General features: G+C 35.6%; 1 protein-coding gene across 1 annotated transcript; it reads right to left on the minus strand.

Annotated features, from left to right (window-relative positions):
* Positions 1–10,730: 10,730 nt before the first annotated feature.
* On the minus strand, positions 10,731–55,969 carry LOC138712164 (UPAR/Ly6 domain-containing protein CG9338-like). Its single transcript, XM_069843647.1, has 3 exons — positions 55,810–55,969; positions 13,611–13,835; positions 10,731–11,295 (listed from the first exon to the last, which is right to left on the minus strand). The coding sequence occupies exons 1-3, from the start codon at positions 55,871–55,873 to the stop codon at positions 11,057–11,059; spliced, it is 528 nt and encodes a 175-aa protein (XP_069699748.1). The 5' UTR covers positions 55,874–55,969; the 3' UTR covers positions 10,731–11,056.
* Positions 55,970–72,089: the final 16,120 nt, after the last annotated feature.

Genomic DNA, 72,089 nt, shown 5'->3' on the forward strand with positions numbered 1-72,089 from the left:
TGCTTCACGATCGTCCTTAAGTAATCAAATTGGAATTTTTCTTTGAGAATCCAAGCTACGTGATTGGTTCTTACCCATTACATTATGAAATCTCAAATTTATTATACTAGTTGTGCGATTTAGATGTTGCTTTTTCAGCAGAAATTTTGGAAAGCAACAAAACGTAAAATAATTTATTTGTTACTTCGATTAGCTTGATTGTAATGGTTGTTGTGGTATTTTACTTATTCTTGAGTATTGGTGTACATCAAGCACAAGACAAGTTCAAAATTCATAACCTTGTTGTGGATATAATACATTATTGTTTACGTTACCATATGGTAACGCTAGGCTAATATGTTGTCACTCATTCTTTGTGCTCTCTTGCTACTAACAGTAAGATGGAGGAGATACAAGATACTACAAGTAACAAAATGAATGTTACAAACAGGTGCGTGAAAGAATTAGAAAACGAAAAATTAGAGTATTCTACATAGAGCCACCAAAGTCCAAAGTTGTATCTAATCAACAGACAGGTGCAGACGGCTGTCACACACTGGTTCCGATCCCAGATGGGAGATTACTACGACACAGGGGCAAAAGTTGATCCCACGGTATGACAAATGTTGAAAAATAGTTCAATAATTGCTGTATCTGTTCCAATAAATCTTTCAATGAAATTGTGTTTTCTTTCTGTAAACGGCTCCAGGGAAACTTATTTTTTGGACGGCCCTCGCAGAACATCTGATTATATAAGATAAGATGGAATGGAAAATTAGTAATTCTGATACCCGGAAACAAAAGATGGCGATGTACTGGTGAAAACTGCTCTCCTGTGCATACAGCGTTCTCAAAATGTAATGTAGGTCTCTGCTGTCCATGTTTTTGTAATATCATAAGAAATGTTTCACCTTACGATAGAAATATGTGAAAAGGATACCAAAAATTAATGTAAAATGTTATGTTAGGAAAATGTGTTCTTTTGTCCATATATTGTGGCATTAATTTGCGACTTTCTATAAACTTTCGTATATGTGTGAAAGCACACTAAAGGTAATTCTAATGTCTCCTATAAGAAGGAAATTATGTATTTTGTTCAGATATTGTGAAAGTATAATTTTTATTTGGTTGTTAATGTTCACACAAGTTAAATAAATTGATTGTAAGATGTCATTATAAGGAAATAAAAAATTCTTTAAGCTTTGACAACATAATAACCTAGCGTTACCATATGGTCAGATCCTGTAATTCTACATATTCCCATTAACAATGGAAAACAAAAGCATTATTGTGTTCATTATATCCATTTAATCAGTCTATAACGAAATAAACGAAAAACTTGACGAAAAATAATTCAGACTTTTAAGGGTTAATACATTACTGCAGCTCTTTAGTCTTTTACGTACGTATTTCAATTGTTTCTATATAAACACAATGCATCATTAACACTTTTGACATTAAAGGGAGTTGGTTGTTAAGCCGTGCGAAAATTGTAAAAATATATGTACCGTATGTAACTACATTTTATTTTGTTATAGCTTAGGTTGTAATACTTGCAATTACATTATTTATTTGCTTATTGTAGTCCCTTTCTAATCTTTAAATAGATACTGAAAGTTCTAATAAATTACTTCTTGAAAATAAATGAATAACGCAAGTTTTAATTAATAAATATGCACACGCATTGGTACAATTTTCTCTTTTCTCACATTTCATATTTCAAAGAAATTTTAATCACAAAGACTTAGGCTACAAGTAGAAGGGACTCTTTCCAGAAGGAAAAGGATCCCTTTAAATATTATGGTCTTAAAGCATTTTTCAACTTCTAATAACTAAAACAAATATTTTTGCTCATTTAATGAAATGTAGGTGAGAATAATTTTAAATTATATTTCAATAAATCGGACGAGAAACCATTATTATAGGCCTACATCTGGCAGGATAGCTTGAAAATTTCAGATACATTTTCTACAAAATATATTAATAACTTGTAGGTTTCAGGAAACAGCGTTAAAAGTCAAATGTAGGCAATGTTATTGGTCATTATGGCGCGGCGCCACGATTTGAATAAACACATTTATTGACTAGATATTCTCGAAATAAATATTATATTATACATTATTCTTAAAAGAACGCTCTTTAATATAAACAAATAAAAATAATATTTCACCCTCTTAACAACCGACTCCCCCAGAAGTTCTTTTTTTTTTTTTTAATTATTATTCTCATTGAGTTTTCTGTCGTGTGACGTTTAACTTGAGACACCCTGTAGATTATTCCCTTTTTTCTTTTTTCTAAGATTTCTATTCTTTTCTAAGATTCAGAACTCACAGGTATGGACAAAATGTGTAGTGTCATTACTTTATATACATATTTTAATGAGCGTTCTCTCTTTTTTTTCTCAGATTTCTCCAAGCATATCTGTAGTATTCGACACACTAATTTAATATAATTGATTGCGAACAAAGTAGGAATAATCAGTGAATTCTGTTTCTGCGACAGTAAAGTAAGCTTAACCTTCTTCTTTTTCTTCTTCTTCTTATTCTTCTTATTTTTATAGCCTATTGGCACATTCAAGCCAGCAATGATACCTTCAGCAACTGTTCTCGATTCTGTTATAAAGCGGGCAGCAAAGAGTAAACATTAAGATTTCTTCATTTTTATATATAGGCCTACACTTTTGACATTTATATATCACTGATTAAATTTAAAATATCTTTACTATGTTAATATTTAGGATTTACCTTCGCTGACTAGTTTCGAAGTCTTGTTCTAGGCTTTGGACAATGAAGCACAAGACTTCGAAACTAAGCAGCCAAGGTAAATCCTAAATATTAACACAGTAAAGAAGTTGGAAATTTAATCAGTGAGTAAGATTTCTGTTCAGTTTGTAAAAGAGACAATGAAAGTTACAATTTAATACAGAAATTGTGTGGTGCTGAAGCTTTACCTTACTCCGTGTATGTATTTTTGAAAGGCAGAAGGATTTTCTTGACTGAAGAGGGAGACATACGAGATCCATCCATCCATCCATCCATCCATCCATCCATCCATCCATCCATCCATCCATCCATCCATCGATCAATCGATCAATCGATCAATCAATCAATCAATCAATCAATCAATCAATCAATCAATCAATCAATCAACCAATCTGACAATCCGAGATCTTAAAATATAGAATTACACCCAAAAGTTCTCAGCGGAGCTGAACATAAACAAGATGCATTGGCGTGCCTAGCTAAAATAGATGAGGGGTCTTAAAGTTTCAAAAGTCGAGTGTTGGGAAAATGAACGTCCTTAATTTACATTTAATTTTTAATACGTGTGATACTAGGATTTACTTTTTTTTAATAGCAGATAATATACTTTATAACTTACTACTGGTGATCCTTCAATGAGATATGGTTGAAAATTATTTCAATTTCCAAATACTTGCTTCCTTCTTTCATTAGTGTTAGTTATAAAAGTGTTCACAACATCGCGAGTTTCTGACTTGTCAAATTTTTTATTTGTGAGTGGCAAACATCAATAAGGTTCAAGAATATGAATTAGGTGTATATCACTGGCCATCAGAAGTGCAAGTGTGTAACAAACATTCTAATCACAGCTTACGATATTTGTCACTGCGTAGGCGTTGATTGTGATTGATCGAAGATTTAAATATCGGTTAGCACTCTAACTTCCCAGTAGAGGCGCCGAGTTCAAAATAAGAAGACAAAATATAATTTAAAATTAGAGATATAAAACAGCTTCTTGCCAGAAAATTGGGAGGGGGGGGGGGGGAGTTGTACCACGAAACTTATAAAGATAAAACTGAATGCAAGACTCATTCCGACAAATCTTAGTCAAAGCTCTTATCCTCACAAAAGCACTTATTCTATTCAAAATTACGTGAAAAACTTAATTTTATATGTAGTATGTAACGCTGTAATTTTAAGGAAACTTTCCTTGCAATCACATATGATCTAATGTTTATTCTTTGCTTAAACCACAGTCTAGTATATACAGCCACGAAGCTCAATACGTAGGAAATATGCATCCATAGATAGTTGCTAACCATTAGGATCGCTACTATCGCCTTATCACAGACAATGCGAAATAGTACCTGCACAGTCTATTGTCCTAGTACCCTCATAAACTCAAGCTTCGTGACTGTATATATTAGACTGTGGTTAAACTGTATGCTGAAACATATCGTATACCGTAATCGAGAACCCTTGCAGGTTAATATATTATACCAAAACATACGCAATAGTAGGCATTTAATTCTACTTTACCCCAGCAGAAACATAACGTTCTGTTACTTCTGATTTGTTTACAATAAAGTAAGTCTTGGAACTTTCTGAATGTAAAAATTATACAGTGCGATCTATATAAACCTTTGCCATTTTAATGGGTTGTAATTTCTATTTGGGAGTTAATATAAACTTGAAATTGAATATTATAATCTATGTTGTTCTGGGAGATTTTATATTGGTACCCCTGGTACGATTGTCGCCCATTGTATTGCAGAACCTATGTAGTGATTAATTTGTAAACATGCAGTACTCACTTCGACAGCGTGGTTTTGTGCTCAAAACGTAAGGGATAACAAATTCCCTGGTTGAAGCTTAACGGGCATTTCGAATAGAATTCGGCGAGCGCAATGTTCCAACCAAGCCAACAATTTTGTCGGTAGTGAGAAAGCTGGAGACAACTGGCTCTCTTCTTAGCGAGAGTGGAAAACATAGACCTGCAATGTCTCAAGCTTGTGTAGACGATGCTTCAGAACGTTTACTGAACTCACCAAAGAAATCGTTGCGCCGGCTACTCATATGACACATGTCAAAGAACAGCAAAGAAATCGCATTTACAAGCATACGGAGTGCATTAGTGCAGAAATTGAAGACGCAAGACTTCCAAAATGGAGTGCGTTATTGCCAAAACACGCTGTCGAAGTGAATACTACATATTTACGGTATTACGGCGAACTAATTACTACATACGTTCTGCAATAATAGTCAATATCAATGTCAACAATGGACAATAATCGTATCAGGAGTACCAATATAAATTCTCCCAGAACCACAGAGATCATAATATTCAATTTAAAATTTATACTAACTCCTAAAGAGAAATTTCGTAAAGAGGTATTTTAACTCATTAAAATGCAAAGGTTTATATGGATCACTCTGTATGATTATAGAATATTTTAACTATCTGTGTAAAATAGCTACCTCAAGCTATTATAAAGCATGATTTTGCAGAAAGAAATGTTTTACAGGCAACCCACTAAGTGCAATACATTTTTGAGAACCAGTAGGTACACAATAGCATTTTATGAAGAATATTTTCTTGAATTCATATGTCAGCATCTTAATGGTCCATTGACGAACATTAACAAGATTGACCGAATCTCTAGGATATATATCTTTACAATACTTAAAAAAAAAGTATCACTTCACCACAATGTACAATTAGTCTACCAAGTGAACTGTCAGTTTTTAAGTAGCTATGGAGTTATATTTTACTTTACTATATATAAAAAATGGCAAAAATGGTAACTCGGACTTCTGGACAACTCTAAATTTAAAAATAAAAATGTAAGACATAATACATATTGCTATAGAACAAAATGCAATTTAAAATTACAGTTTCAAAATTAATATATACTTATATGCCTATTTTAGGATTATGATAATTTTAGCCTACCCGTATTTCGCCATGTTTCTCAAAAGAATTTTCAATGTCTTCTGTGACAGCCTACAATAATCATAACCATAAACTGTGGTTCTAAAATATGGAACTAAAAATTACTTAATATCAATACTACAACTTTAATCATAATTAAACAAATAATTAGTTGATAGGAGGTAATACTACAACTACTTAACTGTTGGTCTCATTGTAATTAAGTCAACATTACTATTGTCATTTTAAAAAATACAGATAGCTGAAAATGAGAATTCGATATTTTGAGAGGGAATTAAAATTACATACCTCTAATATCAGCAAAGTATTTTAATGTTTTATAAGACAATTAATTTAATTATATTTTAAAATTAGCACCGCTTTTGGAAAATTATAAATTGTTTTACAACCTCAGTTTCCATTCAACAGATCCATGTTTACTGTTTGTATTATGTTTTTAGAAACACAAAATTATCTCTCGCATTACAAGGTATGAAATTTAAAATTCCCGTTTAGTAACTATTAGTACAGAAATATTTAATTAAATGAATTTAATAATGTCCTACTGGGGACGGATTTATTGAATTGTTTGGAAATTTAATGCTGGTAACACACCAAATAGAAATATGCAACAATTTTCATTTGGACGTTTCAAAGCAAGTATGTCTTACTTATTAATAATTATTATTAGAATTTAAATAGCATATAATTTAAGTTGATTATAATGTTATTTACAAGAACCATTAAAGAGGTACAATGCAAATTGTAATAAATTAAAATTAGACACAGAAAATTATATGTATATAATTAAATTATGTACATTTGGATTTCATTATGTATTCGTATGGTTTTCTACTTTCTTGGACTTCGTATGAAAGCTACAGTATTTTTGTGAAAATATTATATCTATATTTGAATGGTACTATTGGTATTTCCAGAATTTTTGAAAAATCTTGATATAAATTTAAGATATTACATTAGCAAACTTAACATTTCCACAATTAGGATACAGTGTAACAATTTGAATATATTTTGTAAACAATTATCATTTTCAAAATTAACAAACAGGACATATATATTATGTAATCACTATCTTACCTGCAAATCTATCTGAAGTGAAGCTATTTTATTCGTTGTATATCTCCATATATTGCCAGAGTGAACAAAATCAATGTTGACTATGTTTTTAAACACAACAATGACAAATATGTCTATTAATTCAAAGGTATTGTGTAGTTAGTTTTTATCGGATTTTCATTCTTGAAGATTCTTCATACTGAAATTAACTTACAAACCTGAACTTGAATATATTGTGGAAATTTCACCAAGTTCTCAGATTATTCCTATTATTTTCTTACTCATATTCATAATCACTGGCAATCACATCCCGAGTCCACAAAATAAATGCAATACAAGAGGCAATCAGATTTACGAACCTTCATGTCTGCTCTATCAAAAGAAACATCGATTCCGTAATTATTTTATGAATCGTATAATGAATTTAATCATATTAGTTTGGTTAATGTAAATATATACATTATCGCAAGGTAATTTCTTACAGAAAACCTTTCAAAGCCATTGAATATTCATGGAAGTATGTAATGTCAAGAAAAATTCGGGTAACATTATATGAAAGGACAAAAGTTTGTAATAACAATAAGAAGCCTAGTGCTTTAAAGAAATATTTAAACCCAAAATTTACTCACTTTCTCTAAAAAAATATTACAAATTTTGAATAACATGATATACCAAAATATTTACGAGTAAACACTGTCACATGCTCACTACAAGAATTCATGATCATTTTATAGTTTGTACAAATAACTTTTTTGGAGCTATTACTTTTATGTTACAATTTATTTAAAATGGTCGATATAAAATGTAGATATTGCAAGCTACTAAAAGCAATACTGAATTGCTGTTGAGACAGTTAAAGAACATTTGAAGTGAAATAGGCACAAAATGCACACTACACATTGTCAACATACCACGTAGTATGGTATATTCAACATGTGATAATTATGGTATTCATGTTATAATTGAATTAGAGTGGCAATACTAGTGTCCTAATTCAGGTATAATAGCAGTCATAACGAATTAGTAATTCATTAATGTTGCAATGTCAAATAGTTCCAGTCTTAAAGCTATGTTTTATGTTTTCATTCAGAAATGGCTTAATATAATCTGACTTATGTGGTACAACATCTATAAAATCAATGATTATAGTTATGCTGAATAAGTCTATGTACTCTCTTTTATGGGTGATTGGTTTTTAAAATTGAAGTCTTTACTGAACCGAAGTCATATCTGATCTTAGAAATATATCTGTTTAAATAAGCCTCTATATTATTTACCTCCAGTGTGAAGTGACATAAAACAAATTATGGGATGGAAATAAGTCGCTAATATCGAAAAATTTGGGAATTATCGAGAAAAATAGGGGGCACAAATATATTATTGGCATTGAATGCGATGTAAATTAAAGAATAATGAAAGGACTTTAATGAATCGTCAACAATAATTTATATTCTTCTTTAATTTATCATTATACCAGGACCAAGTGTATTACCAACGTTCCCTCAGTTTTTCCTTTTACTTCCCCCACCCCCTAATTTTTAATAGCTGCGCGAATTTGCTCTGAGCAGGAAATTTTTACACGATCTACGCTATGCGACACTGAAACGTACTTCCATCAGAGTTAAGGGAACGGAAACGACAACGAGAACGAGGACGACAATGAAAATTTTGTTCAAATAAATGTATTTAAATGTGAACATTTATAATAGTTAATTGTGAATGCTCACATTTAAATATATTTATTTTAACATTATTTCAGTTCTCGTTCTCGTTATCGTTTCCGTTCCCGGTTTATTGTGAACCAGCCTTTATGAAAATGAAATACGGGGGACAGTCGGAAAATAAGATTTCCTAGTCTGCAATCTGCAGGAAACTTTATTGAAGAGATACAAACTGATGTGGGCAGAAAGGGGCATTAGTCCCCATCGACATTAATGCATTTGTCCCACTGCTTCACGAGCTTCAAGAATCCCGTTGGTAAAAGATTGTGTCCTGGGTAAAGACGAATGTCCTTATGGCTCCTTCAGCGTTGTAAATTGTGGTGAAACGGCGCCCTTGTAGTGAACTCTTCAACGTAGAAAACAAGTGGAAGTCGCTGGATGCCAAGTCGGGACTGTAGGGGCATGGTCCAGACGCTCCAACTGAAAGTGGCAATATGGTTGACCATTGCTGCTGCAGTGTGGAGTCCCGAATTGTTGTGTAGAAGGATGAAGAAGGAAGAAGGGCGCCATTTTCGGAGTTGCCCGATTCCCTCCGAAATACGTAATCCTACTCCCTCCCAAAAGAAGGCACAGCTCTAATCCTGCCCATCTGAAATTCAATTTCCTCCAGATTTAAATTGTAAACACTAACAATCGGAAGACCTGTTCCCTCCGTGTAATGGAAATACAACTTTCCGTCTACTTACAGACTGCGGACATACGTAGGTTCAAATTATGTTACAAGTTTTTCCGGTAGATTCATGCCCATCTTTTTATACCGCTCTTAAATATATTTTGAAAACTGTTTTTAAAACTGGTATCGTAAAATGGAGTGAATAGGGGCACAGGAGGTGAATAGAGACAAAGTTTTATTCTTTTTTATTTCTTTGTGTCAAAGATTAAATATAATAATAAGAGTGTTTATGTTTTCATTCATAAAGAGTAAACAAATAAACACTCTTTATCATTATATTTACTCTTTGACACAAAGAAATAAAAAATAATAAAACTTCGTCCCTATTCACCCCCTGCGTCCTATTCACCCAATTTTACGGTAGGCTTATATAAAATTAAATGATTGGCCTTCTCACTTAAAACGTTCACTAGTTCACAGTATAAACCAGCGTTGTCAGACACAGCCTAAACGGAGCGGAGCGCTCCACTATAACTCGTTGCGTGCTCCGGTGCTTCCACAGACATAAGCAAGTTCACGCTCCGACTGGACGTCTCTAGCACCACAACCGCTTTCGGAGCTTAAAACTCTGACACTACTGGTATAAACTGACACAATGCAATGGATGATTTGTTGCATGTAGGCTACTAGACTTCGATGATACTGCACTCTTGTGACTGTTTTATAGCAGTGAGACGATATAGCTTACATCAAGTTACAAAGAGCTCGGAGAACAACAAGAACAAAGCATGTGCTACGTATGAAACTGCTTTTTAACTTTTAGTGGACGAGTTTTCCAAACTAAATTTGAACTCTAGTCCATCTGAAATTGTTGCCAACTTTAAAACTGCTATATAAAGTACAATACAATGAATATTTCTGAAAGTTTATGAGATCTTGCATGTTTAATAGAATTGGAAGAAAGGAACTGGACTTCGGAATGGGACGGAAGAGACCTGTTAATATTTCTAAATAAAATGTGACCGGGAGGGAATTGGGTTGTTATTATCTTTGAAACTTTTTTGATAAGAAGGGAATGAGTCTGTGAAAAGTGACTACGGGAGGCAACTGACCCATATTCGCCGTTTTCACCCACCATCAATGACGATATTGAAGCATTCGTAAGGACAGCAATGTTTTATCAAAAGGGTTTCTTCGAGCTCGTGAAGCGGTGGGACAAATGCATTAATGTAGGTGGGGACTATGTAGAAAAATAGACGACTAATGCCCTTTTCTGCCCATATCATTTTATATCTCGTCAATAAAGTTTCATGCAGATGACCAGACTAGGGAAACTTATTTTTCGACTATCCCTCATATTTGCGGGACAATAATTCAGTGTGCGCAGTAACATTTCAGTAGACTTAAATGCGCTGTCGAGCACCCATGCAGTTTGGAGAGAACATTGTGTATATTAAAATGTAAGTAATAATAATAATAACTATAATAATAATAATAATAATAATAATAATAATAATAATACAGTCCTTATGAAACAGAGAGGCAATGTTAGCCACCTTTGATACGTTAATCGTCATATCAAAGTTCTTTTTTTCCCATTGTGAAGTAGTGTAAGATTATAAATTTATTTCTTGTTTAGTAGGGTCTACATAAGTGAAACAGGAAAATAAAAGTAATAAAACTTTAATTATGGCAATAATCTTTCTTTGACAGTTATAGTTGTCAAATTGTATTCTATTTTTGTGTTGTCACACAAATTACTACTTAGCACTGTGTTATAAAGTGGTGATATCCTTTTAATTGATTTACGGCCATCTTAATTTCATTTAGTGAAGTATAAAATGTAACACTACACTGACCTTTTATAAACCCAGCATAGGCCGAAACTCGTTTATACATGAATATAAATTTGGCCTAATTTTGTGACATGAAGGAACGCTAGTCCGATGTAACCTCTGAGAATGCTGTCTGGAGTCAGTTCGCCGCCAAGTGTTCATACATCAACCCAACGAGACATGGCAAGGACTATAGAAGGTACTACAAGTAGCAATCCTGTGATACTGGACTGACGATTGGTACCATTGCATTGATCTTCTTCGCAGGTTTCACAAAAGTCTACTTTTCCTTGTTCACTTGTCACTTTCTTGACGACGTCAGTCATGGCGCAAGGGTCTACAGATTCAGTCTTTGCTATTGTGCATCCTCGAATTGTAACGGTGTTTCCATTATTATCTGAAACAAACCAAAATATTTGAGTATTTAACTGTGTAGTAGTTATATTCCCTTGTTAGTATGGATAATGGTATTAACTTGAACTTGACTGTATTGCAGAAATTTCATGAAGTTCTCATATTATTCTTTTTATAGTAAAATGTCGTTATAACGATCTTCAATATAACGAAATGTTCAGTATTACGAAATTATTTTCTATTCCCTCACCTTTTCCGTAATTTAATGTTAAAATATTTCAATTTAACGAATTTTCTTTTTTACAAAAAAAAAAAAAAATGTAACGAAATAAAAATATAGATTGTACACATGCCACATACAAATTTTTATGCTATTTTAGCATTAAAATATGTCATAGTAGAGACATGAGTATATGACGTAGTAGAGACATGAGTACTGGATATGACGTAATACATTTCATGGTTGCTAAGATACTGTTTCTAAGTCAATATTATTTTGTTGTTTTTTTAAGCTTTTTCTTACAGGTATGTTTTATAAAATTGTGTCGTAAAGGCGGTGATGACGTCATGGAATACTAGTTGCTAGGTAACCCTTTCTGGCACCAGTGCCAGAATTAGGCCAATTGTGCACGATTTATAGCGTCGTAACAAGCGTGTTTTAATGATAGAATTCATAAGAAATATTATAATCATAATGCAATTGCATAGTGGCCACGTGGTCATTAACTCTCTAGCTAATATAGCTCTACTATGATACAAATGTCCCTGAATTTTATGTTAGCTTTTTTTTTAATGAAATTATTCCCTTGTTTTCCCTATTTAGTTTCCTTCCACCAATCATAGCTCACTAATCTCGCAACATGGTGCCTCAAATCACACCTCACTAATTTCACAATATGGCTTCCCAAGCAACATGGTAGCTCTTTCCCTACTTCATAAAACTTGAATTTTGTACTTTTTGTATACTTTTCTTGAAATTTTTTCTTTTCAAAATATGTAAGTTCAGCTTTTTGTTTTATGTAAAGATATTTTCCAGATTTACATGTGAATGTGCTGAATTTACGGCGTAAGTAGAGGTAAATGAAAAAATACTTGTTTTTCCCTTAAAAAGAAGGTATTTTAATATAATGAAATTTCACCATAACGAGGTAATTTCAGAGATCCCCATGATTTCGCTATACTAGTATTTTACTGTATTTTCTTACTCATAGTCATATTCATTAGCACTGACGGTCATATACCGCCTCCACAAAATAAATGTAGTATAAGAGACTATCAGATTTACGAATCTTCATATCTGCCATATTCATAAGAAGCGGTTCTGTAGTTATTCTGTGACATTGACTAATTTTATAATATAATAATAATAATAATAATAATAATAATAATAATGTATTTATTTAATCTTTCAGAGCTAAGGAGAGTAGGCCTTCTCTTCCGCCCAGCCAGACTCTATATAGGCCTATTACTCGTATTTAATTATAGAAGTTTAGACATTATTTAGATAATCTGTAAAATACGAGTATGCCGAATCGTGTTCTTTGTTCACCCAGGGTATCTAGCGTTTTTTATATTTGTGCCCCATCAATAGAAATATTTTCATTTTCAGTGGAGCTTCGATTATCGATTATTTTTGTGAACGATCTATTAACTGCCATATTTGGTAAAATTATTTCATATGCAAACTACATGACTGTTTTGAAAGCTTTTAATGATATAAGGTTTATTCCAGCACGATTCAGAATCGATTCTGACCTGCGTGCTCATGCGTATTATATCTCAAGGTACGTTCCAATAAGACTTGAACTGATTCTGAACCGATTCTGAACCCCCAGTTTCCTGTTCCAACGTGCTTTGGAACTCGTTCGGAAAGAGTGAAATTAGTTCTAGATTAAGAGCGGAAACTGGGAACTCTGAACTAGTGACGCATGGCTGTGCATATTCCTCCGTATTAACGATTATGATTCAAGAGAATATTATGTGCAATTATTTCGATCGCAGAAACGATAAACTAATCGGAAAGAAAGTGTTTTAAAAGGGAACAGAACTCTTATGCTAGTACTGATGCTGGACTCTACATGAAACTAAGGAGAACAAATTATGCTCGACAAGCTGTAGGCCCTAAATAAAATTTGAGAAAGAAAACACAGAACGAGAATGAAGGCAGACAATATTCTGACTTTATTAAAGATTTTGAACATCTTTCTGGACTTAAAATTGGATGCCTGAAAAGGGAACACGTCTCTAAAAAGAGAACGTATGGTAGCCCTGAAACTAGCCTACAGTTCTGAATAGTTTATCAAAGAAATTGTTCTTGCAAGTTTAATTGAAATTGAAAATATATTTGAAGCTCCTTACCTGAAACATCAATTTTCTGACACGCAAATTTCATATCTGGTACCGAAGGAAGTCTGTCGAATCCCAGAAAGTTACCAATGTTCTGACTCGCTTGTTTGGCTTTAGCTACTCCTTCTTCCACAGCAGTTGCAGTGCATTCAGTCTCGTCCAGTCCTTCCTTGGTAATGGGATCACCACAGTTTTTATTTGCTTGGGAATTGCAGGTGTAGCATTTTATACTCTCTCCTGAAACATTTCAGACATATTAGAGGTTAAATATTCTCAAACTCTTTTTGAGACTCTAAAGATAGGCTATAGTATTCCAGAGAATTAAACACAGTTCAACGAACGTATTCAGTGTTTATAAATAGGAAACGGATTTCTAGTTCCATACCTATTTTGTCTGCTACGTCCTAGACGTATGTTGAGATATCTTTACGTTTCAAGAACACAGGATCCCTCTATTAAAATTCTATAGGCCCTAAAAGCCTAACTGAACAACAAACTCCTATAAATGCCTAAGAATTATGTTTACGCCTGAAAAGCACCTTTTATTAGTATTTTCCGTATATTTAAAATAAAAATACCGAATATATTATTTGCCACATGAAAAACAAATATATTTTTTACTTGGTTCAATAATGCTGTATCAACTATTGGATTATTTAACGTCGTTGGAATTGGCGATACGAGATGGTATTTGGCGAGATGAGGCCGAGGATTCTCCATAGATTACCTGACATTCGCTTCACGATTGGAGAAAACTTCTGAAAAAAACCCAACCAGGTAAATCAGTCCCAGCGGGATTGAACGTACTCCCGAGAGCAACTCCAGATCAGCAGGCAAACGCGCTACCGCCTGAGCTACGCCAGTTGCTAATAAAGAATTTTACCATACAATCTGTGCTTAACGATGTTTTTAGTTACTATTTTAAATATACTGTAGTATAATGATAAGACATAACTTTTAATTTTTGCTGAAACAAAGTAAAAAAAACCTCTTATATTGTGTCTTACATCGAACACATATACATGACTCTAAAAATGTTAATATGAGAGCAAATCTGTGATATTTAGCTCTTTTAAAAATAATGTTTTGAACGGTATAAAATTTGTCTTATTTTACATGTTTTTCAATACATGTTTAATCAATAACTGTATACTGATTAGATGTAGGACCATGTAGCTACTAGGAGACTAATTAAACAGTTCTAATCATAGGGGTTTCAGAGAGAATAATAGTTCTAAAGATAAAGACAGCGACATGCGATGTAACTATGATACAAATATATGCACCCACAGAGAACCATAGTGACGAAGACAGCGAAGACTTCTACAGACTGCTAGAAGACACAATTGAGAGACACAGATCACACAGGAACTTCATATTAGGCGACTTCAACAGCAAAGTAGGGAACAAACTCCACGCACAAGAGGACCCAGTTGGGCCGTACGGCTACGGGACAAGGAACGCAAGAGGAGAACGACTGGTACAATTCGCCACAGAACAGAGAATGGTAATACTAAACACGTTCTTCAGAAAGCGTAGCGAAGCAAGGTGGACCTGGAGACACCCCAACGGCACGACAAAAAACGAACTGGACTACATACTAACCGACAGCCTAGCAGGTGCGAGAGACATACAAGTCGTACCAAACCTGAAATTCTCGACGGATCACAGAATGGTACGTGCCACAGTGAATATAAAGAGAAACAGAAGACATTTTGGGAATACAATAGCGAGCACAATTGACAGCTTAGATAGGCACACTTTCGGCCTTGCACTACAGGAACGACTACATGAAATGGACCTATCCTCCCAGCGCGACCCACAGGATCTATACAACTCCATCGAAGAGGCCCTTACCCAAGCATCAATCACAGCCAGGAGAACAAATGTAACTAGAGAAAACAGTTCCAAGCTCAGCCCGTTAACAATTGCATTAATTGATCAAAGGAAGAGATTATATCCAAGCAGGGATGAAACCGAGGACAATAAAAACCAGTACGCAGAGATTGATAAGCAAACAAAAAGGGCGATCAGAAGGGACGTACGTGAACACAACACAGAGGCAGTAAGAACAATACTGGAATCATCCAAATCAACAAGACAAGCAAGAAAACAGAGAGGAAGTGGGAAGCAATGGCTCTTGGGAGCACGGGGACCCAGAGGCAACCGTCTAACAGAAAGAGAAGACATTGTGACGGCAGCCACAAACTACTACAGATCATTATACACCAGCTCAAAACAGGAAGAGAATCCAAGCGACAGTATTCAGATGAACAACGTAGACGACATCGAGGTCCCACCAATACTTCAAAGCGAGGTCAGGACAGCGATAGGGGAACTCAAATCCGGAAAAGCGCCCGGAGAAGACAACATCCACAACGAACACCTGAAACTCGGTCACGACTCCTTGCTAACACCGCTCACCGCAGTCTTCAACGAAATACTCAAATCGGAGACAGTACCCCACCAATGGAAGACAAGCAAAATTATTCTACTCCACAAAAAAGGTGCCAAGGAGGACCTGAACAACTACCGTCCAATCAGCCTGATGTCTAATGTCTACAAGCTGTTCTCTAAGATAATCACAAGGAGACTCACGAAAGTACTGGATGACAACCAAGCTCCAGACCAGGCAGGATTTCGCTCAGGTTACAGCACGGTGGATCATCTACAGACAATCAACCAGGTCATAGAAAAAACGGACGAATTCAATATTCCCCTCTACCTCGCATTTATAGATTTCAAGAAAGCATTTGACTCGGTAGAACACTCCTGTGTATTACAGGCGCTGAGTAACCAGGGAGTCGAGCACAAATATATCAACATCCTAACTAAGCTCTACGGAGACTCGCACGCCACCGTGATGACAGAACGAGAAGGACAAATATTCAGAATAGGAAGAGGAGTCCGACAAGGGGATCCGATATCACCAAAGCTATTTACTAGCCTCCTGGAAGACATATTCCGTAAGCTAAAGTGGAAGAAAAGACATGGAATCAATATAAACGGATATCGGCTGACGAACCTAAGATTCGCGGACGACATCGTACTTTTCGCTAAAAACGCCACCGACCTACAAGAGATGATACAGGAACTAAGCGATTGCAGCGCACACACAGGCCTAAGCATGAACATGGAAAAAACCCAAGTCATGACGAACAGCCAACCACAACCAATCCAAGTCAACGCAACCATATTACAGTACGTGGAGGAATACATCTATCTGGGCCAATTGGTCGGATTCAAAAGCTGCATGACGAGAGAACTAAAAAGAAGAATTGCATCAGCATGGAGAGCTTTCTGGTCACTGCAATTCATACTCCTTGACAAGAAACTGAACCGCAAACTAAAGCTGGAGGTGCTGCAATCCTGTATCTTCCCAACCTTACTGTACGGCTGTCAGACCTGGAAACTGACCGTGAACCAGAAGACGCAGATTCAGATCTGCCAGCGCAAAATGGAGAGGAAAATCCTAGGACTCTCCCTCAGAGACAAGATTTCCAACACCAGACTCAAGCAGATGACAAACACCAGAGACATGGCACACCAAGGGGAACGCCTGAAATGGAAATGGGGAGGCCACGTGTCGAGACTCCAAGGCTGCAGATGGGCGCATATTTCCACCACGTGGGACCCACGCATCGGGAGGCGAAACCGAGGAAGACCTGGGACCAGATGGGCGGACTTCTTCAAGAGCCTAGCTGGACCCCTGTGGTCCAGAACAGCCAAGAACCGAGAAGAATGGAGATCGCTACAGTTTGCCAGTATCGAGTGAGAGCGCAAGTGTACACACACAAACGACGAACAAAACTTATATAGAACAGAATCTACAGTCATGCGGATTAGCTCACCGCATGATCTCTAAAGAGCTCCCCTTTTAGGAGGCCATAGCCCTTCACGGGAAATCCAAAGGCTATTTCATTTCATTTCATTTCATTTCATTTCATTTCATTTCATTTCATTTCATTTCATTTCATTTCATGCAAATTAATGTGTTTGTAATTTTTGGCACTTAGCAAGACTTCAACTTATTATTGTGATGTACCGAAGTACATATGATATTTCTGTGTAGGAATTCTGCGTTATCATATGATGAAAGATAGGTGCATCGGAGAAAAATATTCTCTCTGGCACCGGGACTCGAACCCGGGTTGTCAGCTCTATGTGCTGACGCATTATCCACTAAGCCACACCGGATTCCAATTCCGATGTCGGATTGAATCCTCTCAGTTCAATAAATGCGTAAATAATCAGTGATTTAAGACCGTGCTCATTCCGTCGGATCCCGGCCATTTAGTCATTCGTAATAAGTGCACTTCTGCACATAGTGTGTTGGACATTGTGTCACAGTGCATAAGGGTTGACCACTAAAGGGAAACTAAGAAGTGGAACTTAAACTGAGAGGATTCAATCCAGCATCGGAACTGGAATCCGGTGTGGTTTAGTGGATAAAGCGTCAGCACGTAGAGCTGAAAACCGGGTTCGAGTCCCGGTGGCGAAGAGAATTTTTCTCCGCTCCACCCATCCTTCATCATAAGACTTCAATAATTCTTCTTTACCTAATAGTTCAACTGCAATTTCAGAATTGAACTCGCACAGTTTCGATCGAGGTAGTACAATATAATACCACTATTCCACGTAGACTTTGTGACTGTATAAATTTTATTTTTATTATCGTAAATCTTTTTCAGGCAAGAAGAAATTTACATCAGAGCACGTGTTTTCAAACTCTGAAGTGGGCCTTCTATAAACTTGGGGAATGTGATACGAGCAATTCATCAAAATTTACTGAGAAATGGCATCAGAAGAAACAATAATGAGATGTGGAAGTGAAATAGATATGAAAAAAAACATTAATATAGACAGTCAACATGTTTATGAAACCTATGAGCGGGCGAACAAGATCAATCAATTATTAAATTATATTAAGAGTTTTCTTTCAAAGTCCGTCGTTCGCAGTTAGTGTAAATGCTAGGATATTCCTAGTTACATATCAAGCATTACAGATATACTATGACATAAAAAGTGTGGAAAGTGAAAGTGAAAATTTTATGAAAGGGAATGAATGCGTGATTGAAAATAGTGAACAGGTCTACATAAAATGTACGCGCGAGTATGGATGGGATTCTTTGAAGAGTTTTCTTTCGAAGTTCATCGCTCACAAGGTCAGTGTAAATGCTTTGTTATTCCTTCAGTTTTAAAATCTTTCATGTTTTATTTTTGCCTTAGGTGCTTTGTAACCAGAAGGTGAACATATTTTTTCTTCATACGGACTGCAAAAAACATTTTCATAGATAAAGAAATGCATTCTGAAAGCAAACTCATAAGCGAAAACTGTGACAAAGCTAAGGTTGTGAAGTAAACTGTAGAATTTTATCATTATGTTTCGTAAATAGTTGTGTAGGCCTATTTTTTAGTTTCATTTAATAACTTTAAAGAAGAGAATACACAGACAAATTATTGATTTTTATCAGCTTCAAGTATGTCAGTTGAAATCTTTCTAGATTTGTAAATTTACAAATGTGAGAATTTCCATTTCTGAGGAGAATTATATAATACGGAGTAATAAGGAATTGAATCCATCCACTCACCCACCCACCCGTCCCTATCTCTATCTATATTTATATCCATCCATCCATCCATCCCTATCTCTATCTCTATCCATATCTATATCTATATCCATCCATATCCATATCCACCCACCCATCCATCCCTATTCCTATCTCCATCTATATCTATATCTACATCCATATCCATCCATCCCTATCTCTACCTCTATCTATATCCATCCATATCCACCCATCCATCCCTATTCCTATTTCTATCTCTATCTCTATCTATATCCATCCATATCCATATTCAACCATCCATCTCTATCCTCATCTCCATATCCATCCATCCATCCATCCATCCATCCATCCATCTATCTTTGTTTATTAATGTTGTATATAATATTGAATCTTCATCTAAAAGACGATAAACTCAATTTGAAGACGTAATATGGTAATACTGCAATCATCACTATAGTCGCCGTCTCTATTAATCTAAATATCGGCTATATATTTAGTAGTCTAGGGTTTGTGATTTCAATGAAAGCTGCTGAAAAATGAAGGCTGCTGAAAAATGAAGGGTTAGGGCATTATTTCGATAGTTCTACGCATGTAAGAATAGTTACGGATTCCATATCATCCAAACATGGCGAGGTGAAGTTAGTGATTTAAGGAATCATTAGGCCTATTGTACGTTCGAGAACCTCATATGTATTATTCAATTAATGCTTAAATATTGTTGGAGAAACCGGCCATTCGTAACACACTTGTTATGTGTATGAACCTGCTGGGATTTTCTTTCGCTAACTTTTCTTTCCCTTAAGCTTTCCCTTAACATCAAAACTGTTCATAGTTGTTTGCAATACTCTGTATATATTTGCCTATAGGTATGTTTATCACACAACATCGCCTTGTTTAGTTAGCATAGATTAGAGCATGCAGAATCAGCAATAGTACAATTCATTTGTAAACAAATTAGCAAACTCAAGAGAAATGGTGTCAAATAATAATTACTGTTAAAGTGGAGTACATAAACAAGCTGGTCTGATAAAGCGATTCAGATACCCTGGAGCAATTTTGGTGTGTTTCCCGTTCCCTGACGAGTCAGGGAAGTTGACCTATGTCGCTGGAGGCCAATTGTTTCGCAGCAGTTCCAAAACTTCTGTTGATGTTTGTGACGTTGTCGATGTAATTAATCGAAGTTTGTGTACAAGACAGTCGACAAAGTTCGTAAGTTTGCTTTGCAGTGTTTCAGAAACTTGATATGAGAAAGGACCCTCAGGTTTCATATCGTATGCAACCATTATTGCATAAATTCGCGTGTGGCTTGAAAGCAGTATAAATACTCACGGATGGGAACCGATTTTATCAAAAGTGAATCAATATAAAGAAATTATATTACTACTACTACAAGTACCACCACCACCACTACCACCATTATCACTAATAGTAATGTTAATAATAATAGTCTATTATTACTAATAATGGTAATAATAATTATATAATCATTACCATGATCATCTTATTCCTTCAATGATTGGATGATTATCATGCTTGTTGAGGAATATAAACAAAACTAGTGGCTTATGCAGCAAATGCTTCAAACTAAGATCATTAGATGTTCAAATGAAAATGTTTCAGATTTATTTTCATTGAAGAATACCAGATATTTTGAAACTTATCCTCTGAATGGTTTTTTTATGCCAAATACTTTTTATTGAACCTATCACCTTCAGTTTTTGAGTTTCAACGCGAAAACGCAAGTAACAATGTCAAGACGATCATGGGCTTTTTATGTGGGAGCAAAGCAATAGCTATTTCAGGTCATTGTGGATTGTAGGTGAAAGTTAAAAAAATGTCAGGTTTGCTATGCTTTCGAACAATAGACATAGCATCTTGGTATAGCTGCTGCATGTAGAGCTTGAAATGTAGGGGGTAAAATCATCTTATCCTGCTAAGAGATCTTGTTGAAATGATCGGGAGACTACAACATTTTGTACGCCTCTTATTTTACCAGTAAATAATACATTTTGGTCTTCCCTTAGGAGCAGTAATTTTGGCACTCTCTCGAGCCAATACGCCAATACGCATATAAATATCTACACCACACCGCCATTAAGTATATGAAAAAGACCCAAGCACACTTGATTAATAACTGTAACAATATTTGATTTTTAATAACAATATTATTATCTTACGTAAGTTTTGTAGTTCTATACACTATATAGCCGCCACTCAGTAAATTATAGAAACGAAGATCTAATTTAAGATATTCTCTACATCTACTTACATAACCCCACTTTCATATCACGAACATAACATTAATATGTATAATTAATGAAAAATAATCACATCATGGCATTAACTATAATAATATTTCATCTCTAATGGTAATAACGCCATCAAACCACCTCAAATTTTGTAGATTTTAATATCCAATATACAGTTATACTCAGAAAATTACACACCGCAGAATCAGGCCTGTAAATTATTTTTAGTAAGAGTTGAAATTTTTAATAACCAATTGAATTTGAGCTCTAAATATGTCAGCAATCCTGCTGGGCATGGCCTTCGTGTAATAGCCTATTGTTTATTATAGTGTGTGTTTTGTTTTATCCTGTAATGCAATTAGTTCTCAAAACTGACGAAAGATGGATTTTTGAAAATAGGAAAATTATGTAGGAAAACTAACGCTTCACTGAAAACTACTATTTTTCTGAAAAACTTTGGGTTTCGAGCTTCAAAATGAGGGGTCATTTATTAATATCCGTTCAGCCGTTTCCCCGTAATTTCCATTACCAGTTCAGATTATATATATATATATATATATATATATATATATATAGATTAGACATATTCATAAGTATTGTGACAACATACTAATGTGTCAGGGCCGCCAGTAAATAAATATTTGTCATTCACTTATACTTTCTGACACACAGCTATTACGCACCAATTATAATACCCAATACATTAAGAAAATTTTATAAAATATAAATATGCACTTACTCGTCGGGAATAGAACCTGTCTGCCAGAGTTAATACCATAAGGCCTTCTCTTCTACTAATCAGGTTATAAAAAATATACATGAAACACATTAAACTGATAGCGTGTCAAAATATTGTAAGTCACTAAAAAAATACATAAAGACAATGGAAGCAAGTTAATGAAACATGAGATGGCATGAACATTAAACTCCCTAAACAATTATAGTACAATTTAATAGAGAATTAATATGAGCCTGTTACATACACAAAATACACAAGATGAAAAGAATAAGAAAAAATGTTGTAAGAGACTTTTATAAAATTATATAAAATTAAACAAGCTAGCAGTTTCATTAATAAACAAACAATAAAAAGTATCGGCTTTATGTTCAGGGTAAAATTCTTTAGCATTTTTTCTACGTGTATAGTCTAATTTCTAACTTCATGATCAGCCTGGTATGTTTTATGATTTGAAAATTCCGCTGATGTAAAGTACGTGTTTTGTTTCATTGTGAATAAGAAATAGTAATTTATAGTATACGAGAGTAAAATTAGATTTATCCGCGAGTGGAACGTTTAGTACGAGCGCATAACATCTGTTTACTCTCGTGTGCTATACATTATTTTATCCATTACTGGTATCTAAATTTAATTTTAAATTGCACACCTTTTCTTTGTAATGTGTTTGTGAAGGAGTTGTAAATTAATGAGTGTATGGATTTTATTGTTGCTGATATGTTGGTTCTCATGGAGAAAGAAATTTAATTCACTGCTGCGAGTTAATAGCACAGTCTAGTATATACAGTCACGAAGCTTGAGTTATGAGGGTGCTAGGAATAATAGACTGTGCAAGTACTATTTCGCATTGTCTGTAATGAGGCGATATTAGCGATCCTAGTGGTTAGCAACTATCTATGGATGAATATTTACTAAGTATTGAGTTTCGTGACTGTATATACTAGACTGTGTTAATAGTATATTATGAAAGAAGTTAATAATGTTATAGGTGCATTATGGCACGAGTCGATTTTTAGGCAGAGAGCGAAGCGAGTTTCCTAATTTTGACGAATGCAATAACTGTTATAAACGTGTTTCATATGTTGTTTTTTTTTTGTACGACAGCATTATAAAAATTAAAGAAGTAACAGTAGATTTGCAATTATGAGTAGTTTGATATCACGGTCTATGAAGAAAGAGGTTGCTGTGACAACAATGATGTATTAAATATTATAATATGGCAAATCGTTTCATAATGTTAATTTTATGGCACAAGTATTGTCTTCATAATAGAAGTCATGACGTTTTAGTTGGCGTGGTAACATTTTACGACTCCGGTACAATAATGTGGCATATTATGTACGATTTTCACTAACGATAATAGTAATATGCGTTACAAGAGCGATATGTTGAAGTTTTCATGTTCGAGGAAAAGTTTTAAAAAGCAAAACGTTATTGAGCTTTTTTAATTTCCGAGAATTGAAAGAAAACATACCTCTCGTGTATCGTACATTATTTTGTGCGAAGATTGTTTATTACATACCTGAAAGAGGAATTTCTAATTAGTTGCAATGAAATCTCCATCTTTGTTTCTGTTCAATGACGGCAAATTTGTAAAACAAAAATATCTATCTTCAACATTGTTGCTTTAAAATGTTTTCTGTGTTTACTATACTCCAGCAAGCCGTGATATACGTCTGTCTTTTTTTCCCCCGTCCATAAATGCGAACTTAAAACAAACGGTAAGGTTATGTAATGATTTATTTTTTATTTTAATATTTTAACAATATTATTTATATAACAAATTGCAGTAATAACATCGACATCTGGAATTTTGTTGATTTTTTCACGGCTTCCTTAATGCTACTTGCATCACGAATCCAGTAACTTTAGTGGAGTTGTAGAGTTTTTCTTAATTTTTGAAAATATTTAAAAACAATAATTAACAGTGCAATTTAGGTGAAATTGCAGTGATAAGTTTCCAATTTATAATTATTACTATATTGAACGTCTTTAAAAATAATATGTTAGAAGCCTAAAGCAGTAAAATCAATATGTCACTTAAGCGGTAAGAAGAGGGAAATTGTTATGTGTGTTAGGTTGGGAATACTGAATGTGTAATTTTAGACTTACCGCGGATTGGTTTTGTGCGGAAACCAAGCAAATACGCACGATCTCGCACAAAGACTGTTTATAATACTGGAATTAAAAAAAAAAAAAAACTTTTAATTCACTGCTATGAATAAAGCCATTGTTTAGGTTGCTAAGGACGGTGAAATAAAGACCAATTTGGATACCACTTATGGATAAATATATTTAGTTTTTTAAGTAGGTTATTTTACAACGCTGTATCAACATCTAGATTATTTAGCGTCTGAATGAAATGAAAGTGATAATGCCGTGAAATGAGTCCGGGGTCCAGCACCGAAAGTTACCCAGCATTTGCTCATGTTGGGTTGAGGTAAAACCCCGGAAAAAACCTCAACCAGTAACCGGGACCACCTGGTTTCGCGGCCAGATGCACTAACCGTTACTCCAAAGGTGTGGCATATTTTATCTTATTAATAATACAAAAATAATGAATAAGAGGAGAAAAAGTTAACAGGGATAAAGTGTATGTAGCTAATAGGTAGAAGAATATTATATTGTTGTTCTTTTCCTGTCACAGTCCGTCTCTGCACTGTCCTTCACTGCATTACCTGGACTAGAGAATTATATGTAGAATTAGTAGCCTAAAGAAATATAAGCAGGGAATAATAAATAAAAATAGAGGAAATTATGGTGTACTACAGCTTTTATTTCATAAGGGACTAGGTCAGTTCATCAAGACAGCTTTTAAGTAGCAAAGATTGAAGAAAAACAATTTTAGATCCCGACCTCTTGTAACAAAGAATTTCGGAACCGGATTGTGGCTATTGTGAAGGAGCCACAAGAGAGAGATGTCTGACGGTTATATATTGATAGAAGTAGATTATGCTTTGATCGTGTATCAGGGTTATGATGGAAAGTTAAGAGTTTGAAACAGGAAGCCAGATAAGTAGGCGTGGTAATATTTAGAATTTGATGATATAGCAGGTAGAGAGAATGATAACGGGTCAAAAAAACGCAACCTTGAAGATGATAAGTAATGATAGAAATGTACAGTGGAATATGATTGAATAATTAACTCAAGGAATAAATGTATCGTGCTGGTGGTGGTGCAGATGGAGATGTATTGTGTAACTGAGAGATTCGTGAGGAAGATGAAGGCGTCATGTGTATTCACGTCGTAGTTCCTGTTTACTTTCCAATAGATGTTGAACTTTGTCAAGTCCCTCTACATTACACATTCCAATTTCATCACATTAATGCAAAGTGGAAGGTTCATGGTGACATTGATTAGCATGCCATTACCATCGCAGTGGCCATAGTGCTGTTACGTAACAGATCCCCGACCAATTGGAATGACGTAATGTATTTTCGTCCACATATCTATCCGTCATGTCCAATAATTTACCAAATTCGAGATTAGGGGAAAATTACAATTTTTTCAACTCTTGGTCAGTAAATGAGTGCAGAGAGAATCCTCAAACAAACTTTCTAATGCCAGCTATGAAGACGAAAAAAATGTTAGAGAACAAGAAATAGATGGTACGCTACTTCGTCGAACAAACGGTAGGCATAACGCTGGGAGATACTATCTCCGCATACGATCCATATAATTATAATATGTTGTCTATCATCTGATGTCTTCTTCTGCCCCAAACTTTTTTCCCGTTCACCATTCCTTCCAGTGCATCCATCACCAGACAACTTCTTCTTAACCAGTGATCCAGCCAGTTTCTTTTTCTCTTCCTGATCACTCTCAGCATTATTCTTTCTCCACCCACTGTTTCTAGCACAACTTCATTTCTTATTCTGTCTGTCCATTAGTAGTAGTAGTAGTAGTAATAATAATAGTGATAGTAATAATAATAATAATAATAATAATAATAATAATAATAATAATAGGTAATAATTTTTAACAATTTTATTTTTTCTGATCCTTTTATATCACCTGAATAACTTTTTCGTTCTTTTGAGCTCATCACTTCATTTTTCAGAAATGTGTTTTATTTCTTTTGTATACATTAGGTCATTTTTTTAAATTGTCCTTTTATATGACACCACAATCATACATAATGTACTGCATCTATTCGAAGTTTTTTGGGGGACCAAGTTTTACTTCCACCGACACAGAAGAATCATCGCAAAAGCCAAACAACAAGATCAGTCCAGAAAAGCCACTGGGTCAGCCAGTCAAGTCATAGCGCAATCAATCTATTCAATCCAGTAAAGTCATGGGTCAGCCAATCCACTTAGTTCATTCAAGTCTAGTCATTCCATTCGAGTCCAGTCCAGTCAGTCCATTCGAGTCCAGTCCATCAGTCCATTCCAATCTAGTCAACATATTCCAGTCCACTCCAGTCTACCCATTCCATTTCAGTCCAGTTAGCCCATTCCAATCTAGTCAGTATATTCCAGCCAGTCCAGTTGTGTCCAGTCTATTTAGTCCATTCCAGTCTAGTCAGTCCATTCGAGTTCAGTCCAGCCAGTCCATACGAGTCCAGTCCATTAGTCTATTCCAATCTAGTCAGCATATACCAGTCAGTCCACTCCAGTCTACCCATTCCATTCCAGTCCAGTCAGTCGATTCCAATATAATCAGTATATTGCAGTCAGTCCGTTCAAGCCCAGTCCAGTCAGTCCGTTCCAGTTCAGCCAGGCAATTCAAATCTAGTCAGTATATTCCAAACAGTCCATTCGAGTCAAGTCCAGTTAGTCCATTCCAGTCCAGTCAGTCTATTCCAGTCCAGTCACCCATTCCAATCCAGTCAGTATATTCCAGTCAGTCCATTTGAGTCGAGTCTATTTAGTCCATTCCAGTCGAGTCAGTCCATTCCAATATAGTCAGTATATTCCAGCCAGTCCATTCGAGTCAAGTCCAATCTCCGTTCCAGTCCAGCCAGACCATTCCAATATAGTCAGTATATTCCAATCAGTCCATTCGAGTCCAGTTCAGTCAGTCCATTCGAGTCCAGCCAGTCCATTCTAGTCCAGTCAGTCTATTCCAATCTAATCAGTATATTCCAGTCAGTCCATTCGAGTCCAGTCAGTCTGTTCCAATCTAGTCAGTATATTCCAGCCAGTCTAGTCAGTCCATTTCAGTCTAGCCAGTATATTCCAGTTCAGTCAGTCCATTCCAGTGGAGTCAGTCCATTTCAGTTTGGGAAACCGGGAGAACCACGAGAAAAACCCCCTCTCGCTTGCTTTGTCCACCACAAATTCCACCCTGACGCAGCCGAGGATCGAACTCGGGTCGCCACGGTGGAAGTCAGAGATAGACTAACCACTCGGCCACGGGCGATTACAACGAGCAGTTTCTTTGGACCTGCCACCAGACGAATTCAGCACAGCCTTAAGATGTTGTTTCTATTAGCGGCAGCACCAATCCTGCTTATTTGCTAGGCCACTGCCCACATAGAACAACGTAATGTATTCTTCTCATATCCGGATCGTAATTAACTGGGTTATGAACGTACGGGGTTTTAAGAAAGGAAGCCATTTTTATTCTCGTCCTGACACGTCATTCATTTTAGACAAAGCTTCAAGGTCTTTCGTTCTCGCTCGTTACCCTTGACCATCTCTTTAGCAACACACCCGTCAAAGAGCGGAACTCGGAACTGTGATGTGTCCACCTGGAGTTTGGCAGTGTTGACAAAATCTTATCACCAGTCGTTAATGATAAATGAAACGCTATTTCTTCTGGAGAAATAATCACCGATCTTAACTGTTACGTTCATATGCTAATACTGTTCTTCGCTTTTGACAGTTTTATTTAATTATACAGGAAGAAAATAATACAATCTGATCCGTTTGGGTATGAATAATATTAATTTATTATTATAAAGCTATTATGATAGTAGGGAAAATTTCTTGCTGGTAATATTATGATTAAAAGATGGGAGTTTCCATATATGACAATCAACAATTTGTTAATATTTTTTATGAATTGCAAGAAAGTAACATTTTTAAAATTTCAAACAATTTTTTCAAAATAAATAAATGAGATATTTCATAAAATGGATAGAAATGTTTCTCTAACTTGGGGGGGGGGGGAGAGAAAAAAAATTGAGATCTTCTACTAAAAAGTTGTATTTGAAAATGCAAATCTAGTCTTTCAGTGAAGCTCCCTGTAAAGCAGATTTGAATAATTTCAAGGGAAAAATTGTTCCAGGGCCGGGTATCGATCCCGGGACCTCTGGTTGAACGTACCAGCGCTCTACCATTGAGCTACCCGGGAACTCCACCCGACACCGTCTCAAAGTTGAGAGTTGAGACGGTGTCGGTTGGAGTTCCCGGGTAGCTCAGTGGTAGAGCGCTGGTGTATTTGAAAATATTTCTAAAAATAATAGAAAAAAAATTTAAAAACCAAAAACATTTGGGAATTCAAAATTTGCATTTTATTAGTCCTTTATATAGTAAACATACTCTCAAAATTTGGTTGAAAAGAATGATTAGGAAAACAAAAACTTGTCATTTTAGTGGAGTGTTCCCTTAACCTGGGTGTCGCCGGCGTTTCGCGATAAAATAAAATAAATGTTAGTTAATACGGCATATACTTTATTTAAAATTATAAACATTTCCAGAACTACGTCTTTAGAAATAGTAAATATTATCACTATACGTATAATAGCAGCAATAATTTAATCTCATATAAAAGAGCTTTATTCTATTTTTTGCTTAAATCAGTTAAGAACGCTATTGTATTCGTCTCACTTATCTCGTACACCTTTCTGTTAAGAAAGGACATTATTCCACGTAGTTATTGAGATCTACGCAGGCTTTACAATATTCACAGCACTTGTGAAAAGGCCCTATTCCTGGATTAAGGTCAAGTTTATAGAGATCTAATTGCTGTTGTAATTTTGGTATAAATCCCTTTTAGAAATGACTGATTCAATTAGTTTATACACTTATTTATACGGTATTAATATATTAGCATTGTTTATTTTGAAAGTTGATCGGCTATTTCAGTTTGGGTCTTGGTCAAAAATGGTTAAGAACCCTAAGTAAAGGTTTCAGTAATGCGCATGTGCTGGATATCTGTCACTATTGTTTTTCATCTCTTCACTTTAAACGTCTTCATCGGCACAGTTTTAGTGCGCGGATTGTAACATCATCTTAGTTCTCCATGAATTCACAAGTTCCAAGATTCACCAGGATTTGAATCCGAATCTACACATAAAATATCTACGCTGTAGCCCTAATGGTTAATAATATATATTGACATAGGCCTATAACTGTGAAAGTACTTCCACCATTTCCCTAGAAAGAATGAGCACTTGTCTGTGAAGTACCCAAACTGGCTGGATGTGTTCACCTCCGTCGAAAAGCTTCAGCACTGCAAAGTAGGATGAGGATTGGACTAAGAATAGAGAAGATGAATTTTTCTAGGGTTCGAAACAAAGAACGGGACATTAATTTCTTCAGCACCAGAGAAAATTACAATTGCAAGGATGGCACAATGTGTTTATTTGTTTACAATTCATTTCCCGATGGGGTTTGCACATCTCTCTTGGAGCCTCCACATAGCCGATGTTCGTCAATATCAATGCATACGACGCAAAGTCGATTAAGAATAGAATTTATATTGGCATACTGCTGTGCTAAGTGTCTATGTACATCTCAGTCTATTGATTCACCGCTTTCATCACAAGGTCAACAAGACTTCACTGTCGGACTTGAAACCTCTGATCATTTATCACTTGAAACATGTTGCTTGAGCAACATAATCGATAAAGTGCAACTCTGTTTACTGTTTCATGCGACGTATTTGAAACAAGTGTCACTAAGTACCTTACATATTTAATGCGTTTCGTAATAATTCCTTTTATTTTAATGCGAATGGTGTGGCATAAGAAGATGCCGGGATTGAAGACTGTGATCCCAAAACGTGTTAAGTCCATTTTTATGAAAGGACTGAGCTAGTCGGCTAAATAGCCAGTTGGTTAACATTTAGCTGAAGCTGGAAATGAATAAATAATGGAATAGGCAGAATATTTAAAAGATTATCTTTTAAAATTCAGTGAAGGTCAGTTTCTTGATGATGGTTTGAGTTAAAAACAGGTGTGCAAAAGACTTATCTTTTGAAACTCTTTTTGAAATAATTTCCATTTAAAGTCTAACTTTCAATAATTCTAAATAATTTCATCTACCAACATTTAATATTCAGAAATAGCTATTAACAAACATCTCCAACTCGATTAGATAATGCAGTAAGTATACCTGCAAAATTGTTATAATTCAGCTTCAGCTTTTCAAGTGTAATGTTGTCAATTGTTCCAACAGCGTCAGTGTCTACAGCTGGGTATGAACGTGGTTTCAATTGTATGAATGGAATAAACTCTACTACGGAAGCATGCTAATTATGTGAAACAACAAACAATTTAATGATCATTAGCATGAATGGATCATATTATGGATTTATTAATTTGTCCTACAGAATAATCTCTGTAATGTTGACAATTAATATTTGAGGAGAAAAATTCGCTCCGGCGCCGGGGATCGCACCCGGGTCCTTGGTTCTACGTACCAAGAGCTCTGACCACTGAGCTACGCCGAATTCAATCCTCAAATATTAATTGTCAACATTACAGAGATTATTCTGTAGGACAAATTAACAAATCCGTAATATTCTCATAGCTAGCAGTGCATCATGACTGCGGAATCCCGGCCAAATAAGTCACTCAACTGAGTGCGCTCCTAGTATAATGGCAGTTGACACTAGACATATACGGCAACATATATGTCTAACTTGGAGTCAGGCCACAAAGGGAAACACTGAAGGAGGAATATTCGATCCGGTGATGTGGATTGAATTCGGCGTAGCTCAGTGGTCAGAGCACTTGGTACGTAGAACCAAGGACCCGGGTTCGATCCCCGGCGCCGGAGCGAATTTTTCTCCTCAAATATTAAATATTAATAATGAATGGATCAACTGTCAATGCCTTTGACCCAACAGAACATATTCAAAACTGGTTTGTCAATAAATCATGCCGGTCTTTCTAAGACGAAGTAAAATGGGCCTGTAGAATGTTTTGGTGGGCTTCTAAATATTCTGTGCTTAGTTGCAAGAGTGATTTAAGTAATAGTTCCTCAATTTAACCATTTGTTTCCTCAAAAATGTTTCCTTTTCCATTATTTGATTTGTTTTATTTCTTCTTCCTGTGCTTCGTGACAGAACATACATAGGTACTCAGAGTAAAAGAGAAGCCGCTCACCTGAAATAATGAATGTTCAATACAGTTACATTGAGCAAGTAGGTGTAGTCAATTTACCACACCCCATTAAAAAACAGTGACTCAGTTTCCCATACGCATTAAAAAAGGTGGGACGACTCAATTTACCGCTGACTGAGAGAAAGATAAACAACACATTACGGACACAAATTAACTTAGATTTTACAATATTAGAAGAGAAATTGCATGCATTAAGAAAATCTGTAGACATTTTTGTAACAATGACGGAATACAGACTAAAGTGGAAGAAAAACGTGTTAGAAAAATGTTTCTTTTCAACGTTTTCCCCAACCGTAAGGTGAATGTCAGGTAATCTATGACGAATTCTCGGCCTCATCTCGCCAAATACCATTTCACTATAAACAATCCCATGGACGCTAAATAATCTAGTAGTTGATACAGCGTCGTTAAATAACGAAGTAAATAAAAAAAGCTTCGAAAATGTTAATGTCACAGATCACTGGGAAGGTGAAATATTGGAAGGCAAACTAGAATATGGCGTGAATATTTTGACAGCGAGAACTTCACGGGACCGGAACGTGTGGAGGAAACTTAGTGTTTGTTGTTGCTCTTCTTCTTGTTGGTGATGGTGATGGTGGTAGTGGTAGTGGTGAGGATGATGATGATGATGACGATGATGATGATGATGATGATAGGATAAATCACTGTAACTTCAATTAAAATAAGAAGAGAATTTCAAGACTCCTTAAACTTGTGTCTGACACAAATAAGAAATTTGGCTCTGTGCCATATTGGATATTTTATGGTAGGAAATAAAAAAAGAATGGCGTCGCTACAGTCCCAATAAGATAAAAGATTTACTTTATGGAGACAAATTGTCGTATTCGAGTTGTAGGAGGAATTATGCACTTCGCTCATACAACTATGCCGTTGAGAAAAAATACGTCATGATTTACGATATAAACTCTTGCCGTCGATACTACTGAATGTTTTTAATATATTAATATATGATTTGGGAATAGAGTTGGCAGTTGTCCATGCCTGTTGCATTAAGCAGGAACGGAGATACCGGTAGGTTAGCGTGGGGTATGAGATGACTGGGAAGGAAAAAACCGTAAATAAGCAGGAAAAAATCCTCTTACAACCAATTCCTTCAACAGGAATCCCATATGAATCATCCTGCCTCCGTGTCATTGTTTCCGCAGAAGAATGCCGGCGTTATTTTTATAGCACACTAATGAAGTATTTCTTCGTGTCGTAATGGTTGTTTATTCCTGCAGAATTAATATAATTAATCGAATTACAATACAACAATAAAAGATAGCATCGCTATATTCTCAAAATACAACTTTTCATAAAAATTCTTTTTCAGTTTTGAGTAGTTTTGCATATTTTTTATGAGAACAGAGCACGGTGGTATAGTGGTTAAAATGCCCTCATATTCGGATGATCCCGATATCCAGACTTTGGTTTTTCTGATTTACTCTGTATATAGTACAAGTATAGAGAATTATTTAAACATTTCGTATCAAATATACAAAAGTTCATACTGCCGAACAGGTAGAAAAAGAGACTGCCTCTTTTCTCCGTGTTGTTAATGGAATTACAGTTGCGTGTTTTGAAAGCTTCTGTTAAGCGTGAATGAAGCTCTAAATAAATTACTAAGAAGGAATAATTCTCTCTGGTGAGTATATAGATATATTCGAATAGCCACTGTTTGTACTGTAGCAGAATTCTACTGATGAAAGAGCGTGCTTTTACCTTTTTATAACAGGATTATGCGACAGCACATGTGACAGCCGACTAATCTATGAACAAACTTCATAGAGCAATCGAGGATAGAATTATCAATAGGAGTATGCGGTGCCCTTCATTCCCCGAGTTTGTGGCTTTTATCTCAGGGGAACCCAAAGACAACATATACACGAATATATGATTATGTCTCGTGACCAGAATATTGTACGAAATGGAAATATAAGAATTGGAGATTTATCCTTCGAAGAGGAGGAAAATTTTAAATATCTTGGAGCAACAGTAACAAATATAAATTACACTCGGAAGGAAATTAAACGCAGAATAAATATGGGAAATGACTGTTATTATTCGGTTGAGAAGCTTTTGTCATCTAGTCTGCTGTCGAAAAATCTGAAAGTTAGAATTTATAAAACAGTTATATTACCGGTTGTTCTGCATGGTTGTGAAACTTGGACTCTCACTTTGAGAGAGGAACAGAGATTAAGATTGTTTTAGAATAAGGTTCTTAGGAAAATATTTGGGGCTAAGAGGGATGAAGTTACGGGAGAATGGAGAAAGTTACACAACGCAGAATTGCACGCATTGTATTCTTCACCTGACATAATTAGGAACATTAAATCCAGACGTTTAAGATGGGCAGGGCATGTAGCACATATAGGCGAATCCAGAAACGCATATATAGTGTTAGTTGGGAGGCCGGAGGGAAAGAAATCTTTGGGAAGGCCGAGACGTAGATGGGAGGATAATATTAAAATGGATTTGCGGGAGGTGGAATATGATGATAGAGAGTGGATTAATCTTGCACAGTATAGGGACCGATGGCGGGCTTATGTGAGGGCGGCAATGAACCTCCGGGTTCCTTAAAAGCCATTTGTAAATAAGTAGGCCTAATGCACATACTCTTAAAGAAGTGAAAAATAACATTCAGGAAAATATCACCTCCATTTCTCAACGAGAACTGTGATACGTCATTTCTTAAGCAGATGCAAAAAATGTTTGGAACAAGAGAACTGTGTCTCGGCGCAGCGTTGCGATTTCTCTACAATCTATTCACCCAGTACAAGGTAATACAGTTGAAGCGTTACAATTCATTAGACATTTGCTATTTCGGTTCGAAAAGACTTGAAGGTTCTGCCTGTTCTATTCTCGTCCTGGCAAATGTTTCATAACAAAAATCTTTTGTGGAGTTACACGCAACCGTTTTCCTATTCAATTAACCACAATCGAGCCATGTAATATTAATGCGTCCGTGCCTGTCCTAATGGAAGACTGACAGATTTTGAACTACAGGATGATCCCTTTGGGAAATCATAAAAAAGTGCTGCAACATGAGAACTGTTGCTATTTTTTTTAGTAATCTGTAAATACATTCTATACTGCATTCCATAATGTCTGATAGGCGACGTAAACATTGCCGGCAGAGGATGGGAGAAGGATAATTGCTAATCAATCAATGGCAGGCTTATCGTGGAGTTTGGTAGAACGCTTCAGACCACCCAACTTGAAAATAAGCTTGGAATGTGACCTCTGCCAGTCGTTGATTAGCAATTATCCTTCTCCCATTCTCGGCCGGTAATGTTTACGTCGCCTGTCAGACATTATGGAACGCAGTACAGAACAGGGCCGGGCAACTGAAGCATATATGTGCAGTGAGCGCTATAGACTCTAGTGAGTGGCAGCTGAGAGCGCGGTGTTGGCTCTGTTACGTGGTTAGAAGTGGATTCATACATTTGACTGCAGTACGATGACACTTTAAGATTGAACATGACGAGATCCATTGTTCCAAATAATGAAAAAAACTTGTTGAAATGAAAAGAATCGAGGAATCTCCTAAATTAACGGAATACATGTTACTACAATTTCTCAGTTATTTCGAAAATAAGTTACTTAAATAATTGAGGAGAGAATACATATATCTTCCACTAAAATTGGGAATGCATTTTGTATTTTATTGTAAATATTTAGATATGAACATGAAATTATATAGATTGTAAATATTTAGGAAGTAGCAGATATTTAGGTGTATATTTGTATGATATTATTATCATAGGTTAGACTTCTTCAAATAAAAAAAAAAAAAAAAGAAATCTATACATTTCGTGCACACTCAGTTGTTTCAAGAATTTATATCGATCAGGATTAGTAATTTCAGAATCATTACTTTAAAATTGATGATTAATGTCCTGTACAACTAGAAAATGAGATATTTTTACAAACACTTTTTTTAGTTCATTATTGTAAATGTTTAGACGTAACCTACATTTGTCGCATATTCTTAGAAGAAAGAAAACAGATGAAGGATTTTTTCGTACAGAGAAACTAAGATAAATGGAATTAATTTTATCATTGCCATCTTACCTTAAAGAAGAAAAAAAGAATGAAAATAAATCCCTGGCCACGTCGGTTGCCGAACTACGAACCGCTTAGTTTGGAAGCCATGTGCTATCCACTGGCTGCAGATATATAGGCCTAGCCTATATTATCTTATACATGTATACATAATACTGCACGCATTGTATTCTTCACCTAACATAATTAGGAACATTAAATCCAGACGTTTGAGATGGGCAGGGCATGTAGCACCTATGGGCGAATCCAGAAATGCATATAGAGTGTTAGTTGGGAGACCGGAGGAAAAAATACCTTTTGGGAGGCCGAGACATATATGGGAGGATAATATTAAAATGGATTTGAGGGAGGTGGGATATGATGATAGAAAATGGATTAATCTTGCACAGGATAGGGACCGATGACGGGCTTATGTGAGAGCGGCAATGAACCTGCGGGTTCCTTAAAATCCATTTGTAAGTAAGTAAGGTATTCATAATATATAAAATGATGATATTTTATATGCAACTCTCCCGGCTGACTCGTAAATAATAAATATCAGCAAGATTCGTCCTTTGGTATATACGGAAATTCGCTGGATACAGACATACACACGACACATTAAATCCAAATTTTCCGTACCATAGATGCTCAATTTTCGTTGGAATTCCCAATTCGAATTTTTGTATTTTCATAACAGGATACACATACAGTAAAACCTTTAAAGATAAGCTATGCTAAAGGCAAAAATTATACATTCGTTCTGTGAAAAGTTTACGTAACTCATCAGAAAGGAGTGTGGAAAGCTGATGCGACCATGCGAACTAACGTATTCATTAGAACGCAATAGAATCGGCAAATATGCAGACGTTGTAAACACTGCTCTATCATCCATACTGCCTGAGCAAGGTTCTTTTCCTCCAAGCAATTATTAGCCTGTTACTATTATTATAATTCGACAGGCCATAGTGGGGGAAAAACGTTTCAAATGCAGCTGGGGTGATGTCTCTGAAAACTATTATTAAGAACTGGTAAACTGAACGACCTTCACAATTATTCATGATTGATAACCAGAGTCCCTTCAAGCAACTTGCAGGAGCTCACTGCTCTAGTGCCGCTCGGTGCAGATGTGCTTGGAAGGAACTAGAACACAGCCTCAAAGAGAACAATAAACTATGAAATTTGCTACGCGAACACTGTAGTTAGACGCAAGTAGCATGTATAATCACCCAACTTACGTGGAGTAGCTTACCACAAGAGTTATAAGCGAGCTTCCTCTTTCTTAGGAAGCCCTTGCCCTTTATGGGACACAGCGGGCTTATTAATTAATTAATTCGGTCAGTCGAGTTAGCCATATGGTAGCATGTTTGCCTCCAGACTAGCCGGTCTGGGTTCGATTCCCGGCGGGGTCAGAAATTTTCATGTACAATTTCTACCTCGGGACTAGGAGAGATGGTGGTGCGCAACTTATAATCACTAGATTGTGCACGAATATTCCTGGGTTAAATCTCAAATCTCTCCTCAGTGCATATGAGGAGAAGGCATATGTCACTGTTGATAGTGATTCGTCCATCGGACGTTAAGCCTTAAGCCTGGCCGGCCCCCTTGGTGCTATCTGACAGGAGTACGATACGTGCCGACACCGGGTTTTCCCTTCTCCCTTCCTCATCTTTATCATCATCATCACTCATTTCAGGCACTACACTTACACGAACACTTAAGACATATACACTCACCCTGGTACACGACATAACTCTCCACAGATACACATCATGTACAGTGTGGTCCGCCGAAGTGATATACAACTAGAAAATGGGTCACATTCCTGCCATCTATCCGCAATATGTGGAATCCGAATTACGTAAAGTGAAGTGCATAGGCAATGGATGGATACATACATACATACATACATACATACATACATACATACATACATACATACATACATACATACATTACAGAATAACAGATCTACATACGCCTAGAGAGTGACAGAAACGAGACATAATGTGTTATATTGCAAACATACAGGTAGCAAGGCATGTAGTATTACCTTTATTGTAATGGGACATGCCGTTCAACTAATATTAAAAAAAAAAATACATACATACATACATACATACATGATCAGACAGCTGAGCATCTAATCTTCCAGTGTGCCATTCTCGATAAAGAAAGAAGTGTGTTCAGAAACAACCTCCTAAAACTAGGTGGTCACTGGACTAACACATTGAGTGAACTAATACTTAAATATAAGGAACAATATATAGAATTTATTCAATCTGTAAATTTAGAAAAGCTATAACCCCAAAAAGAAGAAGAAGAAAGCAAAGAAAGAAACAGAGTTGTAATTAGTGTATATAGTGTAATAACAACATAACAGAAGTGCAAACAGTAGTCATACTTAGTGAAAATTGTGTAACTATATAATACTTATCTTTTAGTAATACTAGCGATATAGAAGTGTATTAAGTATAAACATAAATGGGAAGTGAACTAACTAATTATGAACCAGACCCAAAGAACAGTGAAGCCATATGTGACATTTATCTAATAGTGATTTAGAATTATATTGAATGATCAACAAGGCACGTAGTATTACTAACCTTGTAATGGAACATGCTGTCCAATTAAAAAAATACATACATGCATTAATTAATTCATTCATTCATTCAACCAGAATCCTGCATTTGATTACCTAAAGCCTCCAAGCGACCCTCAACAGTGTAGGTATGTATGGAGTACAGATCGGTGACACCCGACCTGCTACTCAGTTCAGGTCTGCTGTTCAGTGGATTTGCGAAAACAAAACAAAGCTAGGCGTTTGGAGATCAGATCCCTAATAGAAGAATTCGGTAGCGAACACTTCATTTGGAAAGAACATGTGTTTTATCAGAAAAAGGGATAAATTTTTCATTTGAAACACTTAAAATGTTTATTCATTCATCGTAATGTATAGAAAATCGTAAAGCACGCTCTCATAATTTGCTTTATTTTAAGTTCGTGCTGACATGTATGTTTTTTTTTCATTTAATTCCAATCTTTAATCAAATCTAAAGTATCTAAATGCGTTTTACTTACTGTAAAAATTACGGATAGACAAATTCTGGGCAACATGTAGCCATGGCGACTAAAAACTATTATGTGAGCCGTCAGAGCAGAAGTGGTGTAAGTCAAAAATGGGTAATGAGGGTTAAAGTAAACATTCTGTAAAATACAGCGCAAAGTAGCAATTAATATTCAATTTATTTAAAACTATTAGTAGTCAGTGGATAGGAAGAATGACATAGTAATTGCTACTACATTACTAGTGCATTTTACATTTACTTCCAATATTGTATGTCTCACTTAAGTGAGGAATGCATGGGCTGTAGATGGACTTCTTTTCGTCGTTGACTTGAGTGGCCTGCTGCTGATCTTTTTCGAAACGTATCGTCGGATTTAAAACAGTTAATTTTAAGACTCCGTTGGTTTCGTCGATCGATTGCCACAATGTCCTTTCTTCTTGTTGACCCATCCTATTTTAAGCAATGAACCTCTTCGTACACTTCCCACTGTGCCTTACGAGAGTAGTTGCAATAAAATTTCGAACTCTATTGTGACGTGTATTCTGCAATATTCTCCTTTTGGACAATACCCAACACATGAATAAGGGTTTCGACTTTATGGCAGCCCAGTTGGCGACATAGTTGAAAAAAAAATTTTTAGAAGTTATTCTGTGAAAACATAAATATCTATTTTGCGTTAAATTAAAACATAATTAAAATATTCTCTTTTTAAATTGATACCAAATTTGACATTATATCAGGACTGTCGCTGGACAGTAACCTGAACACAAGTTTCAGTGTCACATTTTTGACATGTAACTCCGTCAGTTAACACAACCATAAAGCACTAATAGCTGCTATAGCGTTAATAACAACGAAAAAAAAATATATATATATTACTGTATTCGACATTTTACTTGCATCTTAAGCTGAAGTATCGTGAGGGTAAGGGAGCTTCATCATCAAGCTTGAGAAAGATTGATTTAGTTATGTTCATAATCATTACAAGAATGACGATGGGACAGATCAATGGACCCAGCAATAGAAAGAAGACGATGAGAAAACATAGGAATATAACTGAGAAAATACTGTAGTTCATTGTTCCTATGGATAGCTGATTACAGCTCTTGCTTTCTTAAGGATTTTGCACGATAGCTGGAATCAGACATTACATTTTTAAATTAACTGGGGAAAGGAACGAATCAAAGAGAACACCTCCCCCTCACAACATTCTATCCAGCAGACGGGACTACGGAATAACCTTTTAGGAAGACAGCCACATCCATACATTCATGAAGATGAATTTTGCAACAGTGTCTGATCTGAAGACGAATAGGGGGTGGAAATACTATCCTACCCCTAACAAATAGCTCTCATATACTGCTAACATGAAGTTGTGCTCAAAGCTATATGGTTTAACTTTATGTATAATTTTTTCACGAATTATGATACGTGCGTATGAATTATTACAGAATGACTTTCTGCAAGATTATTGCATGGACTTCGGCTCAAGTTTAAGGAAAAAATCTTTAAGTAAATCACGATAACTTATTTATGGCGAAGATTATGATAATAATGTGGAAACCATTCGAGCTTCTGCTCGTATTTCTTCCTAGTTTTGTGTATGTTTTGAAATAATATCCTGCGAAGACGTATTTTTATTCTTATCATTCTTTTAGAATGTTATATATGGTTACTAAAACGTCAGAACCCTTCTAAAATCGTTAAAAGTTGACGTAAAATAAGATTTACACGTAAAAAAATATAATCTATACTAATAATAAATCTGTAGCCGAAATTTTTCTGGTAATTTTCGATTTTACAAAAATAATTGGTCCTAACATATACAGTTAACCACCCTGAAACCGAAAATCGCTCTTTTGACATTTTTGTTTGTATGTCTGTCTGTCTGTCTGTATGTTTGTTCCTTTTCACGCGATAATGGCTGAACGGATTTCGATGAAAATTAGAATATAAATTAAGTTCGTTGTAACTTAGATTTTAGGCTATACGGCATTCAAAATACATTATTTAAAAGGGGGTTATAAGGGGGCCTGAATTAAATAAATCGAAATATCTCGCTTATTATTGATTTTTGTGAAAAATGTTACATAACAAAAGTTTCTTTAAAAATGATTTCCGATAAGTTTTATTCCTTGAAAAAGTTTGATAGGACTGATATTTCATGAGATAAATGAGTTTTAAAATTAAAATAACTGACATCTAAGGCCGTGTAATGAATTAAAAAACAAATGACTTCGTCTATAAGGGGCCTTAGACAGCAACAATCGAAAGCTATGAATGATAGCCTACAGATAATGTTTCTGTGTTTGTATGAAGTAATATCAGAAGCTAAATTAACCGATTTGTATAATTAATTATTAATTCACCATTGGAAAGTGTAGTTTCTCTAGATGGACATAATGCTATAATGTTATTACAGTAAATTCTGAGTGAATCGAGGACAGGTAAGATTAAAATAGCTTCTTATGCACAGAAAACTTGATAGGCTATTTTGTACATTCGTTTCCTGTACTTCTTAAAATAATTTTTATGACCAAACGAGTGGTCTCTGGATCAAAATGATCGCATTTTAATTATGCAAATACAATTTAAATTAAGTAACATAATAAACGATTTATCCTTATATCAAACACGAATGTTCCCTGGATCAAATGTCCTATTTTAATTATGTAATTACTTTATATTTATTTCTAACCGGTGCAGCAGAGCGCACGGGTACTGCTAGTAAAATAATATAATATAATATAATATAATATAATATAATATAATATAATATAATATAATATAATATAATATAATATAATATGTAATATATATAATTTAAGTTATTTGAAGGGTTCAGAACCATACTGGGCTAAGCGCCATTTACTGAATGCGTAGAAAACAAGGGTTAAAATTAAGTTATTAGCATAATTCAATGGAAACCTATAACAAGTAAAATAAAATATACACATTAAATCCAAATGATATCAATCTTCATTAAACTATGGTTGCATGTAATAAAAATTAAGAAACTTGTTAAAGGAATTGTCATTGCACCAAATGGTGTCTCTGGACCAAAATGATCGCATTTTAATTATTTGGATCCAATTTAAATTAAGTAACATATTAAACGATTTATCCTTCTATCAAACACGAATGTTCCCTGGATCAAATGTCCTATTTTAATTATGTAATTACTTTATATATTTCTATCGGGTGCAGCGGAGCGCACGGGTACGGCTAGTTAATTTATAAATGGACTGGGCTAATCTTTGCGCTTTTTGTTTTCAGTTGTTTCTGATAGGTTTCTTTGGCAATATATATTTTGAAGCGTAAAAATCATTCAAGCTGTTTTTATGTGCGTTATTCCTCTTTTTGGGAAATTTGTTCTTAAAATATTATAATGGTTACGTATTTACAGAGAAAAATTAATATTATTCGGCGTTTATTCTGAATTGAATAGAGAAACTCCCAACCATCTGAAATTTTAAACTCTTGTGATGTAAACTCTGTACAGAGCCTCTTCTAATAAAATCACAATTTTGTGAAACGAATTAAGTACGATATATAATTGAAGTTCCCTACTGTACACAAACAATCGTTTTACGTAAAAAAGCAGTTTACTTATTTTAAATAACAGGCAATCGTGAGTAAATTTTAATTTTTATATAATATCACAATAAACCTAATTATTTTTCGAATGAATTTTTTTTGCAAACATTCTTTTCAAAATTTAAGCAATTATTATACTAATCTCTCTTTTAAATTGCCCTTCTGAATAATATATTGTGCATTGATATTATCTAAATAGTTTTTATATTAAGATACATGGGCCTATAGTATTTCAGTTTTTATCAGAGCAAATAATTTGATGCTGCAAATAATCCGTAAAAAGAGGTTTTGGGTAAACCGTCTGTCTGTAATTTTTACTTTCACGGTCCGTCGAAGTGGTGTGCAACTTGAAAATGGGTCACAGACCTGCCATCTACCCGAATCACTCAAGTGAAAAGTGAGTAGACATTGGACACATACAAGCATGCATACATACATACATACATATATACATACATACATACATACATACATACATACATCCATACGTACACAGATACATACATACATACATTAGAAAAGCTATAACCCCAAAAAGAAGAAGAAAGCAAAGAAAGAAACAGTTGTAAATAGTGTATACAGTGTAATAAGAACACAACTGAAGTGCAAACAGTAGTCATAGTGAAAATTGTGTAACTATATAATACTTATCTCTTAGTAATACTAGCGATATAGAAGTGTATTAAGTATAAACATAAATGGGAAGTGAACTAGCTAATTATGAACCAGACCCAAAGAACAGTGAAGCCATATGTGACATTTATCTAATAGTGATTATCCAATAGTAATTTATAATTGTATTAAATGATCAACAAGGCATGTAATATTACTAACCTTGTAATGGAACATGCTGTCCAATAAAAAAAAATACATACATACATACATACATACATACATACATACATACATACATACATACATACATACATACATACATACATTATTTTTCCTAAAATACGCCTTTTTTCCTGATGATATCTACAAGAAGATTTTCGAAGTGCCGTTTGTCTATGCATATATTTCTCATAAATAGCCTCATTTTACGAATTTTTTTTAATTTGAATATTTACGGGTTAATTCAACCGAAAAGAATGAAAGTCCTGTATTTCTTGGCCTTTGAACAAGTTAGTAGCAGTACTATTTTATCAGCTGCAAACGTTATGCAGCATCGAAATTCAGTGGTGTAAGAAAATTATATACAAATGCCTGCAGCCCTCTATCAAGGACAGCGTTCTTTTACGTGCCGCAAATCTACGGCAGGATCGACAGCTTTACTTCCCTCCTGGACAAAGGCATGCTAAGGATTTTATACCCTATAAAACCTATCGCCCTCGGCCAGCTTTGAACCGGCGAACCCCGGACCCAGCGGCCAGCATTGTAACCACCAAAATCGCCACTATGTTAGAATACGAACTTTATGTTCAGTGGAAAATACGATAAGCAGTAGTATGTTACCGAGCACTATTACGAGCAGAGAGAGACATCTGGCCTAAAGTAATGAAAGTTGAGCGAGGAAATGGCCATCAATAATGTTTTCCTCGCCCTCCTGTGAATTATAGCACAATAACACGCATATGAGTGTGTTTAACCAGTGTTAATATCACGTAATAGCTTTATTTGCGCATTAATCCCAGCTTCCTACTCTCGATGGTACGGTAGCTTTTACACCTTCCGCCAATCATATGATTGTTTTTCTATTCTATTTTGTGAATAATTATTGATGAGAAGCTCGAGTGTTTCCAGGAAAACTAATACCATCCAGTAAACCTGTCCACGATTTGAACACCTTTTTTCGTTTATTTGATGACTGTGTATCAACTAAATATCAAAGACAATTTTCCTGGTATGAAGGTTGCAAAAAGCGATTATATGTGATTTAAAACATAAATGGATTTCAAATAGTGTCGCAATACATTTATTTTTGTGTTTGCGTAATGGGAAACTTGCTGAAATCGTTTCTGGAAACTTGGATTTTTATGATTTCAATATTTTGTATTTGATATCAACATTTACATCCATGTAATGTAGACCTCACAGTTTTGTATCCGGTGCCACAATTACATTCATTACAGATATAGCTACCTTTTATAGACGCTCTTATAATTTAACTTTCGACCCCATTTAAATTGATCAGTATTTCCACCTTTAAAACCTAACAACTTAATTTAGATCATTCAAAATTGACACGTTTACGACTCTGTTCTTGATTTTCAGTTCAATTATATCGAACACACACTGTTTCTAATAATACTTGTTACTAAAACATACTACACCATTGCCCAATATGTTCGTTATTATGTCTGATTCTTGAGTATTTTATATAGGAAATTCTTGTATTACTTAATTTCCCTTAATCCAAATGATAGTATCTGTTTAAAGCTCTTGGTTCGTAATTAATGTTCAGAGCTTAGGTCGTGTCGTCACGCGAACGGGCAATGGTTGACAAACTAAAATTTAGGTCTAATTTGGTTCTGACGTGATGTTAGCCACTACTGAGTTCAGAATTCCTCCGTATGAGTTATTCTTGTGATCCATTATGTATTTATTATTTACACAGCACCGAAAATTATAGTGTTTTTTGTTTGTTTCAATTGTATTTCACGCATAAAGTTTAAGAAAGCTTTAGAACTACTTAAGAGGTTATCTTGGCTTGGCTTTTATGTGGGCTGAACCCGGGATGGTCCGTACACTTAGACACGATTTAGCCAATTGTGCGCCCTGTTAATGCGATGATTGCCCAAGTCCGACAGATGGCCTGGGTGGTATTCGTGAATCTGATGCTGACAGGTGGGTCATCCTGCCTCAGCCCCTGATAGAGCCAGGACCGGCTTCATATATGAGTATGCCTGATGAGCCCCAGGGGTCCGGCCGGAGCCCCAAATCCTTCCTGTATCAGCATTGCAAACCCGTACTACCCCCAACATTTCACCCCAGCCTATTTTTACTCTTGTGTATGATAGATAAAATGTCGGCCTGGGTAGCGTAGTCGGTACAGCGCTGGTCTTCTGTGCTCGAGGTTGCGGGTTCGATCCCGGCCCAGGTCGATGGCATTTAAGTGTGCTTAAATGCGACAGGCTCATGTCAGTAGGTTTACTGGCGTGTAAAAGAACTCCTGCGGGACAAAATTCCATAACCACTCGGACGGACAGTATTTATAATTTGTATATATACTCGTATATTTACTTGGTTATTTAACGACGCTGTATCAAATACTGGGTTATTTATCGTCGATGGAATTGGTGAAAGCTAGATGGTAGTTGACGAGATAAGGCAGAGGATTCGCCATAGATTACATGACATGCCCCTTACGATTGGGAAGAGACTCGAAAAAATCCAACCAGGTAATCAGCCTAAGCGGTAATCGAACCCACGCCTGAGTGCAACTCCGGATCAGTAGGCAAACGCGCTACCGCTTAAGCTACGCCGGTGGCCTATATTTATATAAAAGTTAAACTTTACTTGATGTAAACATTGCAATTTAAATTGGACATACTTCTCAAAATACATCTGATCCAGAGCTAAGCTCGGACGCGAGTTCGATTTCCGCTTGGGCTGATTACCTGGTTGGGTTTTTCCGAGGTTTTCCCCAAGCATAAGGCAAATGTCAGGTAATCTATGGCGAATCCTCGGCCTCATCTCGCCAAATATCATCTCGCTAACACCAATTCCATCGACGCCAAATAACCTCGTATTTGATAGAGCGTCGTTAAATAACCAATTAAAAACCGACAGACAAAGAATAAATTCAAAGGGACAGGTGAAGTAACATGATCGAAAGTTGAAGGACATATCTCTAATTCTGTTTGAGATATCTAAAAAAATTGTTTCATTACAAGGAAGAAAAGATTCTATAAAGAAAATAATAAATCGAAAAATGTCATTTCTTTTACCCATAAAGGTGTACCTGCAGTGGTGACAGATTTGAAGTGAAGATAACATTCACTTCAATATTGAAATTTATTGAAGTAATATTAATACATTTAGCCTATGCGGAATGAAGCTTTCCAGAAATCTATCAATTCTTTTTCTAATATCCCACCTGCGAACCACCGGCTGCATGAAAACATGATAGCCTCTTGGGATGTGAACGCCCAGCAACATATTGGCCTGGCTGCGCAAGAGATCTATTAAAGCCTTCTCCTGAGCCATGTTACATAACGACCCATTATCGTAATGAGATTAGTTGGCGGAACGATATTGCTTATTAAAGACTTCAGTTTGGGGTCATATCTGGAGGAGCAGAATAATACATCAGCAGCAATGAAATTCGTTAGAGCTAGAAATGAAGCTTTTAAAATATAAAGGAAGGAGCTGAGGTTGCGTCGGTAAGTTTATAAACAAAATAAGACCCAGAAGTTTCAAATTTTCATTACAAAGGACATATTATTTCTTAAAATATCAATAAGGACATTAGAAATATGTTAAATAATGTCAATCAAAGATGAGATTTTTAAGACATGCGGCAGGTTATAGATTCATAGATAAAAAAAAATAAGGAGAATATTAGAAAGAAGATGGGAATACAGAGTCTGAGCGAAACTTTTATAAAATACAGATAATAATGGCAAGATCATATAAACAGAATAGATGAAGTTCGTACAACACAATATACAAGTATAAACCTTTTGGTAGAAGAAAAGTTGGCAGACCGCGAATGAGGTGGTCAGATCAGTTTTCTTGAAGAAAAAATGATAGTCACGGTGATGATGATGATGATGATGATGATAATGATGATGATGAAATGTCATCAAAACGCGGAAATATTCACAGAACTTAGATATGAGAAGTTACAGTTTTGTAAATGTATAGTGGCATGTGTTTCACTTTTTAGCTCTCATGATTGGAGCTCCAGCCGAAGAACATTAATAGGATCTAGTCAACCAAATTAAGTATTATATATCAGTAGAATCCTGCGTTTGGTTACTTTGAATATAAGTTAGATGTATCTATATCATACTAGCTTGACGTTCTAGAGTTGACCACTCCCGAAGTCTTGATCGCTTGATTCATTCACAAGCCTTCAACGACGTCGTAGGCAATATTATCGGGCTTATCGGCTTTGCGGGCGCTGTTAGTCTTGATTTCTCGGTCGTCGTTCAACTCTAGGCAGTAGGTAGCATCTTGTTACATGCATGTCAGGTACATGATGGCAATTTTGTATAAATGTAAGGTATAAATTTACAAACACACACCTGTGTGTTTCTGGAATTTTTGCCCATAGAAAGCATCACACAGAATTTGTATTAATTTATTTCTTTAGGAATGGTTCTATTTAAAACATACGAATAGATATAAACTGGGGATTTATTAGTTCACCTATGCTGAAAACACATATTTGTGTACAACAATAAGAAATTATCAGGAAACATTGAGCATAAATTGAAACAACATCCACAGTTTTTTGTCCTTACTGCTAAATTACTGAAAATGGACTTAACTCGTTTTGAGAGAAAGCTCTTCAATTGTCTTCTTATACTCATCTACACGCCAAACTAATTAATTTACGTTTATACTTGTATTTTGACATTGTTTTCTCATAGTAAAAGAATTTAAACTCGAGATGGGCGTCAGAATATTCAGCTCTCTGCCCAGTAGCAGTGCTCTTTACCCGGCAGACGAGATCTTGCAACGGTGGAACACATCGTAAAAAATGCGATAAAATTGGCTCAACTTGTAAAGACCAAAATTAGTCCAGCATCTTAACACAAAAAAGTGATTTCGATTCATATGAAAGTAAGATGATTTTGTTTACCTTAGGATGTGTACCAATTATTAATGAAATCAGACACAAAAAACTGATATCGATTCACAATTAAAGTAATATGATTTTTTTTTTAACTTTTGTATGGGTACCGATCAGTGACATAAGACAAAAACTGAGGCCGGTTCATATGAAAGGAAGATGATTTTTTTACTATGAGATGCATAACAATCATTGATATCAGACACAAAAATTGAGATCGACTTATATGAAAGTATTATGATTTTGTTTAACTTCGGATACGTACCGATCAATGACATCAGACAAAAACTGAGGTTGATTCATATAAAAGGAAGATGATTTTGTTTAATTTTGGATGCGTAGAGATCAATGGGATTAGACAAAAACTGAGATCGATTCATATAAAACGAAGATGATTTTGTTTATCTTGAGATGCACGCCAATCAGTGATATCAGAAAAAACTGAGGTCGATTCATATAAAAAGAAGACGATTTTATTTACCTTGTGTTGGCTACCAATAATTGACATCAGACACAAAAATTGAGGATTCATATAAAATGAAGATGATTTTGTTTACCTTGGGATTACTGATTAAAAAATTGAGGTCTGATTGTACGGAAGTAAGATTATTTTGTTTACCTTGAGATGCGCACCAATCATTGACATCAAACATAAAAACTGAGGTCGATTCATATGAACATATGATGATTTTGTTTACCTTGGAATTCGTACAGATCAGTGACTTCAGACTCAAATAATGAGACCATTGATATGAAAGTAAGATAGTTTTGTTTGCCTTGGGATGCGTACTGATCAATAATATCAGGCACAAAATTTGATGTAATTGATATGAAATAAGATTGTTTTGTTCATCTAGGATGTGTATCCATCATAACATGTCACAAATATTGAAAGTAAAATGGTTTTGTTTAACGTATCTAGAACGAATTTATATCTTCGTGTTAAATTTTAGCATTTTAAAATGATTTTAGAATCATTTTGGCAATTTTGAGCTCTTCAGTAAACGGCCCTGTTCATTATAACTACGCTGCTGATGATGGTACAATTTTTCAGTGGCAATAATGTTGGAAATCTGCAGTGCCTAAATTTTAACATACATTTTTGTAACATTTTACAACTATCTTTATATTTCGCATTTGAGAGAATGGCGAGTTTGCTCATGTAATTATAACTAAACTTCGCACTTAGCCGTATACTAAATCGCGAAGCAAAGAATAGCTGGCATGAGTTCAGACACTTTTCAATAGACAGCGTTAATAATAATTCAGTCTCTAACTTCAGTTCGTACACCTGTCGATTTCTCTTTATTGAACGCTTCTTACGGACGAGCCGAGAATGAAGGAATAAAAATAGAAGAAGTAAAATATTGTTAATATTCTTTCTGGCTTTTTTTCTCATGGTTGATTAAGAGCAGACCCATGACGTCACTGACCCCGTTTATCACTCCTACGCAGAGATTTTAATTCTTTCGTACTGTACAGTCTAGCCCCCTACTGTCTACTGCTATTGTGCCCATCATCTCTCAAGCTATGGTCCGCTAACCAGCAATGGTTCTCCAGGCGTAGCTTGATGAGCCACAGTGTAAACTATTACGTTGTATAGACATAATTTTTATTATTACATTATTAAATTTTATTTTAAAATGGTCGAAGGATAACGAAGCACAATTCTTTACAATCACTGTCGTAAATTGAATATTAACAAGTAGAGATCAAATACAGAATTCGGCAGCTGAAACTGACGAATTTCAGCATGCTATTCTGAAGTGACTATAAGGTTTAGAAATATCAAAATAACATATAAAATGGCTTGAAAAATGCAATTTATTGGTATGTTATTATTTTTTATTGACACATTTTAAGTGATCCGCTCGGTATCTTATGGTTTGTTGCAATCTTACCCGGAAATTGTTCATGACACGTTGATTCTGACAAGTTGGAAAGAACTATAAAATGAAATGAGAGCAGCTACAATTTTAGGGCCCTATTCATAGACATTCTTAGCGCGGGCTTTCGGTGGATGATCAGCGAACTAACGTTTTTCGTATTCATAAACCAGTGTTAGCGATATGATATGATATGAATCCTGTTTAGCACGCTCGTAGCGCGGGCTAGCGAAATGTCTATGAATAGCAGCCTTATTGTCTAGGCACAGTATGAACGGCCAATACACAGACTGTATGGTGTGCTGTTTCAGCTAGAATAATCGTTGGTATCTACTTTTTCTCAAGATGAAAATGAGAGAGTCATTACAGTGAATAGTGAAAGGTATCGGTAAATGTTACACACATTCAGAGACGCATTAAACAGGGATAACATTTGGTTTAAACAAGACGAGCTACGAGTCAACGGCGTGACTCAGTCGGCTATGGCGCTTACCTGCCGATTCGGAGTTGCGCTAGGGCAAGGGTTCGATTCCCCAATTCCCGCTTGGGCTGATTACCTGGTTGGTTTTCTTCCGAGGTTTTCCCCAACCATAAGGCGAATATAAGGTAATCTATGGCGAATCCTAGGCTTCATCTAGCAAAATACCATCTCGCTATCACCAATATCATCGACGCTAATAACCTAGTAGTTGATACAGCGTCGTTAAATAATGACTAAGACGGCTACGACCGATACTGCCAGAAATACACAGCGGTTATTGAGAAATATTTTCCGTAGACGCTTAATTTCTTGGTTTGGCGATATCAACTGGCCGGATCGATCTCCAGACCTTACAGCTGCCGATTTTTTTTCTGTGGGGATTACCTCAAAGAAATGTTGTTTCAACCAGATCACACTGCTTCCAGAATATGGAGAATAGGATGCAGGCAGAAGTCCAAGAAATCATTTAAATTCAGGTTTAGTGCAACGTGTAATGAACAATTTCCGGGTAAGATTGCAACAAACCATAAGATACTGAGGAGATCACTTCAAATGTTCACTAAAAAAATAGTAACGTGCCAATAAATTGTATTGTTCAAGCCATATGATGTATTATTTTGATATTTATAAACTTTGTAGTCACTTTAGAAGAGCATATTGAAATTCGTTGAACCAACTAACGGACCCTGTAGAAAGTACCTAAGTTTCTATTCCAAGGAGGAAATTGTGTAACATTGTACGTTACATGCTTTATATAAGCCAAATTCCTAATACTTGTAGAAACGTAGGGTAAAATTGCCTAATTCCGTGATACTCCTACTTCCGTGATACGTTTTTTTCACTGAATGTCATGGGGTTGGGTATCTTGCTAAGAAGTTCACCGATGTCTCAAAGTATGCGAAAGATGTAATCTGGTAGGCCTACTATGGTCGAACGGCAAAGCTTTGACTGACATTTAATTAAAAAAAACTACCACGGGATTAGGGGTATCACGGAAATAGGCAACTTTACCCTACATGAAAACATGTTTTTAGCATTGTTAAACATTTGGAAATATGATGTTGCACATTGTCAGTGTGCTTGGCAACGAAATAAAATATTCTGTTTTATATTTTTGTAAAATATGCTTTTTAACGTAAAGAAAACTTCGAATTGAGACATTAAAGAGAGTGATGGCCTCGCTATTCATTATACTACTAACACTAATATTCAACTGGTTGTTTGTTTGTTGCCACTGGCGTTGCTCAAGCGGTAGCGTGTTTGCCAGCTGATGTGGAGTTGCGCCCGGGCGTGGGTTCGATTCCCGCTTGGGCTGATTACCTGGTTGGACTATTTTCCGAGATTTCCCCAACCATAAGACGAATGTCAGGTAATCTATGGCGAATCTTCCGTCTCATCTCTCCAAACGTCGACCTGGTTGGCGAGTTGGTATAGCGCTGGCCTTCTATGTCCAAGGTTGCGGGTTCGATCCCGGGCCAGGTCGATGGCATTTAAGTGTGCTTAAATGCGACAGGCTCATGCCAGTACGTTTACTGGCATGTAAAAGAACTCCTGCGGGACAAAATTCCGGTACATCCGACGACGCTGATATAACCTCTGCAGTTGCGAGCGTCGTTAAATAAAATATAACATTTAAAAACATCTCTCCAAACACCATTTCGCTCTTACCAATTCCATCGACGCTAAATAACCCACTAGTTGATGAAGCGTCATTAAATAACCAAGTAAATAAAGAGATGGTTGTTTGTGTATAAATTGTGTGCTAAGTAAATCGTTTTTGATACGAACGTAAACGATAGAATAAATAATAGTATATTACGGGTCAAAGTTGGGAAGTGTTTTTACAAAGTCGAGGAAATGTTTACGGAGAAAGTTTTCAATTTCCGAGATTTTGTAATGCACTTCACAAACGTGTTGTATAGTCAACTTTCCGAAGACAGGCACAAGTGATACCAACAAGGCACCACTTATGAGGCAACAGGCCAGGAGAAAAGGGGTAGCGTGGCCAGTTCTTTCCCCCTCCATTGCATACATCGGCGACTAGTTACATAGGCCTATTACACTAGTCAGACTTCAGATGCATAGGCTACAAACAATTATTGTTCTTCCTCTGACACATATCGTCAGGTGAGATGTACTGTCTGATATAATAGATGTAGCCTACATATCAGCCAGAACCTCAATCAGAGTATGTCACAAACGTGTATTGTACAGTATTTTTTGCACGATAGTATATTTTGAAAATAATAGATACTTCAAAAAAATCTTAATATACAGTACGTATGTTACACTATGAACAGCTGACTGTTGTTAACAGTCTGGTCAACGTACAAACTTCACCAGAACTTCAATGTGAAGGAGTAAAAATGATTCAGGTACTTGTAATATTTCGTGTTGAATTGGGTTTTTTATTTCTTTTTGTTAAGTGAAGTCTGAATTGTTTAAATAAAGTTCAGTACATTTCAAATGCAGTGATTTGTTTCGTATAATGTATATTAATTAATGTGCCCAGGGATAACACTGCCTTTTGCGTATGAATTTTACATGCGTTGTAGCATTCATAGAAGGCAGTGGTTTTCATTACAACACTAGAGCAGTTATTTGTAATGTTTCAACCGACTTATCTAGGTTGGCAACTATGAATTTAGGATAAGTACGAATGTAAATGAAATTACGAGTATATGGCGAAATAATAGAGAGTTTTAGCACTTCGCCCGTCTGCAATTCGTTAATGCTATCGTGACGTCATTAATCGCTGAGCCAATCAAAATCGAGATCCATAACTTTTGCTATTGTAATAAGCGGAGCGGCTATTCAAAAGCAGACAATGCGAACCGTTAAAGTGAAATGATGGTTTCACGTTTGAGTTTTAATATTACCCCTGATCACGTATCAGATAGGCCATTCCCACGTTATGAAATGGCAACATAAAAAGAGAACAACCATTAGTGCCTCCACTGTCCACAGGCATTTTTCGGTAACAACCGTTATGAATGTTATGAAAGTGAACCTACTATTCCACAATCATTACATATTCATGCTATTTTTGTAGTACTGCAGGGATTAATGCAATAAATACCAACATATAAAATTGACAAAGTGATTATATTTATTCAAAATTATACCAAAATTACTTCAGTAATAATTGTTATTTGAAAACTGCACAATTTTACATTCACTTAAATGAGTAAATTGTTAACAGTGGGCATAAAACCACAACAAAAGTGACAGCCAGTTTAATAACCTTATCACATAGTACAGTCCTTCAGAACTGTAGCTCTTGAGAGCGACTACTTTCCTTCTAGTTACGCTCGGCTGCATCAACATTCATTCTCGGGGCGGAAGTCGATCGTCCCCAATAGAAGTGGAGTGAGGCTGACGTCATAGTTCCCCTACTTTGCGAGTTCTGCAGGCCTGACATAGTATCATGGCCCATTTAAATAAAGTTAAGTTTTCATTTTCATGCCAGCTCTCTGTAAGTGCAAATAACGAATCCGTCGAGAAATTGGTAACTCACCAGCCACCCTGGCTCTTATCTCGCGAATAATGCTATATTAATATATTTCAAGGAGAAAGTCGACCGCTGTTGAATTAACAAATTCATTCTGCTATACACATCTGATTTTATACTGACATCAATTTATTTTTACACTTCCTTCCCTCAAAATAACTAAATCGTTTAAGATAAAATTGACAAAGGATTTAAAAAGAAATCCCAATGATTGTGTGAAACGTCTACTAGAACTAAAATACGTAAAGGTTAATTTTTGGTCCTACAGAATATATCTATTATGGTAACAATGATTATTAGAGGAGAAAAATTCGCTCCAGCTCCGGAGATCGAACACGTACCAAGCGCTCTAACCTCTGATCTACGCCGAAGTTCAATCCACACCACCAGTTCGAATCCCCCTCCTCTAGTGTTTTTCTCTTTGTGGCCTGACTCCAAGTTCGACATATATGTTGACATATATTAAGTCAACTGCCATTATACAGGTGCGCACTCAATTGAGTGACTTGATGGCCGGGATTCCATAGTAATATCCACTGTTGGACGAAGGAACTACGTAAAGATTAATTTTTGGTCCTACAGAATATACATGTTATGGTAACAATGATTATTAGAGGAGAAAAATTCGAACCCGGGTCCTTGGTTCTACGTACCAAGTGCTCTAATCACTGAGCTAATCACATAGAACCAAGAACCCGGGTTTGATCCCCGGCGATGGAGCGAATTTATCTCCTCTAATAATCATGGAATTAAAATAATAAAATATAATATGTAATTTCTTTAACACTGTAGTGTATTGCATTTGATAATCATGTACACACAAGCCCACAAACCCAATATGTCCATGACTACTTTGTGGAAAACCTCAAGGCAAATTAAATTGAGACTAATTGCGTGGAAAACCACAAGTCACGAAGTTCATCTTACACTTCTGCTTTCATACTACGAATGACGTGTGACTAAAACTTCATGTTAAAACGTTATAAATTTTTATCACTTGTACCTCGAACATAGACGTTTCACATCGAAATAACTAATCAGCTTCGATTTTATCATGCAATTACAACATGATTTCAAACAATGTGAAACTTCGATCCCGCTACACACCACACAAAAGAGAGAGAGAGAGAGAAAAAAGAGCTTCAGTCATTGTAAATAACCTCAAAATTGTAACACACAACTCTAGAGACAAGATATGGTCACTAGGAAAGTTTTAAACCCACACAATGCGTCCCAAATATCTTGGTTTCTTATATATCCGAAAGATGATTTTCTCCGACATTTTCACACGTAATCATCTCGTAACCCAGTGGTACCACCATGACGTTGCACAACGCAGGAAAGCGCTTCTTTCTTCGGTCCAGGATAAATCTATTTGTGTAGGCTACTTATCTATCAAAAAGCGTACATGCAAGGTATATGAAGGGCCCGAACAAATCAAACCCAATCCTCGACTTTAAGAAAACTTCCCTATTTATTTTTCCATATTATATATGTATATTTGTAAAGTTGTACCATCTTTGAGTTTAATTCCATAATGAAATAATGTAACACAAATCATATGTCAGTATGTGGTGCGTAGCGAGATCGAAGTTTCAACAAGAATTGTACTCCATCAGTCCTATCCAAGTATCTTTAGGGTTACGTATACCATGGTTGAGAAATATTCTTCTATAGAATGTAAGAGGAATCGAACCTTAGTCTGTAGTCCGTTGTCGTTGAAGACAAATAAGTGTTTCAGTGTTAAGAATATGTCAACAAATGGAATTGTTAATTTGGATGTTACAACCGCCGTAAACCGTATGGAATTTTAGGTTTTTCTAATCCTGTCCACTTTGAAAAAAAAGAAATAATTAGCATTAGTGGAAGGAGTCTGGGGCAGGGAATTGATGTATTCAGAAAAAAATATGTCCCATGACAATTTAACCCACCAACATTTTTCAATGAATCTCGAAGTGTCAATCATTAGGAACGTTACCCTACGAAGTTCATAAATAGTCGCACGATTCCGTTGGTAACTCGCTCACCTGTTCGGATGCTGACGGCCAGGAGGGTGAACTCCAGTATGAGAGCAACACAGTAGCGCCGCATCCTCGCTCCGTGGAACACAACAATGACTAAGCTAAGGGAGGTCCTTGCTGTAGCTGCAGTGTTGGCGGAGTGCGGGATCGCTTGGAACTCCCCTCCCCATTCAATGATTCAGCGCGAGAGTGCTCGTCGGTCTGACCTATCCAAGTAGGGTAGCGTCGCAGGCGCACCAACCACAGCGCCGAAAACTACTAAAATACACATCACTTAAGACCAAATTTTACTAGCAATATATTGTGACAAAAGTCATTCATGCACATAGTGGCAAAAGAGCAATCGCTTGAATGAGTTTTTGAAGAATGAGGCGTTAGCTGGGTGTAATTACACGACAGCGATAATAATGCACATCTCACTAGGTCCATGACGTATTTTGTCCACGATAGTTTAATGTTATTTTTTACATAAAAATATCATTCAATGTGGGCTAGACCATAGAACTCATATATCAGAGTAACCTATTGATTGCAATGACAATCCAATCAATATATGATAATAGTAGTCCACACCTGTGGAGTAACGGTCAGCGCGTCTGGCCGCGAAAGTAGGTGGCCCGGGTTCGATTCCCGGTCGGGGCAAGTTACCTGGTTGAGGTTTTTTCCGGGGTTTTTCCTCAACCCAATATGAGCAAATGCTGGGTAACTTTCGGTGCTGGACCCCGGACTCATTTCACTGGCATTATCACCTTCATCTCATTCAGACGCTAAATAACCAAAGATGTTGATAAAGCGTCGTAAAATAACCTACCAAAAAAGAAGATAATAGTAACTCGCTTAATTCTTAAAAAAAATCCCTGCATATGTGTTCAATATTGAACAAAAAATGGTTTATTTAACGACGCTCGCAACTGCCTCGCCGGTGTGCCGGAATTTTGTCCCACAGGAGTTCTTTTACATACCAGTAATTGTACTGACATGAGCCTATCGCATTTAAGCACACTTAAATGTCATTGACCTGGGCCGGGATCGAACCCGCAACCTCGAGCACAGAAGGCCAGTGCTATACTAACTACGCTACCGAGGCTGACCGCAATATTGAATGTTTAGTGCAATTTTGCTAATGAAAATCACAGAAAAGCTCTGCAAGCTGTGAAGTTTACGAAAATTGTAAGAGCTACTTCATTTTTCGCGAATGAATACATTTGTGTTTGCGAACAGTTCTAAACTGGGCATGTGTAGAGTTTTATTATTAGTCAGTTAGTCAACTGCTGAATGTCCACTGCAAAAATATCCAACATCATTAATGCCCAGTATAAAAAATGTCCTCTTACTTACTGGCGTTTAAGGAACCCGGAGGTTCATTGCCGCCCTCACATAAGCCCGCCATCGGTCCCTATCCTGAGCAAGATTAATCCATTCTCTATCATCATATCCCACCTCCCTTAAATCCATTTTAATATTATCTTCCCATCTACGTCTCGGCCTCCCCAAAGATCTTTTTCCCTCCGGCCTCCCAACTAACACTCTATATACATTTCTGGATTCGCCCATACGTGCTACATGCCCTGTCCATCTCAAACGTCTGGGTTTAATGTTCCTAATTATGTCAGGTGAAGAATACAATGGGTGCAGTTCTGTACTGAGTAACTTTCTCCATTCTCCTGTAACTTCATCCCTCTTAGGCCCAAAATGTCCTCATTCATCAAAAGTCCAGTGTAAATTACGGCCACAGTAATTAAATGGCCATTATCTTCAATGTCCATTGTCATTGAATGTCCAGTATCAAAAATGTCCACAGTTGTTAAATGGTCATTATCAAAAATGTCCTGAGTTATTACAAGTACGGTATCATGAATGTACAGAACAATATTCATCAAATGTAAATTAATAAATTAACAATGAAATGTAAGCTAAATTTACAATATTCTGCAACTAATTTCATTTTCTAATTTTCTTCTGCACTCGGGTCAGCATGCAGCTCCATATGATAAGAAATTATTCGTAGATATTGTTCCCATTATAGAGCCTTTGGCCCACTACGTTTCCGCCACTTTTTTTTTTGTTCACTGACACATCTGTCAATTTCACAATTCGTCCATTAAGTTTTGTCCACTGATCATTTAGTCCACTTTCATGGTTCATCCATTATGTTTACTGATTATTTCATACATTATGGCAAAAAAAAAAATAGATGACATGTAACATGAGTTCAGATTTTTAATTAGAACCTCTTTTAAATTTCATGTTTAAAGCTTATTATTCTAAATAACTGTACAAAATACTTGTGATCTCCTTTAAATTCGTTATAACTGTTAATTTGAATTTAGACATCGATTTATCTCTGAATAATTGTCAATTTATCAGTATGGGATGATACTAAAATAGAACACTAATGAAATTCAACTTACAATACCGAAAGATGGGCTAAACTTCGCTGGTAATTTCAACGTAGGCCATGTTTCATGAGTAAATAAATTGAAACTAAAGATAAACGGTAACGTAAAATAATATCAGTAATGTAACAATTCCAGTTTTCTTAAGTAAAATTTCACAATGGCATAAGAAATCACAGCACCACGACCTTATCGGTTGTCCTCAGTTAAGTTTAGAGGGAACTGATAAACAAACAGGATAGCCAACTCAGAAAAGAAAACAATTAATTCTGTTTACGTTTTTTTGTGAATGGCTCACTGCACTGTTTTAAGTTACATTTAACAAGAACAATTATACAAATCGTAAAATATCGCAATATGAAACATAATTACACGAAAAATATTAAAGTCTTCGAAGTATCAAGTAAGTAATACGAATCGCATGTTGCTTAACCTGATTTTTTCAGATAGAACCTTCTTTTTCTCACTTCAACAAAGAAGTAGCATTACAACTTTTTTCTTTTTTGTTTTTAATTAATGTTCTATGTAAAACCTGGAAATACAAAACAATGAAAAATATCGAAAACATTTCAGTGAATTGGCGTCTGCCTAGGCTGACCAGACGTCCCCGATTTCCGGGGACAGTCCCCGGTTTTATTTTGCTGTACCCGGGGAGCCAATGTCCCTCTTTTGTCCCCAGAATTTAATTTTGTTCCCGGAAGCTTTGATTTTGTTTCAATAAAATTTTACACATAAATATTTAAGGATCGTGATGGAACTGCTGCGATTCAAGCACATTTCTGAACGCTTCTCAGTATCAGACAGAAGAACCAGCGAGCACAGTATGAGATATTCTACACTCTTTGAGAAGAACATAGCATCTTTGTCTTTGGCCATCTTAGCATTCGCGTTGCGTGGAAGCGTTAGAACTGCCGCAGCGTCCATTTGTAAGTAGTTCAAAAAATGAGAAATTTTGTGACAAACCAACAGGTGGAAAGTGGTGTGGTATTTTTCAATATTTTAAGGGGAGGCAAAGGTGAAATTTTCGAACAAAACTGAATAAAAAAAATGAAAATTTGTTTTTTTCCATTTTTATTATCTTTATTTTGATATTCCGATGTTAGTTTTTGATTTTGTGCCCTTAAAAGTATGAAATTAAAACCAAGATAACTGTATTACTATATTATTCCCATAATAAACTAATACTTATCATTATTTATATACCTTCTCTGAACATATAAATAAAAATAAATATTGAAAATTTCTTACAATATGGTGCATGGAGCATTTTATATCAAACGATATAAAGTTTTATAAAACTATTAATAATTACAGAACTATTGTACTTAGAAAGTTGAAACTTGGTATGTCCATTACTAATAACATACTTAGTATCCATGATCAATTTCAAACAAATCGGATAAATTTTGTGGATTTTGAAATATTTACCTCTGCCTCCCCTTAAGAAAAAATTAATTCTGTTTGAAAATCTTCTCAAAATAGTGCCATTAATCATGTGTCTTCCAGTCAGTAATTCATCAGTTGAAAGACTTTTCTCCACAGTGAACTCAATCTGGATTGATGAAAAGTCAAAAAACATAGTTGAAATATTTAAAGCTTTGTTAGGCCTTAAAAAAAACTTTCATTCCTCATTTGAAGAACTTAGTGTGAAGCTGTATAGGAATAAATAGATCTTTAAAAAGATACATTATTCAGACAAGTACTTGTAAAATGTGTGTGTTAGAGTTCAGTGTGTACAATATTATTTATTTATTTATTTATTTATTTATTTATTTATTTATTTATAGGCCTATTATGTGATAGACTTCCATGCATGCGTCAGTACTGAAATTGAATTTTTAGTGGCTGTAATTATCTATATACAGGAGTTACGTGTGTTTATGCATTTAATTCAAACCGTTAATATACTCTATAAATTTAGTGTGCAAAGTTCTATCGTTGTATCTACTGTTTCATGTATTTTCTTTAACATTTCAACGGAGAGTGACTAGGTAAGCCTTTGTGCTTTTTCTTGAAATTACCAATGTCCCCTGTTGGATCATAACAAATCTGGTCAGACTACGTCTGTCACTTGCTTACAATACGCAATAATAACCATAGCGTCCTGTAAATTGCATTGCCCAACTAAAGAATATCACTAAAACCTGATAAAACACTAAACTTGAAAAACCGACATTACTTATGGGACGGTCTAATACTTCGCACTTAACAAAATATCGCGTCTTACGCTTTTCAGAACTTTAGAAGCAGATTGTTAGGATGAACGAAGTGGCTTAGCTCTGGGTTGTGACGCCATGACGCAAGAGCCTGCTAATACAGATGAACGAGCGGTTTCTGTGTTCGGAACAGCAATGAATTGCGATAGCAAAGTCCATGCGAGAAACTTCTAATTATAATGTCATAACGTTGCTAAGGGGTTGGATATTTATTTTATCGGTGGAATTAGGTCGCAATAAGCGGTCTTGACCATGAATTTCTGGGAAACATTGATATTCCGCATGCAACCACGACTATACCTGCTCATTAAGTAATAATGTGGCAGTACTGAAGCAAAGGTATCAGTCGAAAAACGTGCTGTTGAAAGGCGGAGTGATGTAAGTCGATTTATTAAGTGCCGAACACTGTTATCACAATTTAATAGTTGTCAAAACTGAAATTCTTCCCTGTAGCATGAATGTAAATAAGTTAAAAATTGCATTTCGAAGAATGTAATTTTCAAAATACTGAATGTCATTCTCAAACATCCCTGATTTTGATTGTCTATAAAAAGGAGATTAAAGGAGAGGGACATTTTTATCTTTTTTATTGGAAAGTTCAACTCAATATTTTCACCACTGATGTTGACCCAGATCACATATAGATTTCTCATTCCTATGTTAAAATCGGTTTGCACTTTGAAGAGAACAACCGCCAGAATCGCCACCCGTCCGCCGTAAACGAACAGGAGATGGCAGTACAGTCGCTAATGCAATTCAAATGGGAGTTATGACGTGACTCCTTATGTAACAACTAGATGGCAGCATAGTAAATCTCACAAAAATTGTTACCGTCAAAACCTATAATGCGAGCAATCTGGGTATATATGATCTAGGATGTGGATGGCTCTAGTGATTGTATTATATCGATGCGATATTACGATACATAAAAATTACAGCACTTAATTTATTTTATACCATCATAGCATTATAAACAGTTTGTTAGCCTACTACATCCAATATCGTTCGTAATCGGTTTATTATGGCACGCGTACCAATAATAGCAATGACGTATTCGCTATGACATAATACTGGAACGCTTGCGTATGGATGCATGCAACTCGTCTGCCTACAGTATCTAGTTTACCGCGTCTACGCGCCGTGTAAAAAAATGTAATGCAGGACAGAAGGTAACGTATAATTTATTTACAATCTTCGACAATTTTTATCACTCTTGTAATATCACATAAAACAGTTCTGTCGTTCAGAGAAATTATATTAAAAAAATAAAGGGACATATGTAATATAAAATCTGACACCTAACCTATAACGGATCATCCCGTCGGATTCCGGCCACTTAGTCATTCGTAATGAATGCACCTCTGTACATAGTGTGTTGGACAGTGTGCCACTGTCACACATCTGTGACACAGTGCATGAGGGTTGGCGACCAAAGGGAAACTGAGAGGTGGAACTTAAACTGAGAGGATTTACTCCGGCATCGGAACTGGAATCCGGTGTGGCTTAGTGGATAAAGCGTCAGCACGTAGTGCTGAAAACCCGGGTTCGAGTCCCGGTGCCGGAGAGAATTTTTCTCCGCTCCACCCATCCTTCGCCATTAAACAATTATAATTTACCCATAGAAATTGTAGTTGAACCCGGAGCTCGGGAATGAGGCATCATAACCTGCAGGGTCAAACCCTGAGGGGTGGCAACCCTATCTATAATCTACACGTATTGATAAACATTTTAATAAAACGAAATAAAATACAAATGGAAATAGAATTGTTACAGAAATCTTTACCCAAAGAATAAATAATACGAGTATCTTTGTTAAAGAGTAATAATATACCTACTTTATACTACCAGGCTACAGCTCAAGGACAATAGAAGATCGAGGACCGTAATCTGAGAAACAGTGATCTCGACTGTCTGGGACACCTTGTGTCTGTCTTGAAGAAAACAGTCCATTCAACGAAACTAAAATTGCTTGACGTATGTCGCTTTTGCCTCCAATAGGTCATATATTACTTTTTACACGCAAATGTGAACAGTCTAAAATCATGCTTTGCGTCAGTTCGTAAGACTTGGAAGGCTCTCTTTTATGATGCTCGAAATAAACACAGACACTTATTGAACTGCGTGAAATTGTTTTATTATGCAATTAAGGCCAAGCTAGAATGTTTAAGTGTCACTTGTTCAACATGTATTTAGCACCACGAGTTCCGGCGTCTCAGTAATATTTTTCATATTTATATTCTCTGTTATTTAAGATATCCGGGTTACTGCTGCTGTAATGGCACCTTTCCACGAGTTTTCTCCCTCTTTCTCTTGTTTTATTTGTCAGTGGCGGCTCTTCTGTTGAACAGATAGGCTATTCTTGAACTCCATAATAATTCAGTTGTAACTATCATCATCATCATCATTATCTTCTTCTTCTTCTTCAAGTTTCACCTCCTTTCATACCGACTTACATCCAATAGAGTGTAGGTGAGGGTAAGGAGCTATATCTTTTTTACTAATATTAGAGAGGTACATAGACCTATTGCGGGTTTCATTGTCGTGTGATCAGCACTGCACAGAGCCACCGCTGAGACAATATAGGACAACACATGTAAAGTGTAAAGAGACAAACACTCAGTCCCGTGGAAAGAATATAAATCTATTTTATTGTTCACACCGGAAATTGAACCAAGGATCGCTTTGATGAAACGCACATATGCTATCCTCAGATCCAAGGCGACGGACGGTTGTAGCTATAGAAACTATTACGAGTATTATTATTATTATTATTATTATTATTATTATTATTTACTAACAATGGGTTTTAGAGAACCCGGAGATTCATTACTGCCCACACGTAAGCCCGCCATCGGTCTCTATCTTGAGAAAGATTAACCCAGTCCCTACCATCATACCTCACCTCCCTCAAATCCATTTTAATATTATCCTCCCTCTACATCTCGGCCTCCCCAAAGACCTTTTTCCCTCCGGCCTCCCAGCTATGTGCATTTCTGGATTCGCACATACGTGCTACATGCCCTGCTCATCTCAAACGTCTGAATTTAATGTTCCTAATTATGTTCGGTAAAGAACACAATGTGTGCATTTCTGCGTTGTGTAACTTTCTTCATTCTCTTGTAACTTCATCTCTCTTAACCCCAAATATTTTCCTAAGCACCTTATTCTCAAACACCCTTAGCATCTGTTCTTCTCTCAAAGTGAGAGTCCAAGTTTCACAACCATAAAGAACAACCGGTAATATAACTGTTTTATAAATTCCAACTTTCAGGTTTTTTGAGAGCAGACTGGATGACAAAGCTTCTCAACCGAATAATAACAGGCATTACCCATATTTATTCTGCGTTTAATTCTCTCACGAGTATCATTTACATTTGTTAGTGTTGCTCCAAGATGTTTTAATTTTTCCACCTCTTCAAAGGATAAATTTCCAATTTTTATATTTCCATTTCGTACTATGTTCTAGTCACGAGACATAATCATATACTTTGTCTTTTCCGAATTTATTTCCAAACCTATTTCTTTATTTGCTTCAAGTAAAATTTCCGTGTTTTCCCTAATAGTTTGTGGATTTTCTCCTAATTTATTCATGCCATCCGCATAGATAAGCAGCTGATGTAACCCGTTCAATTCCAAACCCTCTCTGTTATCCTCTACTTTCCTAATGGCATATTCTAGAGGAAAGTTAAAAAGTAAAGGTGATATTGCATCTCCTTGCTTTAGCCCGCAGTGAATTGGAAAAGCATCAGACATTATTATTATTATTATTATACGGCTGTATAGCTCAGATTTTTAAAGCTGCTTTCTATATACAGGTAAGCTGTCTATTTATATACAAACTTGCAACCGGGTGGCTGCAGAATTTTATCTTTGCCTGAATTTCCTGAACGGCCCCAATCAACCTTCTGATAACAGAGTATAGAGTCTTTCTTAGGGGTAAAAGGCGGTCGGAGCGTGGTTATGAAAACATGAAACTCCATATAATAATAATAATAATAATAATAATAATAATAATAATAATAATAATAATACTAATAATAATATAATCAGTACTTTTGTATCAGATGGATTTTCATTAGTTTTAATGAGAGACAGGCCTACACCATATCTTTAAAAAAATTAGGGAATGTTTAGTGAGTCCGCCTATATATAAACGTTACAGGATGATTCTATAAAACCATGCAAAAAGTAAACAAGAAATAAGGAATTCTCTAGAGTCTACACAACATTTTGAGTTCGGGAACTTGGGACCTGCGCAGGCAGATTAAAGGGAAAAATTTATAAGCCTAAACGTGTTTATCGATATTGCTTACTGTTTTCCACATTAGGGTAAAGTAGGGTCTGTTGGACAGTCGGGCTTATTGGACACTTTGTACTTTAACGTGTTACGTCGCCACTTGTGGGCACCACATTCTGCTAGAAGTCAATGACGGAAGTAGCCACGAGTGGGGCTACTTCAGTCATTGACTTCTAGCAGAATGTGGTGCCCACAAGTGGCTAGGTAACACGTTAAAGTACAAAGTGTCCAACATGCCCGACTGTCCAACAGACCCTAGTTTACCCTATCTACATTTATTATTTATAGGTTAGTTATTTACACTTATTATTTAGGCCTACATTTACGTTTATTTATATTTTACTGTAACATTATTTTCATATCTTAGTTCACGACATATCATTTTGTACCCCACAACAGGTGCTCGAAATGACGGCCACCAATATTTAGCATTTAAATTTTATTATTTACACTTACTATAGTGCTTTCATTTAAATTTAGATTTATCATTTACATTTACTACTGTATTTAATATTTCCATTTATTATTTACTTGTAGCGAGTGTAGGCAATCAATCATACTTTGTTTGTTGGCCAGTATACAGTAGGACCTAGTGGCAGAAAAAAACCGGACCGACGGAATAATCAAAGTCCCCGAAATGAGCCACTGTGCATGCCACGCCCTCATTCACAAGATAGCGAATAATCTATTGAAATTGTTGTAGTTTCAACTGCTGACGTAGCCCATTTCGAAAGCCATTAGAAAATAAGGTGGTAAAATTCATGTTCTGTTAAAATATCGCTGCAATCGAAAAGTATTGGGAATAAATTTGAATAAGGGACAAAAAAAAAGTTTCCTTCCCAGGCAGGATTCGAACCACGAAAGTCTTAGTTGCCAGTCTATCACGCTCTGGAGTGAACAAGGCTCTGAAATCAGCTACAAGGTCGGTCCGGTTTTTTTGCCACACTGTACATGAAGTGGTTCTGTCTATCATATTCAGATTGTCACATTACAAAACATGATATGAGTAAACGACAGACCCTTTCGTACCATTATTCGAAGACTCAGTCACAGTACGTACAGTTACCCTTAAAAGGAATGAGACGACTCTTGGTCGTCGGAAGTTAAAGTTCTACAGCGCGGTTCACTCGATATCGACGTAACGATAGTTTCATGACAATACAACAAGAATTGTTACAAGGACCACAACAAGAACAAGGACCAGAATAAGAATCACGAAGAAGACAGCCATTTAAGGCCACGATTTCACAACATAGCTCGGGTAACAAAATATCATTGCTTCTCTGTACCGAATGGCAAATGCCTGCTAAGGGATCTACATTCTAGACTGCTGCTGTCACTGTCTTGTTTCGGTAGCTCATATAGTAGCGTGTCGGTTCCACTGCTTAAACGAAATGTCTCGTGTTCGATCCCAGGGAAAACTTTTTTTTTATTGAGGTGTAATTTATTTCTTCAGAGTTCCTCGACTATCTAATTTGTCGAAAAATATGAATAATTTATGCCCAATTTCTGGGTCTTACAAGTGGGCTGAACCTCGTCAAAAAAAAATAAATCTTACTTGGAAGTTAAAAGTATTCTTCCTCAAACAAAAATTATACGAAACAAAAAGAGACCTGTTAACTTAAAATCTTGTCCACATGCCATCAGCTTCTATTACAGCTCTAAGTCAGTCCGGCATGGATGTCACGAGATTGTGGAATAAGTTCTAATCCCCGGCGAGATCTTCCCAGGTGTCAACAAGTTGATCCCACAATTCGTCTCGATTTCGATGGCGTCGGTGGGCATAGGTGGCTATCCTTTTCTTTTTCAATTATGAAAGAGGGAAATAGGATACATTTGAATAGAAAAGTATAAAATTCAGATAATGCAATTAAAGCTATTCGGAATATTATTAAAGTTGAACTTGTAGATATCCTAAGAAAGAAAATATTTTTTCATTAAAACCAGTGATTATAAAGTAGAGGGTCCCAAATCTATTGAAAATTCTTTTAACGTCTTATAGTATATAGTACAGAAATATTATTGACAACTTAAACATTCAAGATTTTGCAAAAGATACTGCAATTAGTTACTTAACAGATACATTTAATAATTAGTATTAATATATGTAATCAGTCAATAACTGCAATAGTCCTTTTTCATTCAACCATAATACGAATAAAGTTGAAAGCACATTAAATTAAACACTATTGCAAACACATAGATAAAATAGTTAAAATCAACTGAAGGGGTGAGAATAAAATAATCCAAAGCCACACTTTTAACAAAAATTGTTTCGTGCGAGTGCATTTATTACACATTTGGAAAAGCTACTAATAAAATATTGTAATAATTACTCAACAAATGACATAGCCTAAGGACTCTAAACCTTTGTAAAAGTTTGTCTGTGTGGCTTAGGAATATTTTTTAGTTTCATTTTAATTGTTAGTTTTTAATATATGTGCATTTACATTGTATATGTGTGTATATAAATGCATTCATTAAATTAACGTTTATAATATTATAACTTGTAATTTTGTATTGTCTGTGATCATCAACACTTAATCTGAGGACTTTGTAAAACTCTATTTCAACGTTACTTAGTTATTTCAACAAAAAAAATCGTTGATGTAGACTAAGAATCGAACTCGCTCTCTTCTACACAACACGCGGAAGTCTTAGCGTCTGAGCTATTGCAACGACACGAAAGCTTTCCTTTCTGTGCGGAGTATCGATCTAGTCATGAAGGTCCATTGTCGATTTAACTACACGATTTATGTATATATTTATCTTTTATTTACGTAATATTATCATATTTTTTGCAGTTTTTTAATTGAATTTCGGAACGATGCTAGTAACAAACCAAATAGCCTGAATCTAAGTAATTCACTATTCGTTATCTTGTGTATCAGTGCTCTGGTCTCTGATCATGCGCAGTGTTTTACATCTGAGACTTAGGAATATTCAATCGTCTCATTATTTTCCAGGGAAACTGTACACTATGTTGTTAACTCAGATTTGTGAATTAAATGAAGCTAGTTTTAAAATGTAAATAATATCTGTAAATAAATGCAAATAATAATTGTGTAAATAATAAGTGTAAATATATGTAAATAATAAATGTAGATAATATGGGAAACAGTAAGCGATAGCGGAATACACGTTTAAACTCATATCTCCTTAATCTGACTTCGCAGACCCCCAACTTTCTTATCTCAAAATGTTCTGTAGACAATCCCCTATTTCCTGTTCAATTTTTGCAGCTGTTTCCAGAAAATCTTTCTTACTTTCATATAAACCCTCAGGAAAATTCTAATTGGTTTCGATGAGATATACATATATCATACCTCTAGATGTCTAGAATCATGTTATAGTGCAGTGTCTACATACCTTAGTATGTAGGGTAAAGATTGGTAATACTGTGATACGAGTAATATTTTGATAGTTCTTTTTGAGAGTTTATTACATTTTTACTGAGCGAGAGAAGGGCCAGTTTTGTGCAGCAACTCGTCCACGAACATTCCCTTAATACTTTGACGCAAAAAAAAAACCGATCTTCCTCTCGCTCAGTAAAATTATAGTAAATTCTCAAAAAGAACTATCACAATATTACTCATATCACAATTTACCAACCTTTATCCTATGCCATTGTGATAACTCTGAGGAAAATCCTTGTTGGTTTTTATCAGAAATTAATATCTGTAAAGATTTTAGCAAGTTTACAGTACCAACAGTTTTTGCGAAACTTCATTACGAAATATAGACCTACGAAAAAAGTACGCTTATTATGTTTAAAAAAAAAATGTATGGATTTTTAAGGTCTATTGTTGGTATCTATTTCTGTAGCAGCTAGGGTTAGATTAATTTTAGAAAATTATTTGTACAGACATCTTAAAACTCTATAGTTTTTGTCAAACATTTTTGATTTGGAAGTATGATTCGCTAAGTACACCTAGTAGTTCCTTTGGACAATTCGTTTTTGGAGATGACCTACATCGATGTTTGTCGCTTTATATTATGTAATAAAATTGTTCAACAAGAAATGTATGAGAACTTATTTTGAGTAATTCAATATTTTGTGTTGTTTAAAAAATAGGTACATGATCTATTGCTCATAATTGCCAAATGAATTTATTAAAATTCACTGAAGATGAACACGTTCCATTCACTTCTTCAGAAGTCATCGCTGTATACAGATAGACGGACAGACAGACAGATGGAATATCAAGTACCACTTTTGTTTATTACGAATGCGTAAATATCGAACTTTATTTCTTTATTTTTTATTTTTTGCTTCATAATACTTTCTCTTATACTAAATTCGTATACTGGGAAAGAAGGACTGCACGATAAATGTGCTTTTCAGTTGATTATTTAACGACGCTGTATCAACTACTAAGTTATTTAGCGTTGATAACGATGTGGTATTTGGCGAGATGAGGCCGAGGATTCGCCATAGATTATCTGACATTTGCCTTACGGTTGGAGAAAACCTCTGAAAAAACCCAACCAGGTAATCAGCCCAAGTGGGAACCAAACCCACGCCCGAACGCAACTCCTGATCAACAGGCAAGCGCCTCAGCTACGCCGGTGGTCTACGAGAAATGCGTTTTAAACAAGTGGTATCAATCATTCTGAAACTGTATGTACAGTATTTCTGAGCTATATATATTATGCTAATGGATCGAGTAGAGAGATCAGATGAAAATGATTTTAAAAACGACTTTTTCTTTCGCATGGAACACAAGCTGAGAACTAATAAGTGCACTTATGCTATCTGACGGATCCAAATTGTGTCCTTGGTAGCTGTACTTAAAGCACGACAGAATAAAATCCTTTTCTTATGGGCAGTAACCACATCTGCTAGGGGTTCTTGTAACATGCAAACCTTCAAGTATCGTACTGTACTAATGGATTGCCGCACGAAACTTGACTTCTAATTATCTAATTATATTCAGAAGAGAGTTTTTGTCTCAAAGCTAGAATAACTCCTACCAGAAAGAGAATAGTACTCTAAATTGCGTTTTCCACATCAGTCGCAGTGTGTGAAACAGATAATACACACTTCTAAGCTACGGTCATGAATTCGATTGACAGTTCATTTTCAGCTTAATGTCTAGTGTTGTCTGATGTCTTGCTGATCCCGCGTCACGGGAATTCCCCGTGTGTCCTGTAGTCCTATAACAGCCAAGTCCTGCAAGTCGTAAAAAGTGACAGGGGATTCATGGGATCCCCAATTGCATGAAACGTTTATGCTCTGATTTGTATGTTATTGTGAAACAAGATTTTTAACGAATTGGTTCTCATTTGTTAGGATTGTGCATATGATTGAGGGTGAAATAAATATAATGCAATTAATGTGTTGTATTATCAATGATTTTCTTCTTTTATGAGAAACTATTAATAATGGAATTCCTCAAGGATCAATATTAGGTCCCCTAGTTTCTCTAATGTTCATAAATGACCTTGCATCCCTAATAAAATATGTAGGTCATCCCATATTATTTTCAGATGACACAAGTATAGTAATTTCAGCCAATAACTCCAACACATTCCAATCTTCAACAGAGGAAATTCTCTTCAAAATATGTGGCTGGTTCTCAGTCAATAAATTAGTATTAAATTGTAACAAAGCTAACATAATTTAATTTAAATCCTGTCCAAATTCAACCTCGCAAATTTCAAGCGCAATAATTAACAATAGGTCCCTATTAGAAACAACAACAACCAAATGTCTTGGCTTAAAAATCGATAATGTGTTGAATTGGAAAAAACATATTAAATAAATTACCCCCAAACTAAATTCAGCATGTTTTGCTATTAGATCTATGCAAAAGATAGTAAATAGCAATACCTTAAAAACATATACTTTGCATACTTCCACTCGGTAATGAGTTTCGGGATAATATTCTGGGGAAATTCCACAGATAGTAACAATATATTTCTATTACAAAAAAGAGTAATTAGAATAATAGTAGGTGCCAAATCTAGGGAATCGTGTAGGGCTATTTAAAAAAAACTACAAATAATGCCCATGGCTTGTCAGTATATTTTTTCATTAATAATCTTCCTCATATGTAATTGCAAAAACTTTGCAACTAATTCACCAGTTCATAGCATAAATACGCGTCAAAAATGACTTTCATATTCCATCGGCAAGTCTATCGTGCTATCAAAAAGGAGTGCGTTATATGGCAATAAAATTTTTAATAGCCTCTCTATGGATATAAAAAATGAAACTCAAAACATAAGATTATTTAGGTCCAAATTAAAGAAGTAACCTAATTTCTCATACCTTTTATTGTATATGTGAATTCATGACGTTCAACAACGCTTCATGAAATTGATACTAAAACTTTGTGTTGTACTAGTAGACTATATTGTAAACTTCTTCAACTAGACTTGACTATAAATTAAGACTTTATAGTACTATTAATTTTCTGACTTGTTCCATATTCTAGCTGTGAAGCAATGTATTCATGTTAATAAATACAATACATTATTTCTTACTGATTACAACGTGTGTTTTTCTAGATATAGGACATAGCGATTTAACATTGCCAACATTCAGGTATTAAAACAGTGAAGAAATAACTTAATCAGTGGGTCATGTTTAAAAATAAGCAGGCTTTGGCAATCTGTAATGCAAGAGAATATCAGGCCTATTTGAATTATTAGTTATTAAATTTTCTTTAACTTTGATACTCATAATCCAGTATTAAAATGAAATAAGGTACAGGATAGCATGAGTGGTTTCGGACCTCATTGGGGACTGGATAAAGCCCAAATGTTAAGAACTAATCAACCGTGTTTCCAAAATTTAGCCTTTACAGAATCTGTAAAATTGCCTGCAAATAATGAGACAGTACGCCACTGCACTGCTTTTGTTTTATCCTCATTTATTTTAAAAGCGAATTATAGTCATGAAGCTGTGGTATAACAGCTAACATGTCAGACCTCAGGCCAAAAGGTAGTACGTTGGAATTGCACCGTGGTAGTTCTATTTTTTAATCTCAATACCTCAATCAGTGGCATACTGGCTAAAAAATATTTCACACCATTACCTGCAAGTGTAACCCACAAACCTTTAGTTTCCTATCTCAAAATACTTACCCTAGGTCCACGCCACAACTCCTTCAATTTATTTGGTTAAATTTTGAAACACCTTATATATTAAATAAAATTTTATGCATATTTATGATCGTGTAAGCTACTGTGACACCACTTTTAAAGCTCTGGTGCACACGGTTTTTAAGTGACATTAAACTTATTGTAGTTTTCCGTAACTTTAATTTTTTGCTTTATTCTCGTACAAAAAGTTATACAATTATCTTCGAAACTATTAAGCTAGATGTATGATATTTCGAACACAAATTCTTTAGTCTATTAAGAAACATT

This window comes from Periplaneta americana, chromosome 13 (assembly GCF_040183065.1).
Source record: "Periplaneta americana isolate PAMFEO1 chromosome 13, P.americana_PAMFEO1_priV1, whole genome shotgun sequence".
In the NCBI taxonomy this organism is placed as follows: domain Eukaryota; kingdom Metazoa; phylum Arthropoda; class Insecta; order Blattodea; family Blattidae; genus Periplaneta; species Periplaneta americana.

What these genes read in the sequence shown, in the direction of transcription:
- LOC138712164 (XM_069843647.1), bottom strand. Translation starts at nt 55,873, where the DNA reads ATGCGGCGCTACTGTGTTGCTCTCATACTGGAGTTCACCCTCCTGGCC. An exon ending in GGCCGTCAGCATCCGAACAG is followed by an intron (nt 13,836 to 55,809) that starts GTGAGCGAGTTA and finishes GAAATGTTTCAG; the next exon opens with GAGAGAGTATAAAATGCTAC. An exon ending in TCAGAAAATTGATGTTTCAG is followed by an intron (nt 11,296 to 13,610) that starts GTAAGGAGCTTC and finishes GGTTTGTTTCAG; the next exon opens with ATAATAATGGAAACACCGTT.